This window comes from Tenrec ecaudatus, chromosome 1 (assembly GCF_050624435.1).
Source record: "Tenrec ecaudatus isolate mTenEca1 chromosome 1, mTenEca1.hap1, whole genome shotgun sequence".
NCBI classification, from domain to species: Eukaryota; Metazoa; Chordata; class Mammalia; order Afrosoricida; family Tenrecidae; genus Tenrec; species Tenrec ecaudatus.
Window position 1 is genome coordinate 26,215,889 of NC_134530.1, and position 67,476 is coordinate 26,283,364.

The following is a 67,476-nucleotide window of genomic DNA, read 5'->3' on the forward strand; positions in this document are numbered from 1 at the left end:
GCCCATTCCTGGAGAGCTGTGGTCAGACGCACCAGTTCTCCATGGAGGCATCCTCCTCAACCTGGTCACCTGTTTCTCTGGAAACCGGGGACTGTGCCCTGGGCTGGACTCATAAAAGGAGTGACTGCACATGGGAGCTGGAGCCCAGGCACGTGGAGAGTCACTGTGGGATTGTGAGAGACTGGGGGGTGTCCCAAAGACAAGCGCTCCCTGCATTCCCCCACCTTAGCCGCTTCCCAGGAAGGCAGCTGCTCAGCCCACCCTGGGATGCTCCGTGTGTTGGGAGGCCTGAGGGGGGGGTCTCAGCTGACCAAAGGGCTCCCAGAGCAGCTTTGCTTCAGATCAGAAGCTGCGTAACATCGACCCAACTCTTACACCAGGCAAGAAAGTGACACTGAGTTGGCTCATATGCTGAATAATTCATTAAACCCCCGAGGGACCCACTGTTTGGCTGTTTGTCACCCAGTGGCAGGGCTGGTAGATCTGCTGTCTCCGGACATATTCGTGTCCTGAAACACTCTCAGGATACTTGGGAGGGGTAATTAAAACACCGGGGACCTAGGGGACCACAGCCTCCAAGACCCAGGAAGACCCCTCTTGCTTAGTTTCCTTATCTGAGAGTCTCAGAGTGGGCCAGGAGCCTCCCCTCCACAGTGCTCCCCAGGTCCCAAGCCCCTGTCTATGCGGTTTCTATGCTGTTTGCTGCAGCCTCTTGGGGGCGGTTCCTGGAGAGTTTATGTAGGGCAGGACCAACCACGCACAGCCCTCTCTCCCTGGGCCACGAGGCTTTTGGGCTGCCAATCGGCTTCACTCCAAGCCACGGCGGTTTCCCACAGCCCCTGCTTCCTGGAGGTCAGTGGGCTTAATGGTCAGTACCACCCCACCCCAGCCAGGGCCTGTAGCCTTCGGACAGCAGGGAAGGCAAGCTTGACCCTGCTCACAGCCAGGCCATCCAGGGGGGGGGGGTTCCCACGTGAACTTTTGGTGCAAGATCATCTGATCCCATCCACCTGCCTCATCACTGCTCCTCTAAGGTCCACCTTAAGGCTCCCCCATCTCCTTCTAGTCAACAAATAGGGAAACGGGCCAGAGGGAACAGTGACTTCCCACGGGCCACGCATAGTCAAGGCCAAGGCAGGACTTGAACCTAGGTCTCCAGGCAGACCTCTTAGCTGGGTCATGAATGGACTCCCCAGCACTGGGTTTTTGGGTTCTGGGGTGCCATCACCCAGCACAGTGACCCTAGCAGGGTTTTTGGTGGCTGATCACCCGCCAGGCCTTTCTCTCCAAGGCACCACTCCAAGGTGCCTCAGGATCTCGATTCAGTGCCGTGAGGGGGCGCCACAAAGCGGGTGACTATAAAGGATGCAGTTCTCTCACTGCCTGATCAGCATGTGGGGCTGCCCTTCTCCATGCACTCCCTCCTAGCCAGGGGCAGGGGCAGGGACGCAGGACAACTGCAGGAAGCAGGGCTCGGGCTGTAGAAGAGACAGCGGGGCTTGGTGGAAGGAGCAGGGGCTGGGAGCGCAGAATCGGGGCTCCTGGCCTCAGTCTCCCCACCTGAGCTGTGGATCAGTCAGTCACAAGGAGAAGGGCCCAGGAAGGACCCCACTCCCTCCACCCTCAGCCTGGTATTGGTTTATGCCTGCTGCCTCCTTTAAATAAGGAGATTAAACTCATGTTTGTGTTTGTGTGTGTGTGTGCACGCTCGAGCGTGCCAGGGGAGTGAGGGGTGGATATTGTCCTTAAAGAACACTCCAGGAATGAGCTCCACCACCACTCAAGCCCAGTGATCTCAAAGATGGAATTCTGCTAAATGCCCAGAAAGGAGATTTGGGAGATCAGAATCTTAAGCAAATTAACATGTGCAGCAGGCAGCTTTTAATCACAGCTTTCATCGTTTTCATCAGTGACAACCCATCGCCTGGCTGCTGCGGTAGGCGGGGCTGGCAGCCGCATGGATTATTCATTAGAACTTGAACTTGGTGTCAGCTGGCCTCTCGGGAGGGGCAGGCCCACGGGCCGTGGGGTCCCTGTCCTGGAGAAGAAGGCCTACATCCTTCTTCCTCTGGGACCCTGGCTCAGCACTTCTACCTCCTCCCCATGGTCTGGCTTTGTCACCCACTCCTCCCGATTCTCCTTTTCTGCCCCTCACCCCTGTTTCTTCTTATTTTAGACCTGGGCCCCTCTGTCCTCTTCCTGGAGGAAGTGTCCCCAGGGACAACTGGAGCTGGGTGTGGCTCTGCTAGATTTCTCTGCCAGTCCCCTTGCTGGCTCTGGCCGCCTCATGGCTTCGGCTGAGCAGACCACCCCCCTACAGCCTTCCTAGCCCATAAAACACCCCAACCTTCCTGGCCTGGTAGATTCCCCCATAGCCTACCTGGCTCAGTTCTGTCTTTACGAAGATCCTCCACTTTCTGACGTGTCAGCAGACCCCAGTCAGAGGCAGAACAAGGCCTGCCCTTCCCTAGTCTCTGCCAAGCTGGGTGGGCACAGGCTGGAATCAACGGACTGCTCAGTGGATATCCTGCCCAGCCAGAGGGGGCAGCGCTCCACCCCGCCCTGAGCATGCGGTGGAAGGAGGAGGGTGCCCCTTCTAAGGGTGCTTGACAGTTGGCTCAGGAGCTTTTCCTCCTGGGGCCCAGGGGGCAGTGCTCCCTTAATGGTGGGTCCCTCCCCCTCCATAACGGGGGGGGGGCTTTGTTGGCAGGAGGCCAACTGCAGTCCCTTTGCCTAGGCTTAGTCCCATCCCACCCCCCACCCCTGGGGCCATCTCCTGAGAGCCGCTGCCAAGCCCCTGCCAGACGGGGCTTCTAGCAGAAGTGGCACCTTTCAGAGTTGATAAGCGGAAACATCTTTTGTTGATCTGGAAAATGCTATTTCCCTGCCGATGCTGGAGGAAGCAAGTAAAATCAAAACACATTCCAAGAGGAGAGGGGAAGGGAGGGCAGGAGGACTGGGCCCTGCCCAAGATGAGACCTACAGGCTGGGGGGTGAGGGGAGACGGGGTGGGCACCTTCGAAGTTCTGAGCACTCCCAGCACCCCTACCACCACCACCACCACCATCCCCAGTTCCTATAAGTTCATGTTCTGAACACTGAGGATACAGTGAGTGGGGGAGACAGTGAGTGGGGGAGACAGGAAAGAGGGTTGGGGATCATGAACAGCTGGGGCCTCCTGTGGGGGCATTCAGGGCTTGGCCCTTCCGTCAGGCAGACCAGGAATGCAACTCTTGTCCCCCTAGACACCCTTTAAAATGGCCCCAACCTACAGCCTGAGGGCTGGCCTGTGTGTAACAATCTGAGAGACCGTGGGGTATTTCCAGACACCCCCCCCCATCCTACCTGCCCACGCCCACCTTAGGCATCCGAGGGCTAACCTGGGCGCAGAGTCCCTGCGGAGTCCAGGCACCACTTCTGATGTAGCCAGACCCCCAGCCTTTTGGGGTCAGAGGGTCACGGAGCCGGGCGTTGAGGGGTTAAGGGGGGGCGGGGCTCCCGGGGGAGGGGCGGTTCCCGGCGGCCGCGATGCTCTTCCTGGCTCTCCCCACTCCCGCCCCGCGGTGGCGGCGGTGGCAGCAAGCTCCCAGGCATGGACTCCGCGCGCGGGGCGTCCCTGCTCGGGCTCACGCTCTCAGGGCCAGCGGGGTGGGCTTGGGGCCCAGGCCCCCTCGGGCCACGCCGGTAGCGGAGGGCTTGTTGCCCGCGGGCCATGGAAGGGTCTGGGGACCCGGGCGGGCTCAGCCGGGACCAAGGTAAGAGTGAGGGTCGGGGTGGGGTGGGGGTCGGGCAGAGGTGGGGCAGGGCTCGGTACAGGGGCTAGCCAGCTTGTTGGGGGCCGCTGCAAGCAGTTCTTGCCCCGCGCGTTGGGGTTCCTGGCAGGGCGGCCAGCTGACCCCGATCCTGAGCACAGCACACATTCCTGTCACCCGCACTGTCCCAGATCTCCGGTAGAGGGTCCCACTTGCTCAGGAAGGTGGAGAGGATGAATCCCTGTGGGCAGGGAGGGGGCAGCTGCAATGACCCAGTTCTCTTGACCTCTGGCCTGCCCCTAGCTGGTAGACCGGCTCTCTGGAGGGGTGTCCAGGGCGAGTGGGATCTGGTGCTTGAGACCCTGGGGGCTCGCGGGCTCCTCTTCCCTCCCCAACCAGTGCTTTAAAGGCAGCGCTGGCGGCTCAGAGCCTCGGTCAGCACCACGGACAGCGACAGGCACAGGGTGGACCCTGCGTGTTCTAGGCCAGCGCTTGTCCTTTCCTGTGGTGGGAGCTGGTGTAGGCCACAGGACTCCCCCAGGGCTGTTGGGCACCAGGACCTCGGGATCCGCTGGAGGAAGGTGCATAGTTGGGGTGTCAGGGTCCCTGCAGGGCCCCGTGGAGGGATTTAGTGGAGCTTCTCCTGCACGCCAGCTCCAATTGCCCTCGCCCCATCCCCCACAGCACTTTTTCCTGAGCCCTTGACCATGGCCAACGTTACACCAGGACTGACTTGAGGAGGATAGCCAGAAGAACTTTCTGAGGACTTGGGAGACTGGCCAGGTGTGCTGTCCCCTAATTGGTCTGATTGGAGGGGTAGGGTCAGCAGGCAAGGTTGGAGAGGCAGGGCAGGGGGTGGGGGGAATGGAGGAAGGGGACATGGCTTCTTGGTCAGGGGCAGGCTGAGCTGGGCTGGTGCTTCTGAAAGCTGTGGGACCCCATGCCAGGTGCTGCACCTTTCTGAGCCTCTGCTATGAGAGAGGGGCACTTCGGGGACATGAGGATGCAGAGGTATCTGCAGGGTGCTGAGAGCAGGCGGGCATGCGTCTCTCTCCACCCCCAGCCAAGATGCCCTTTATGAATAGAGTGTGAGAAGCGACACTGGCCCGGCGCTCCAAGAACAGGCTGGACAATGTGTCCAGTTCTGCCCGGGGCACCTGCCTGAAGTTGCTGCCCCCTGTGCTGGGCAGGGTTTCTGAGTGGAGTGGTCCCCAGGGAGGACCTGGCCTGCAGGGGGTTCCGTGAAGCCAACACCGGGAGCAGCCAAGCTACAGATTGAGGATCCCCTTTGCCCACCTTGATCCGCTGGCCCTAAGACCCTAAGGTCAGGGATCCTGACCCACAGACAGCCCCGATCCAGGGAGGGTACAGCAGTAACAGAATGCCCTGACTTTGGGGAGGAGTCGTCAGCCACACTGCCCGCTCTGTGGGGGCAGGGCAGTGGGGGAGGGGAGGCAGCAGCACTGCCTTCTCTGCTGGTGGCCCCTCCCAGGAGAGCTCTCTGATGGGCCACGGGGCCAGGAGCAGATGGGCTGGAGTCCTGGGTCCAGCCCTCCATCTGCCCCGCTAATGAGCCGAAGGCGACGGTATTGCAGTTCCTGGCACCTCTCTCTGGAAGTGGGCAGAGAGCCCGCTCAGGAAGTGGCCCCTCCCAGGTCCCTGAACGCTGCAGAGGGAGTAGGGGGCTGCCGAAGGGATGAGTAATCGGCTGCGTCTCCCTGGGACTGCACTTCCAGCGCAGTGGACGTGGGCCCCACTGGTGGACAGACTTCCTGTGCGGCAATGCAGTGGGTGGGGCCGCTCAGCAGCAGTGGGAGAAGCAGGCACCGTCCCAAGGCAGCCTGATCCTGGCTTCCTCACACCTTCCAGGTGCCAAGTATCTTGGGAGCCCCCGCCATGGTGCCTGGGCTGGGACTGGCCACTCTGAGTGCCTATCGGCCAGAAGCTAGGCATGGAACCCTGGAGCTCTGGGCCCCAGGGTGGGGCAGCTAGAGTCAGGGCATCTGGCAGGGGGTCCAGAGAGCCAGGGGAGCACACAGGGCAGAGGATCAGGATTTACCAAGACCCCAGGGAAGACGGGGAAATCTGAGAGTATAGGGCCCCAGGGAGTTCCATCAATAGGCAGGGCCTTTGGAACAGGGGTGGACCCTTGACTGGGGACAGAGTGGGTACCTTCTGTCTGCTCAACTCAGACTGTGGCTTGGCCTTGGCCTTTGTTCCTGGCTCAGGCAGGCCTGGTGGGAGACAGCCAGCTCCTCTGTTTCTTTCTGAACTCCCCATGAACTCAGACACAGCCCCAAGGACCAGCTTCCTGGTAGCCTCCTGCCCAGAGCCGTCTGGGGTCAGTGGTGGGTGTGAGAGGGCAGCACAGTGGAGGGCAGAGACACTGGTGGCAGTGTGTGGATGAGGGAGACCGGGACCCCAGGCCAGAACCTGAGCAGAGTAGAATCAAGCGATGAGGGGGCACCTGGAAGCCCTCCAGTAGGAGATGTCAGGACGCTGAGTCAGGGAACAGGCTCTTGCGGGGGGGGGGGTCCCCTTACCTGTGTGAGCCCCCAGGCAGGTGCTCTCCAGGAAACTGCCCTCCCTCCTCCTCCTTCTTGTGTTTCCTGGCGCTTCCCTGGCCTCATGCCTACTCCTCCTGGCCCTGCCAGCTGCCGCCCACCCCTCTGGCCTGGACTCTTCCAACTTCAGGGGCCCTCCTCTTGAAGCGGCTGCCCCACACTGTCCTGCAGGAGGAATGGAGACACCTGCTGGGCAGCCTGGGCTCCATCTGGTGACTTTTCAGGAACAGCCCCACCAGCCTCGCGCCAGCCTTGTACCCTCCACTCGCACAGGCTCCTGGAGCAGTGCTCCCAGCCCGCGTGCTTGCCTGCCTTGACCCTGCTGAGGCTCTCGCCTTTCCTGATTGCAGCCTCCCTGCCCCTGTGGCCCGGCCTCACGGCTCTCTGTGAGCAAGAAGGGAGCGACAAGGCTAAGGGGAAGGGGGGGGGGGCTGGCAGGAGAGCCCCGTGCAAATAGGTAAGGGGACCCTTACGTGGGCATTGATAGAGGGCACTGGGTGTGAGGAGCACCCACAGCCCGCCCTGTGCTCATCCCCAGGGACTGGGGGAGACACGTGGCACCTGCTGAATCTCTGAACCTGCTGGGGTGGGTTGGGGGCAGAGGGGCAGGTCTAGAGGGAGCCTAGGAGCTACAGGCAGAAGGAAGCCGGGTCAAGAGCCTTCTGGCAGTTCTAGGCCTTCTGGGCTCCCTGTGCTCATAGGGAAGGCCTGAGATGGCGGTGGCTGTGCTGGGGATTGGAAAGGGGCTGCTCCCCAGGGTGGGCATGAGTCCTGGACACCGGCCTCAGAGAGCTCAGGTTCACACCCAGTGGGCTGCTGGGACTTCCCAGTGACCCAGTTCCTGGTGGGCGTCCCATCCCTCCCGTTGTCTCGCATGAGGACAATCCCTGGCTAAGGGACAGGATGAAAAAGTCCTCACTGGCCCTCATCGTACCTGGTGGGGCGGGACCAGCCAGGCACATTGCCACTAGTTGGGGGAGGACCGGGCTGCTGAGGGCCCCGACCAGTGTGGGCGATGGATGCTCTTAGTGCAGCCGAGCTCCACGTGGTGGGCAGACGGACTGGCCAGCCATCAAAAACCTGTCCCTGCCTGTAGGACATCCACGGTCCTTGTCTTCTCCAGGGGCCATACACAGAGGCCTTGAAGACTGAGGTGGCTGGAGCGGGCTGGCCAGTCCCCTCCTAGTGGCCCTCTTGCCTGGGTCATGTGAGCGAGTCAGGCCTTCTGCTGGAAGGACCCTGCTACTGGACGGAAAGGGTGCAGCCAAGGTCCCTGAGGTGGCGCTGCCCTACCAGTGCTCCCAGCTTGTCAGGGGCTCTCTGGTGCTTTGCTGACCAGGCTGGAGCCACCAAAGGCTGGGCAGTGGCTCCTGGTGCTGGGGGCCAGGACCCAGCCACCTTAAGCCCTGCCTGGGGGAGGCATGAGGGAGCCGACTCACACTCCCCAATGAAGTAAAAATAGTCAGGGAGGAGGCGCCCAGACGTGTGGGGGGGACGAGCTGCCTCTCAAGACGTCGAAATCGTCTCCGCCATCTGTGTGTGGGCCGCTCTCCCCCGTCGGCGCCGGGCCAGCGCCTGGGCCCATCTGGGGGAGCAACCGGTTGCTGCTTGATGGAGGGACCAGGCCCTGTCCCTGAGGTCTCCTCTCTGGCCCAGGCACAGCCAGGCGGGGCGGCACTCTGAGCTGGGCCCAAAGGTGGACCGAGGGTACAGACCCCCCGGATCGGGTTGAGCAAGAGTGATGCAGCAGGGCTGGGACCACCGGCGGGGTGGGACATGGACAGATGAGTGGGAGGCCCTGGCCCTGGCCTTTGAGAAAGCAGGCACGTCATCAGAGGAGGGGCCGGCTTGCAGGCTCAGCCTGGGGTCTGCAGACCCTGAAGGCTGCAGGGAGGGGGAAGACACTGCCCCCCAATGTTCCAGGACACCCCGTGCATGCTAAACCAGGGGTGCGTGCGCAAGATATGTCCCCTCGCCCTAGCAGGGGGCAGTCCCTGAAGGGTCCCCCTGCCTGCACCTGGAGGGTATGGCTGTCATTCATGGGTTTTTCAGGAAGTGAAATTGACTTCTTGTCGTCCTCCGGGGAGAGGCAAGTCCTCACCACTGGCACCTCGGGCCGGGTTGCCAACAGTGTGAGGACGGAACCATCTGAACCATAAAAACAGAATTAGACTGCCAGCCTGCGCCCCGGGACACAGCAGTCCCCCAACCCCAGCTCCTGCTCGGAGTACTGCCGCTCACTTCTGGGGTTTCGGAACGAACCGGCAAGGGGCCCAAGAGTGGAATCCTTGGAAAAGGGGGGAAACTGAGGTTCCGACAGGTAGGACTCACCTGAGGTCGTGCTCAAAGTTAGTTGGAATGGGGCTAGGACCCCTACCCCCAGCTGCCAAGACTGGACCTTCAGGGGCCACCTCTTCTCTCTGCGGGGCTAGTATGGGGTCAAGGGCACTGCGGGCTGTGGGGCCCCTGTTTCCTCACCCTCACCGGAGGGTGCCCTGCCTGTCCCTCTGACTGTCCCGGTGCCTTGGATCTTCTAGGACAGAGTTGGAGCTGCTGCCACTGGTTGGAGACAGCCAGGCCCTAGAAAGCTGGCCCATGCCTGTCCAGCAGTGCTTAGGCCAAGAGCCAGCTGCCGTCACCTCCTCAGGGTGGCGTGGGGACTGTGTCCTCTCCTATCCCAGAGGGCTGAGTCTAGGTTCTCTGTGATGCCTTCTCTCAGTTCTCCTGGCCCCTCACCCATGGGGCAGGGGGGCCTCTGTGTCCAAGGTGCCCTGGGGCCAGGCAGTCCGCAGATAAACACACATGGCCACGTTGTAGATCCGTGAGGCGGTGGGAAGTCTCATAGGAATAGAACAGTGTCACAGGCCGTGGGGAGAAGGGGGGAGTGGCCCGGGAGGGGCTCAGAGGGAGTGGAAATGGAGAGGGGGCTGAGGATGACAGAGGGGAAGGCTCCAGACACAGGGCCCTGCCTAGCCCGCTCCAGCCGCTGCCTTCCCCCCTGAGGGTCAGCAGGGGCTACAGGGAGAGCACACAGGGAGCCGTGAACAGGAAGAGCAGGGTGGCCCTGATTGGGACCATGGCAGGGGCCGTGGTTCTGCGAGTGGTCTCCTCTGGGACACTTCCTCAAGTCTGGCCCAGCTCAGCATGGACAGGGTAACACTCGGGGCAGGTGGGGGCCAGGGAGGCAGTGTTGTGGGGTGAGCTGATGCCAGGTGCTAGCAGAACCTCCTATAACTTGAGGGTCTCAGTTGGAGGGACATGGGGGGGCAGTGGCTGCAGGTGAGAAGGGAGGAGGGTATGAGCAGGGGCCAGGGGCTGGGCACCGCTCACCTCCAGTGCCTCCTGCAGGCAGGTTGACTCTCCAGCAGCTCCTGGGGGCCGGCAGCCTCGGGGTCCTTAGCCTGAGCTGGGGGTGCCTGTTGGATGGAGGGCAGGCGGCTTAGGTGGACCCCAATCCCTGAATCAATTGTGGAGGTGACTGAGGCAGGCTAGGGGTGCACTGTGGTCACAGGACATGACAGGGAGCTGATGGGTGACCTATGTGGGCCAGCAGTGGTGTGGGCAGGGGAGCCCTGGCTGGAGGCTGGGGGTGAGGCCCCTCCCCTGCTGTGCCCCAGCGCTGCTGCACACCAAGTGGGGCAGCGCCACGGGTCAGAGGACGGATTAGACGGCCGGTCAGTGGAGGATTACTGTGCAGGACATCCGTGAGGTCGAGGGGGCCTGGGCACTGGGGTTCAGGCCCATGTTGGGGAGGCTGGATTGAGCCCACTCAACCTGTCCCAGAGTCCTCTTCCCTAGGCAGAGTGGCCACCAGGCTCCAGGCTGAAAGCCAAAGGGCAGCAGATCAGCAGGAACTGATTGGGAGCATTAAGGAGAGCGAGGCTTTGGGCTGTGTCTCGGGGTTGGGTGGGGGTACCCCAGATTTGGACAGGGCATCCCCGAGAACACAAAGGAGAATGCTTAAGCTAGGACTGACGTGGCCTAGTGTCTGGAAGGTAGGGGGTCTCTGGTGAAGTGGGGGTGGTGGGTGATGGACTGAGCCCGGCCCAGTGGCTGCAAGGCCGAGGGTTGAAGGAGTGTCACACTGTGAGCAGGGCAGAGGTGGGCGTCCCTGGGCACCACCCATGGCCATGTCTCCCATGGCCCTGACCAGGGCTGTAGGCTGCAGAGCTGCATCCAATCTGGGTCTGGGTTCCAGCGGCCATGGGACCCCGGTCAGGAGGGAGGAGCACCCTCGCCACACACAGACCCCAACCCAGCACAGGTGGTGATGCCAAGTGGGGACCAAGGGCCCCTTCTTTCTGGGGTGCACAGGCCACCCCCTCCCATTCCGGGGATACATGGTTGGCTAATCCATTGTGAAGTAGACCTCAGAGTCCCTGGAACCCCTCCACCTTCTTATTGCTAAAGTCCCTGCACTGGGGTGGCACCTCCCTGGGAGGGAGAGCTTCCCATGGTCTGCCTCGGGTGGTCCAGAGCAGCCTGGGGAGGGGATGGGCACTGCCCATCTTAGTCTCTATATTGAGGGCGGAAGGGTGGGTGGCACCCACAGGCACTATTGTAAGCCTTCCCTGTGGTCCAGCCCTGAAGAGCCTGTGCTTTTTCCTTTCCCAAGCCCCTCCCCTCTTGCCTGGAGGACAGGCCTCCTGAGTACCCCTCCCCACTGGCAAGCCTCCTCTCCCAGGACCCGATGGGGTCCTGGTGCTGTGGACCGAGTGGGGTGTCAGGGCTGGGGGTTCCTGAAGCCAGCAGCATCACCCATTGCGTCCGGGGTGAGGGGCGAGCTCAGACAGGAGAGGGGTCTGCTCAGAGAGGGCATATGGGCCTGGAGGGAGGGGCTGAGTTCTGGAGACCCAACCAGCTTTGCTCTCCGGGGTCTGCACCTGGGAGGCTTGGCCCTGTGGTCCCTGCCCTTGTCCTCCATGGCTAGCGGGGTCTCCAGGAGTAAGTGTGAGGGGTGCCGGTGTTGCTGTGGTTTTCTGGGGTCATCGGGGGAGGAGCAGATTCCCAGGAGGGTGACCAGCTCCCCTCAGGAGTAGTCTGTGTGTTGAAAGGGCAGCAAGTAGGGCTGCGTGTCACTGGTGGGCACCACCGTTCAGGCCCACCCTGTGCCTGGCAGAGGCCCGGTCAGCTCAGCCACCACACCGTGGTCACACTGGGGGCGCTCCGATGTGGGGGGTGGGAGGGTGACTAAGAAGCAGAACCTGGCCTAACCCTCCCTCCCTGAGACCAGAGGGAAAGAGACGGCCGTGTCTCCCATGGCCCTGACCATGAGAAACCCCATACTGTGTGTGATTAAGCAAGAACCTAGCCTGTGCCTTGGTGTCTCCAGGATAGGCATTGGCATGGTGGGTGTCTTCACGCTCCAGCGGGCGGGATGGTGAGGGTGGCATGGCTCCAGCACTCACAGCACTCTGTGTCTCTGTCCCTCCGTCCAGTGGAGCGGTGCATGAGTGCCATGCAGGCGGGCACGCAGATGGTGAAGCTTCGCGGCGGCTCCAAAGGCCTGGTCCGCTTCTACTACCTGGACGAGCACCGCTCCTGCATCCGCTGGCGGCCCTCGCGCAAGAACGAGAAGGCCAAGAGTGAGTGCAGGGTGGGGGGAGGGGGGAAGGACAGGGTGGGGAGTGGGGGGGGGGGCAGAGCCCCTGGGGGAGAACCCTCCCCTAACAGCTGGAAGACAGCTGGAGGCACTGAGTCCCTGCTGGGAAGTCTCCAGGAGGCTTGGCTTGGAGTGACATCTGGACTGTGGGGTGTGGGGGGGAATACTGGTGGGGGGGCAGGATCCCTTAGACCAGTCGTTCTCAACCTTCTTATGCCACGACCCTTTCATACAGTGCCTCAGGTGCTGGTGACCCCAACCATAAAATTATTTTCATTGCTGCTTCATAACTGTCATTTTGCTACTGTTATGAATCAGGCGACCCTTGTGAGAGGGTCGTTCCATCCCCAAAGGGGTCTCGACCCACACGTTGAGAACCGCTGCCTTAAACCCTTGGTCCAGCCTAGATGCCATCTAGTGGTCTCTGGGATTAAGCGGGCCTGGTGCCCCCCGCCCCAGGGGTCCAGCCCGGTGGCGAATGCTAGGGTAGCTGAGAGGCCAGTGGATGGACAGAGGCCGAGCCTGGCCCTGTGCACAGATGAAGGGAGCGCAGGGCGGCGAGGGCGGGTCCCAGGGGTCAACAGGGGGCACAGAGTCCCCTGTGGCTGGGAGGCTGCAGTTTCCACACCTGCTCTGGTAGCAGATGTGGGCAGGGCCAGGCACCTCGGGGCCTACTCGCTGCAGTTGCCAAGGGCACCACTGCCACCACAGGTCCCAAGGGAGAGTCCGCAACCAGGGCCCCAGAGGCAAGGGTGAACTTCCAAGGAGATGTTTCTGAGAGGAGGCTGACAGGGGCAGTGCGGGGCTGCCCACTGGGTCCAGGGTGGGAGCTCCCTTGCTCAGCCTTGAGCTCCTACCGTTCCAGGCACAATCCCAGGTCTTGGAGACCCCACAAGGCACCTGGTGGACGTGGTGATGGCACCCAGAGTGAGAGGGCAATGCCCACAGTGGACATCCTGGGACAGCAGGAAAGAGGGACAAGTGGCCTGAGGCTCAAAGAAGCCCCCTTTGGGGAAGAACTAAGCCAAGTCCAGAAGGCTCAGGGCCACAGGATTGGCCTGGGCTGCCCCACCTTGCTCCCTCCCCCTATGTGCAGCAAGACGTCCTTTGGTGCTGAGAGTACCCAGGGCCTGGGAGGCAGCCCAGGAAGGGGCAGGGCCGGTGCTTCTTCCCTAGTCTAAGGGTCCACAGCTACCCCTTACTGCACACATGCCCGAGAAGAGAGGCAGCAGGCAGGGAAGGCCATGGAGGATGGGGAAGGGGGCTTCCAGAAAAGGGTACAGGGGAGGGGGAGGGGGGAAAAAGGGAAACCGAGCTGATTCCAGGAACCCAAGTGGAAGGTGAATTTTGAGAATGACGAGTGCAACGAATGTATAAGGGTGCTTTGCTCAATTGATGTATGTACGGATTGTGATAAGAGTTGTATGAGCCCCAATAAAAAGATTTATTAATTAAAAAAAAGGGTACAGGGGTGGTGGCGGAAGAAGAGTGAGGCCGCCCCCACTGCACATGTGGGGAAACGGAGGCCTGTGTGGCCGACAGCCCCTGCTCCCCTCCTCCCCGCAGGCCACTCTGTGATCTCGCGGGGCTGGGGTGGGAGCCCAGGATGGGGAAGGGCTCGCGGCATCTTGGCTCCCCCTCACTGACTGCTGAGCCTGCTGGTGCCCAGGCTGCCTGGCACAGTGTTGCTGTTCAGTACCATCCAGTCGGTTCCAACCCAGAGACAGAAACACCGCCCGGTCCTGTGCCAGGATCCTTAGGCAGAGAAGCTTAGAAAGAACCAGCACAGATGGGGCAGCAGGAGATAGGGCCCTGGTGTTGGGGCTGTGGGCGCCTGTCTCTGATAGCTCCATTGCACCCCTGGGTGCGTGAGAAGGATCAGAGTCCCTCTGAGCTCACCTGTTCACGGTCACACTGTGTTGTAAGCAGAGGCTCCTGGGACCTGGGTGCCAGGGCCAGTCGTGAGACCATGAGGGACACCAGGCTCCCCTGCCCCTGCCAGCAGCCACCTTTCTGGAGGGGGGACGAGATGGACAGAGGACCAGGCCACTCCTCCCTGTCTCACCCTGCTCCTCTACCAAGGGACCACTGGGTTGCTTATAGGAAGAAGTTGTTCCCCCTTTTGTGGGGGTGGGTGTCTTTTCATGTTCAGAGTGGGAGAGGGGGCTCTCTCTGTCAGAGCAGACTAGAGGGCAGCCAATGCTTCATTGGGGTGTGGGGGTCCCCGAGCTCCCACCCCAGTGCACCTCCCAAGCATTAGGTGGCCTCGCCACAGGGCAGGTAGGGCCGCAGAAAGGATGGGAGATAGGGGGTTGCTGTGTGGAGCCCCTGAGTCAGGGGTGTTGTCTCTCTCCGCCCCACCCCCCGGGCTTTCCATGGCGGGTCTGTGCCTGCAGGCATGAGAGGGCTTCACCCCGACACAGAAAGGAAAAAATGCAACTGCCTTGGCGCTCACTGTTTACAGGGACCCAGGCTTGGTGCTCAGCCGTTGCTATGACGACGGCCCAGCTCTAAGCATGGCCCAGGCCACTCGGCCGTGGCCACATCCCCAGGCCTTGCAGGCTGTGAGCCTGAGTGGGGAGTAGGCCAGGGACCCAGGGCTGACCCTGCCTGCCCTGCGGCCGGCCCGCAGTCTCTATCGACTCCATCCAGGAGGTGAGCGAAGGCCGGCAGTCGGAGATCTTCCAACGCTACCCCCATGGCACCTTCGACCCCAACTGCTGCTTCAGCGTCTACTATGGTGACCACCGGGACTCACTGGACCTGGTTTCCCCCAGCGGGGACGAGGCCCGCACCTGGGTCACCGGCCTGCGCTACCTCATGGCCGGCATCAGTGACGAGGACAGCCTGGCCCGCCGGCAGCGCACCCGGGACCAATATCCTTGGGGTGGGCCAGGTGGGGTGGGGCAGGGTGGAGGGCAGGGGCAGCCCCATGGATGCCGTTGGCCCCTAACTCACCCCAAAGTGGCTGAAGCAGACGTTTGACGAGGCGGACAAGAACGGGGATGGCAGCCTGAGCATCGGGGAGGTGCTGCAGCTACTGCACAAGCTGAATGTGAACCTGCCAAGGCAGCGCGTGAAGCAGATGTTCAAGGTCGGGCAACGGGGGGCGGGGGCATTGCTGCAGAGACCAGCCTACCCTGAGCCAGAGGGGCCTGGGCAGTACTGGCCCAGGCGCAGGGGTTCAGGGATGAGGGAAATGGGGTCCTTGCCCTGGGAAAGGCCTCTGGTCACAGTCGACCAGCTGTAGACAAGCAGGTAGGCTGGGCACCAGGAGTAGAGGCCAGCTCCCTGAGCAAAGTGCCCAGTAGAGTCCCTTCTCCTGGCACCCCCCCATAATGCCATAGTGGGAAAGCCTGGTTCCCCCCGGGCTCCCAGGTGCCCTCGCAGGCACCACCCACTCCCGAAGTCATCTCCCAGCCTCTGCAGCACCCCAGCTACCCTGCGGTTAGAAGTTATGAAAATGCGTCCCCTAGACTCCAGCCAGAGCGGCAGGCTTAATTGTCTGTAATTAGCTGCTGTCTTCCGGAGCCCCTGCTGGAATGGGAAGCTTAGCAGTCAGCATTCCTGCTCTGGGGGTGTCGAAGCCTGGGGCCAGCGGGTCTTAAACCTTGCAGGCCGGCTCTGGGGGCCTCGTGGTCTTGCTTCCTGCTGGAGGAAGGGGTCTCAGTCTGGCCTGCAGACTCTGCCTGATATCCCACCCCTGCTGCCAATGCCCCAGCTGTCAGCTCCTCTCAGCACTCCGGGCTGTGCTCCCGTCTTGAGATGGACAGGGCGGTCATGCTTGGCTGGAGCGAGGCGGCCAGCCTGACTCTGAGCAGAGAGCAGGTCTGTGTGTGGATGAGAGGTTGAACTGTCTCCACCCATCCCAGTCCCAGGGCCAGCACCGAGGTCAGCAGCCCTTCCAACCCTTCCAAGGAAGTGAGGTTGTGCAGGGGTCAGATGACAGAGAGTGGGGGCAGGGGGAGACCAAGCCCTGGCTCTGGCTGCTCTGTGGATGCCCAGCTCCTGAGGTAAAGGTCCCAGTGCGGAGTCCTAGCTTTGGCCACCTCCTGCACTCATTCCTCTGTAAGGACTCCAGGCCCTGGCTCCTGGTGACTTCAGAACACTGCCTGTCCCAGCTCCGTTCCCTCGACCTGTTTCAGATCAGCCGTTGTGATCCTGGAGACTCTCTTTGGCTGATGTGGGTGGAGAGTGGTTGCCAGGCCTTTCTTCCTAGTCTGTGTCCATGGGGAAGCTCCACTGAAACCTGGTTAGCAGCACAGCATCATGCGACGTCTGATGACAGACGAAAGGGTGACCGGGTCTCTCACCGGAGGCTGCTAATGATACCTCTGGGCTATGCTGGCAGGGGATCTGATGCAGGGGATCTTCCTTGGGTATCTGTTGGCCCTGCACCATCAAGCTGGCCCCACTTGGCCTCAGCTTTGGGGCCCCAGAGGGAGTTGTGGAGACCCGATGCTGGCTGCTTCCTGCCAAGCCAGGCTCGATGCTGGGTGCAGTCAGATGCCCAGCTGGTCCTCTCTTTCCAGGAGCCCTTTCTCATGGGCACAGGCACACCGAGGGTGTCTGCGATGCTCCTGGTTCAGAGAGCCCTCAGCAGGCCCTCTCCCCCTCCAAGTCATGATGGCCTGCAGGGTGCTGTCCGTGGTGCTGACATGCTGCTGGCCCTGCTCTGGGAAACTGGTCCTCTTCAGGCCGGCTTGTGAGGGCGTCCAGCTCCTGGGGCTGGGGTCTCAGTGACGAAGCCTGGCTGGGGAAGGCTCCCATTGGGATGGCCCCACCCTCCCTCCTCTGTAAGGACACTAAACAGGCTGGACTCTCAGTAGGGCCCCTGGTTGGTCTGCACTGTGGAGCCGCAGCTCCTGCAGAGAGCCCTGGAAGGTCCTGGGGATGACTTGCAAGGAACAGGCAGACAGGAACCTAGAAGAGGTGCTGAGTGACCCCAATCCCAGGGCATTGCTTTTATTAGAGGCTCCACAGCCCAGAGTGGGCGCTGACGCCCCATGTGGGTAATGGGGGTGCATTTGCTGTAAACAGGCTTTGGGAGACACAGAGCTGGGGGCCAGACTTGGGTCTTAAAACAGTCACCCCAGTGACTCTTGGTGGGGACAGGCAGAAAAGATGAGGGAGGCACAGCTCTATTCTGTGGGGCTAGGTGACATGGCAAGGAGAGGCAGCAGAGAGACAGGAAGTGGAGGTGAGCTGCAGGTCCGCTCAGCCAAGGATGAGCCTGCCTGTGGCTATGTGAGGTCATGCAGAAGGGGACCCAGTAACCTTGGGTTGCAGGAAGCGGACACGGATGACCAGCAGGGCACACTGGATTTTGAGGAGTTCTGCGCCTTCTACAAGGTAATGTCCACGCGCCGAGACCTCTACCTGCTCCTGCTGACCTACAGCAACCACAAAGACCACCTGGACGCCAGTGACCTACAGCGCTTCCTGGAGGTCGAGCAGAAGGTGAGGGAACCCAGGGGCATGTGGGGAGGGTGGGGGTGCTAGCATGGCTGCTTACTGGGAGGCAGTAGGCACAGCCTGGCCTCCTCAGCACCTGCTCCAGCCCACCCCACTCCTGCAGCTGGTCCCCACTCTGCCAGCTGTGCAGGTAGAACATCGGTGCTTCCCACAGGACCTGAGAACACTCTCCCTGTTGTAGTCACTCAAGCTTCCAACAGGGATTGTCTGTGTTTCAGGACCCAGATTTTGGGAACTTCCCCCTACATGCCCATGCACCATGTGCTCAGTGCCTCATGGCACTGTGCCTCTGGACCTCGATTCCAGAAGCCCTTGTCCGGTCCAGGGGCCGGTATGGAGGCTACAACCTCCCAGGTACCCTGGGCCCCTGGGTCCATTGTGCAGAGGCTCAGGGGTCTAGAGAGGGAGAGGGGCAGGCCTTGGGTTGCCAGGTTTGAGCCCAGGGGTCCTGCCCACCTGTAACAATACTCTGCTGAAATGTAGATGCAGGCACATGGTCAGTTTCATGGGGCCTTCCCTGAATGCAAATGAGCTGTCAGAATAGCTGGGGAGCACCTTCAGGGGTTCACACTGACACGCTAGGACTTCCCTGTCCTGCAGCTGTCAGGAGCCGAGTCTCCCTGGCTGTCAGCCTTCCTGCCAGCCTAGGCATCTCACCTAGCTGCCTCCACTCCTCTGGCTGCCTCTCTCCCCAGTCCAGCCACTGCCGGGCGTTGGCAAGGCTGTGGGCGACCTGGCCCATGTGGATGAGAGGGTCAGGGGTGACCCAGGAAGGAGACGGGCAGAGCTGATCCTTCTGCCCCTGATCTTGGCTTTTGGGAGCCTTCCTCCACATACAGGGCAGTGCCCACTGGGTGGGAGTTCGAGCCTTGGCCACATCTCCTGGGATGTGGATTCCCCGAGGACCCACAGCGGGCTCCAAGCTCTGACCCATGGTCATCCACCTCCCCTGACTCCATCCCCTGGGGTACATATTCCTGCTACCAGAAACCTGGGTTTCTGGCTTTGGTGGTATCATGGGTACCCTGTGGGCAGACCTGGGGTAGAAAACAGGGGTGTCCTTATGCTCCCAGCATTCCCCAAGGCTAGGACTCAGCCTGGCTGTCTGCACCCCATCCCCCCATCCATCCTCTGCTGATCTCTGAGTGTGTTGGATGATCAGAAGATGGGGAGGGTCAGGTGCTGCCGGAGGTTAGTCTGGGAGAGTTATGATGCAGCCTGCCCCCTCCCCCATCTGTCCAGATGGCAGGTGTGACCCTTGAGGGCTGCCGGGACATCATCGAGCAGTTTGAACCCTGCCCGGACAACAAGAGCAAGGGAATGCTGGGCATTGATGGTGAGTGGGGCATGAGTGTCCACTGTCCCAGAACCATGGGCTCCAACACGAGCTGGTCATGAGGCAATGGCCAGACCCAGTGGCCCCATGAGGTGGGCATGGTGGGTGGCTCTGAGCTGAGGCCCCTGCTTGACCAGTCGGGGACTGAACACACACAGGACGGACCACCCTCCCCCACCTTTGGCAGGTTTCACTAACTACACGCGAAGCCCAGCAGGAGACATCTTCAACCCGGCCCACCACAGCGTGCACCAGGACATGAGCCTCCCGCTGAGCCACTACTTCATCACCTCGTCCCACAACACCTACCTCGTGGGTGACCAGCTCATGTCCCAGTCCCGCGTGGACATGTACGCCCGGGTCCTGCAGGCTGGCTGCCGCTGCGTGGAGGGTGAGCAGTTGCCACCTCGAGGGGCTGCCGGGCCCTCCCGTGGGGCCTGGGTAGCCTCCTGCCATGGGCTGGGCTCTGAGAAGCAGGTCAGGGGCTCCCCGCAGTGTAATCGCTGGGTAGGTGGATGGTCCTCGGCTGGGGTCCATCAGCTCCGCGGCCTGTCTGCACTCTGGCTGGTGAGGAGGCTGGTGCTGACCTGTGGCCCTGTCCACCCATAGTGGACTGCTGGGATGGGCCCGAAGGGGAGCCCATCGTGCACCATGGTTACACCCTGACTTCCAAGATCCTCTTCAAGGATGTCATTGAAACCATCAATAAATACGCCTTCATCAGGAACGAGTGAGTACGCCTTTCCCGGTAGAGCGAGCAGTTAAGCGCTCTATGCCCAGTCATAAGGTTGGGTGTTGAAACCCACCCTGGACGTGCCCCAGTAGAAGGCCTGGCAACCTTGCGTTGAAGGGCACAGCCCTGGAACACCCTATGCAGCCCAGTTCTACTCTGCACACTGGTGGGGGGGGAGCACTCGCTGGCAGCTAACAACAAAGACAAGCAAATCAGGACGAACTGTGAATGCCTGGGACTGGGGGGCTGGCCCCCAGGGTGGGGGAGGGAGCCCCAGGCTCTGGCTCCTCCTGTCCCCACGCTAAATCCAGTGGCTATGGGCACCCACCCTGCGGGACTGGGTTGTGGGTTCTCTTTGAGGAGAGAGGGGCAGAGAGTGAGGGGGCTCATGGCGCCAGAGAGGGACAGCGGCAGCGGGCAGGCCGCTGACATGAAGGGCGTGTGCAAGCGCCCCTGCCCCCCCCCCCCGCCACCCTCGCCGAATGGTCACTCCTGGGTGTCAGGCGCCCGCCGTGGCTTTGGTCCTAATTATCCCCAAGAAGCATCCGAACTCAATTTGCTGTCACTCAGCTGTGGCTACAGACACCGTCGCACGAAATTCAATTTAGGCTCTGGAAATTGAAGACCAGCCCCCTTACTTGGAGAGCTACCTTCAGGTCTCCATTAAGCCAGAGTTGACGTCGAGGCAGAAGCTAATCGAATAAGACGGGAGGAGAGGTGGGTTGATTAAGCCCATCCTGGCAGAGTCCCTCCCAGAGGGGCAGCCTGGGCTGTCTCAGCTGCCAGGAGGGATGGGGGGAGGGTAGTTTGGGGCAGGGGCATCCTGCAGCTACCAAGGAACCAGATCCAGCTGCAGTCTCTGGACAGGCGTGCCTACATCATCTCTGTGGGCTTCTGGTCTCCGCCCAAGACCTGGAACTCCATAGGTCAGTCTCTAGCCTGGGTAGTGGAGGATGGGACGTATACCTATGCTCCAAACTTGTCCCCCCCACTCTCACCCCTCCCTCCTCCCCCTCCTCCTGCGACAGCACTCCCCCAACCCTTGCTCAGGCTCATGCCCTCTCTGTTGAGGCCACGCTCTGTGAAAGAACCATGGTTGTCTGGGGGTAAAACTTAGGATCGTGGGCATGGTTTGACAAGGCGAAGAGCTCATCTATCATGGAAAGTCCCACAGCCCACTCCCCATTCTACACTGGCAGGTATCAACCGTGCCCCCTCCCCCGATGGTGTTTTGTGCCAGGCTTATGTCCTCATGGGGCCCATGTTGGGGCCACAAACCATCCAAGGGCAGTGCCCCCTGTGTCTATTGCTCCACACAGTTTCTTGGCTGAGTCTGCAGGGTGTCCGCACGTGGAGTTCTCTGGAGTTGCCTTCTGTTTATCTGGCACTATTAATCGTCTTCATTTTTTCTTACTGAGAGATGAAATGTGCATCTTCTGCCCACATGCCCAGGTCTGCCAGCGCCTTTCCCACCCACTCAGTGGTTTGTCAGTTACTAGGGGCCCCCTCCTCCAGGCATTGGCAGCCCCGTCGGTACAGGCCTCTCCAGGAAGAGCCCCTCCTAGGTAAGTAATGCTGAGGCCCTGGCATCGCTCAGCTTCCCCTGCCTTTGGGCCACAGGTACCCAGTGATCCTGTCCATCGAGAACCACTGCAGTGTTGTCCAGCAGAAGAAGATGGCCCAGTACCTGACCGACATCCTCGGGGACAAGCTGGACCTGTCGGCCGTGAGCGGAGAGGACTTCACCAAGCTTCCCTCTCCAGAGATGCTCAAGGGCAAGATCCTGGTGAAGGTCAGCCCTGGCCCTCCCAGGAATCGGACCCCCACCAGACCCCCGAAAGGTTCCCTTCCAGACAGGCCTCACCTTAGCCTGCCCCTGCCTGCCCATGGATGATCTCGTGGTCATGCCAACCGCAGGACACCCCGTCCCCCCACATGCACACCAAACCATGCCCCCCAGCCATGCTGCTGATGCTGGGAGATGGTCAGCCCCAGTCGCTGGTCCCATCCCTGTCCTCCCGAGTCACCGCAGGCAAGCTGGAGAAGAACCCCAGCTTCTCCTCCAAGGGCCACTGTCTCCCTCCTCCCCCAGGGGAAGAAGCTCCCGGCCAACATCAGCGAGGACGCAGAGGAGGGCGAGGTGTCTGACGAGGACAGCGCTGGCGAGATGGAGGACGACTGCAAGCTCCTCAATGGGGACGTGCGTCGGGCGTCGGGCAGTGCTGGGCGGGGAGGGGGTGGAGTGAAGGACTCCGGGGCAGGACCAAGGGGCATGCCAAAGCCGGCCAGGCACGTGGGGTCCCCTTCCTGCCTCCACCTACCCACTGCAGTGTGTGCTGTCTGTTCCTGGGGTGCTGCCCCTTAAGTGGGTAGACGCATGCCGGGTGGACCTCCCGCTCGGTTTCCATCTCTGAACTGACTCCCGCCCCCAGCCATTCTGGACTAGCGCTGGCCCAGCCTCGTTCTGGATGTGGCTGCCGGTTCCTCTGGCTCTGCAGCTCACTGGGCTCCTCGGGGCGCTCGGGTGAAGGCCAGGTTCTCGCTCCGGCGGCTGGGGGTTCTGTAATTACCTCCTCTCCTGGCCTGCTGAGCTCTCTCGCCCAAGCACAGCTGACAAGGCCCGGAAGACGGTCTCTCTCCCCGAGGGGCCATCGGATGGGGAAGTAATTGCTCAGGAGCAGTTCCCAGCCTCTCAGCTAATTGTTTTAGAAAGCCCTGAGGCAGCGGATCCTTCCATGATGATGGGGGTGGCTGTGTGCTGCTTCTCCTGGGCAGGGAGAGGGCTCCGCTGAAGTCCCTCCTGTCCACCTGGGCTTGCTCCAAACGGGGCCCTTGGGGCTCCCAGCTGCCTGAGCCCAGGCCCTGCCCAAGAGACGTCCCGGCTGGGAGCGCCTCCCTAGCTAGACCCTGCACTGCTGATTGTCCCCTCCCCCCCATTCCCCAGCCCTGTGGCCCACAAACTGCTGGGTCCTGGTGCACCAAAGTCTGTAGCTGAAGGGGGCTGTGTTTAGAGCCAGTCAGGCCTGGGTTCAAATCCCTACAGGGGATCACTTCAAGCATGAATGAAGCAACCTGTGTGCCCTTGGCCAGCGGGGTGGGGCCAGGTGGGGCTCCAGCAGCCAGCCTCATACCTTCCCCTGCCAACCAGCCACCCACCTGGCTCCTGCAGGCTTCCACCAACAGGAAGCGCGTGGAGAACATTGCAAAGAGGAAGCTGGATTCCCTTATCAAGGAGTCCAGGATCCGAGACTGCGAAGACCCCAACGACTTCTCCGTGTCTACACTGTCCCCGGCTTGGAAGCTCGGGCACAGGGCCGAGGGAAAGAAGGTGCGGTTCCGGACACCTGCCCCCCCTCCCCCACGGGCATAGTGTTCAGACCTGGCCAGAGGGCTGGGAGGGGGGCCGGGCGCATGCTCCTGTGCACGCTGTACATGTGCGCATGCACACACAGTAGCACACAGGTGTCAGCACACAAACACTCCCCACACACCTATGCACGCACCTAAAACACACACTTGTGTACACACCTGCTTGTAGCCCTGGCGATGCCGTAAGTTAAGTGTTGGACTGCTAGTCCAAAGGTCAGTGGTTCAAACATGCCCACAGCACCGTGTAAACAAGATGAGAGTCTGCTTCCGTAATGATTCACAGCCTCAAGAGCCCCGTGGAGCTGGTCCGCCTGCACACAAGCCTCCTGCACACACACTTGTGTGCACACACCTGTACATACATTTGCACAAGTGCACATCTCCCTGCACATATCTATAAGCACCAAGACCTAAGCACACACCTGCACCTGCACCTGCATTGCATACGACTCCCACCCCACGCAGGTGCGGGTGCATGCACCCACACCCACTACCTGTGGCCCTGAGGCCCCACCACCCACTGGGGCAGCCCTGTCTCCGTCCCAGGAGCCTCTGCGAGCTCAGCAGGTAGCCTGCGCTCATTTGCAGACTGAGCAAGGACTGGAGCGTTCACCGTCACAGACTACACCCGCCTGGGGCTTGGCCGCGCACCGAGGCTGTGTCGGCTCTCAGGTCCTCTGGCGGTTCTGCCCTCATCTGACAGTGGCACTCAGCCTCCTGGGAGGCCTGCGGGCAGCTCCCAGCTCACACCCTCCACCCACCTGCAGGCTGGAGAGGTGACTGCAGGCCCTAAAGGAAGGGGTTTGTTCAGTCTTGTTTAAGCCCCTGGCTTGGGAAGAGGTCTCTTGAGGGGCTGCGTGGAGTGTGTGGCTGGCCAGAGAACTGGCCACGGGGGGCAACCTGAGACCTTTCCCCTAGGATGCCTGGGTGGCAGAGGCCTCTCACTGAGACCGAGTGTCCCAAATGAGATAGTGTCGGGCTCGCCTGCTGCCCCACACCCATAGCAGCACAGCCAGGTACCGAGCAGTGGAGCCTCTGCCTGGCCTCTGTCTGTCGTCTCTGCCTGTGGACTCCCCTGCCGGGAAGGAGCCACTCACAGTCCCTGGGACACGTGGTCCCGTGGAGAGTGGCTGTGGAGGGGTCAGGATGGGTCCTGGGATATATCTGCCTCCAAGTGGCTGGAGGCACTGGTGGCAGCCTGGGCATTTCCTATGTGGCAGGGCCAAGGGCAGGCTGGGGATGATTGGAAGGTGAGCAGGGTGGGATGTGGTGTGCAGGGTAAGGGGGGCTGCCCCCACCCCCATGCTTGGAGAGCTCGCCTGTGCAGCTGACACACCCTTCCCCTTTCTCTTCCCTGTAGCCTCTCAGTGCTTTCCCAGTTCTGGGGTGGGGGTAGGGGGCAGTGGTTCTCCCTTGTGCCACACCGGGACCTGTATTTTTAGCCACGGTTGCTTGTGTTCCAACCCACAGCACAGCACATGCTGCACAGCTGATGCCCCGGAACTCAGTGACACTGCAGGGGGCTGGCAGGTCCCATGCTGCCAGGCACTCACTTACTCTCATCCCCACACAGAGGGAGCTCTGGGTCCCTGATGCTCTGGGGCAAGCAGTACAGTAGGCCAGCCCTGCTGGCCGGAAGAGAGCCCATGTTGTAGCTGGGCGTCCCAGGGGTGGACACTGAGGCCCTGGGGTGTGCAGGGGAGGAGCTGGCTATGGGCCTGGGGTTGGGCATGCCACAGGCAGGGCTTTACAGAGGGGGAGCAGGGGGCACTCAGGCTGAGTGCTGAGGGCAAGAGGCTGTGGGTGGGGTCAGGGAATCCCACCCTGACCAGCTTCCCTCATCCTTCTCCTGGGGTCAGGGACGTGGGGGGTGGGGGGATGGTGCAGCCCAATATGTCTGAGAGTCCTTGGGGCCGGATGGGGCTGGCAGGGCTAAGCAGGTTCCTAGGCCTGGGCAGGGGGCAAGCAGAGGGGCCAGTGCTGTAAGCCAGAGAGCTCACAGGCAGAGGGGAAGTAAGCAGGGGGTCTCACCACAACCACTCAGGCCCACGGGGGCATACACTGTCCTCACCTGGACCCCAAGCACTCCCTGTCAGGACGAGAATCTGGCTGTGGCATGGGGATACTGGGACACTTGGAGCCGGGGGAGGGGTTGAGGAGAGGCCTGGGAGACACCCCCCCCCCCCCGGCATACCTTCAGGAAGTGCTAGCGCTAGCCAAACGGAGGCCTCGCCTTCTGCTGGGAACTGTATTCCCCAGGCCTCCCTGCCCAGTTGTGTGCCTCCAGGCCTGTCTGCCCGCTGGTTCACCACCTCTGGCTGAGTGAATGCCAGCTCTCTTCTGCTGTGCCAGTCATGGTCCATCCTAGTCCAAGAGGCTTGGTACCTAGTTGGTGGCACCTCCTCTGGGTCCTAGGGCGGCAGTGCTGTTCCCAGGAGAGGATCATCCAATAAGCAAAGTCAGTTCAGGCTTCCCGGCTGACCCATAGTGGGTCTAGGAGGAAATCACACAAACCTGTTCATGACAGATTAGTAAGTCAGGCACACACACACACACACACACACTCACTCACTCACACACGTCCCTGTTGGGGACTGCACACAGCTTGGATTCTGCAGGAAGGGGCTGTGGCTCTGGGAAGGAGGCAAGTGCCATCCACGCCTAGCTGCAAAATCTTTAATGCGATGGGTACAGATTAGTAGGGAAGCCCATGCTGCCTGCTTCCCTCATTGTGGCACAGACTGATGGGCACCCTTGGCTTTCAGTGGCGGTTTGAAGGGCAGTGGAGCGTAGCAGCCGCCATAGCTTCCAGGCTCCCAGAAACACCGGTGCCACCTGCCGCGTCTCCAGCATTGCCCACCTCCAGTGGTGGCGGCGGCAGCGGCGGCACTGACTTAGAGGAAAACTGGGCAAGAGACTCTTCTCTAGTGGGCAGCGGGAGGACAGGGCCAGGGCAGCATGGGTCCAGCCTGACTGCTGCTGCGGGAGAAGGAAGGAGGGTCTGGGCACACAGCGTCTGGGCAGTGGCCGACTGCACCTATAACTGACAGGCTGTCTGGCCCTGGCCAGAGACGTGCTCCGTTCCAGACGCGCCTGGTTTCAGATGCGCCTGGCTCGGCGTCCAGCGGGCTGTAAGCAGTTTTGCTGGCTGTGGAGTTGGCTCCAGTCTGCAGCTTAGTGCTTCTTGAAGACCCATGCTGGATTCCTTGGGGTGGTTTGGCGTGTGTGTCCTGGGGCCAGAAGCACCCTGCATGCAGGACAAATCCCTGGGAGCAGGGAGGGTGAGACACCCAGCTCTGTGCACCTGGGCCCCCAGGTAATGAGAGCTACTCAAGAAGGGACCTCCTAGGGTCACCATTTAGACCTTGGAGTGTTAGCCCACGGGCCTGAGCAGGAACCAGGCGGGGTGGGGGGGAGGGGAGGTTGGGAGGTGGGCCGGGAGCGCTGGAGTGCTGGGTCTTGCCTTCCAGGATGGCGAGGCTGCAGTTCACCAGGTGCTTGCAGAGCTACAGGTGCACAGGATGCGACATGGGATGGGGACCCCTTCCGGGCAGAGTTGCACCCAGTCTGGGGGCATCTGCAAAGGGCTGGCAATGGTCAGTGGTAGTGGGTACAGGATGGCTTCATGTGGCCCAGGCTCCAGGGCTCGGGCGTACGGTGGCTCTCAGGGCAGGGCAGGAAGGGCCCCCGTCGATAGCTGCCCCAACAGCAGGTCAGTTCTGCCCCCAGCTGTGTCTCTGGTGGACACAGAAGGCAGCATCCAGAGCAGGACACGCCCTCAGCTAGGTCTCCTCCTCTAATGAGTCCACGTCTGAGTATGCTCGCCGAGCGGCTGGGGGGCTGACAGAGCAGGGAGCTGACGGGGTTACCCTGACCCCCAAACCAAACCCCCTCACCTCCATTGGGTCAACGCGGACTCAGAGCGAGCCTTCAGGACAGGGTAGAGCTGCCCCTGTGAGTTTCCCAAACCGTCACTCTTTATGGGAGTAGAAAGCCCCATCTTCCTACTGGTGGTTTTGAACTGCTGACCTCTGCGGTTAGCAGCCCCGCATCGTAACCACTGTGGCACCAGGGCTCCCTCTCCTGACACATGGACTGTGGGAATCCCACCATTCTCCATGGAAAACCATGCAGAAAGGGAAACTTGATGTGTGTGAAGAAGTGCTTTGTGCAAAGGTAGTGTGTGTGTGTGTGTGTGTGTGTGTGTGTGTGTGTGTACACGCACATGCATGTGCAAAACACTCCCGTCAGTGTCTCAATGGCCCCTATTTACTCTGGGCTTGTGTTTTCACAGGTAGCCGCACCGTCCCATCCCAGTGAACCCAGCATCTTCCCTGGGCCCAGCCCCTCCCTCCCCTGCCCTGCTCAGTGGCCCTCTTCCAAGAAGGCCTCTGGCGCCTCCGGTGGCCAGGCTGTCAGGAGCTCCCTGAGGTCAGGCCCTGTGGCCTCACTGGTCCTTCTTCCCCTTGTCTCAGAGCAAAGCTGAGGAGGACATGGACTCCGGGGAGGACGCTGGAGCCAGTCGTCGCAATAGCCGGCTCCTCGTGCACAGCTTCTCCAAGCGAAAGGTCCGCTGGGCTCCCTGGCCGGGACCCTGAGCCCACCGTTCTCCAGGGTGGAGTGGGAGGGTTAGCTGCAGGGGCCAGGGGTGGGGCTGCACCCAGGCAGGTGTCACACTGCGGTCCTCTTGCCCCAGCTCAGACCCTGGGGCTGGGCTGAGAGCCCACTAGGGACAGGCGGGGCGGGACTGTGGCAGGGGCCGGTGGCCATCGCTAGGCACAGAGGGCCCTGGGAGGCAGAATAGCTGAGGCCCAGGAGGGCAGACTCACCTCCCTGCTGCCTGGGCCTCCACACACCCGTGCGGGGCTCACTGCCTATCTCCCACCCCCACCCCCAGAAAAAGGGCAGCAAGCTAAAGAAGGTGGCCAGCGTGGAAGAGGGAGCCGAGGACCCGGACCCCCAAGGAGGCCAGAGTCGAGGGTCAGTGCCCACATACTTCCAAATTGAGAGACAGACCCTGGAGCGGTGCCAGGGAACTTGTGGGACCACAGGCCACGAGGGTGCAGGTTGTGGGCCTGCCGGACACAGTGCTGGTGGGGCGCTCACTGCATCTTTCTCTTCTTTCCCTTCTGAGCCCTGCTCCCGCCCCCAGGGCACCCCACCCCCACCCTCAGGGTTTCTCCCAGCCTCACGTTCCTTCGCCAAGGGGTCTATCGGGACTTCAAACGCGCACAGGTAGAAAGACAGCCACTGGGTCCCTGCCTCAACGGATGTGCGTGTGGCCTCTCAGATTTCCCTCCAAACCTAGGCCCCTCTGTGCCCTCACTCTCTGTCCCCATCACCCCCGTCCCCAAACATCACCTGTGCTCCCGCCAGTGCATCCTCCGTCCTCACCCCTGCTCCCCAGCAATGCAGCATCCCTTCCACCATCCCCTGCACTGGAGCCTGACTCCATCTCCACCACACACCTGCTGCCCTCACTTGGAGCCCAATAACCTTCCCAAAGTCCCCCCTGCTGGAGCATCTCCTGGCCCCTGCTTGGTGCTCTGTCACATCCAGGGTCTGGGCACCTGCTGTCCATCCAGGTCTGAGCCATCTCGGAACACACACACACACACATACACACACACACACACACACACACGGTCCCTACAGCACTCACCACTTGCCACCTGCCCCTAGGTGACCTCAGGTTCCCAATCCTCCTCCCACCCACAGGGCGACCCGGCAGAAGAAGACCATGAAGCTGTCGCGGGCTCTGTCGGACCTCGTGAAGTACACCAAGTCTGTAGGCACTCACGATGTGGAGACCGAGGGTGAGAGGGAGGGAGGTGGACGTGGTCAGGCTGGGGACTGTGGGGAAGCGGGGCAGAGGGCAGGCTGGGCACAGAGCCAGTGCAGAGTGCAAAGAGCCTTCCTTGGTCCCAGGTGGGTGCACTGTTGTGGGGGACACCCCGGCCTTAGGGTCCGTGGTGGGGAGGCGTGCCCTGGTATGTGTGCACACCAGGGCGCCCCGAGCAAGCAGCTGCCCCCTGATGCCCACGGGCCTGCCTGCCAGTGGCGTCCAGCTGGCAGGTGTCGTCCTTCAGTGAGACCAAGGCGCACCAGGTCCTGCAGCAGAAGCCAGCCCAGTTCCTGCACTTCAACCAGCACCAGCTCTCCCGCATCTACCCCTCCTCCTACCGCGTGGACTCCAGCAACTACAACCCCCAGCCCTTCTGGAATGCCGGCTGCCAGATGGGTGGGTACCCCCTGTGAGCACCAGGTCAGCAAGTGGCTCACTGCCGTCAACCCCGGGGGAGGGCACTGGGCTCCTGGGGTGCCTCACCAGGAACTGAGAGTCTGGGGGTGGACCCCAGCACCTGAAGGCAGGAGTGGGGGAGGTGAGTGTGACTGGGACCACCCCCCATCACCCACCCTGCAGTGGCCCTAAACTACCAGTCAGAGGGGCGCATGCTGCAGCTGAACCGCGCCAAGTTCAGCGCCAACGGGAACTGCGGCTACGCTCTCAAGCCTGCGTGCATGTGCCAGGGTGAGGTGCCTGGGGGCTGGTTTCGGGGTTGGGGGTGGGGTAGATGCAGCTTCAGCAGGGTCTCCTGATGTGGGGCCTGTGGCAGGCAGGGGCTGCAGGAAGGATCCTGAATTTGGCCACTCAGTTGGAGATTGTGGATAAGAAAGCCCCTCCTCCTACCCGAGGCCCCCAGTATGGGGTTTCCTGGAGGGGTGGGCGGGAGGAGCATGGGGCCTGCTTCAGTCTGCAGGGGCTGGAGTTCCAGGGGTCCTCGAGGCCAGTCTCTGGGAGCCTGCCCCTGAGCCCCCCTTCCCTGCCCCTCCTCAGATGCTTTCCTGACACGCTGAAAATGCCTTCCACATTTTTCTCCATTTTTCACCCCAACTCTCTTGGTTGGTCCTCATTTCTCCTGCACTTGTCTGTCAGCCTTCACCATCCTGGGGTGGGGCCACAGAGCCCACCTCGAGGTGCCCAGGGCCCAGAGCCCTCCCCACCAGGCCCCATCCCCCACCGCTAAGGTCCCTGAACCCCAGCTCATGTGTAGGGTAGGGCATGGGGGTCCCACGTCACTCCAGCTCCCGACTCAGAGCCACCCTCCCAAATGTGAGGCAGCCCCTCCCTCTAGCCTACTTGGAGGTGCCCTGTGAACTGGGAGCAGTGGGGGCTTGACCAGTGGCAGCCTGGTGCCCGCCCGGCTCTGCAGGTGTGGGGGGAGGGCTACACATGTTCAGCCTTATGCTGGGTCCCCAGGCACCTTTAACCCCAACTCTGAGGACCCACTGCCTGGGCAGCTGAAGAAGCAACTGGTGCTGCGGATCATCAGCGGGCAGCAGCTCCCCAAGCCCCGGGACTCCATGCTGGGGGACCGTGGGGAGGTAAGGCCCTGGGACTCCATGCTGGGGGACCGTGGGGAGGTAGGGGCCCCGGGATTTCATGCTGGGGGACCGTGGGGAGGTAAGGCCCTGGGACTCCATGCTGGGGGACCGTGGGGAGGTAGGGGCCCCGGGATTTCATGCTGGGGGACCGTGGGGTGGTAAGGCCCTGGGACTCCATGCTGGGGGACCGTGGGGAGATAGGGGCCCCGGGATTTCATGCTGGGGGACCGTGGGGAGGTCGACCCAGAACTGCATGCTGGGGGACCGAAGGGAGGTAGGGGCCCTAGGACTCCATGCTGGGGGACCGTGGGGAGGTAGGGCCCCAGGATTCCATGCAGGGGGACCATGGGGAAGTAGGGGCCTTGGGACTCCATGCTGGAGACCATGGGAAGGTAGACCCAGAACCCCATGCTTGAGGTAGTGGGTGGGACTCCACGCTGGGGGACCATGGGGGAAGTGGGGGCAACAGGGAGGAAGGAGAGTCTTATTGGACCGCAGAGCTGAGGGCTTTGGGAGGCCAGTGTGGAGCCTGGGCTGGGTGCCACCTGTCCGTCTGTCCATCTGTCTGCAGATCATCGACCCCTTTGTGGAGGTGGAGATCATCGGGCTCCCCGTGGACTGCAGCAAGGAGCAGACCCGCGTGGTGGAGGACAACGGTGGGCTACAGCCCAGGGCCACAGCACAGGGAGGGGCAGGGCGAGGGAGCAGCGGCCTTTTTGAGCTGGGGCCTCAGGGCTCCCGGCAGCAGACACAGCCCCCTGTCTGGGCGCACCAATGGCAGGCCCCCACCCACCCCTCCACCCCCTCCCGAGCAGGAGCTGCTGTGGGTGCAGCCCTGGGCGGGGGAAGGTGACTCCTGCGGTGGCCTCCAGGATTTAACCCGATGTGGGAGGAGACCCTCGTGTTCCTGGTGCACATGCCTGAGATGGCACTCGTCCGCTTCCTGGTGTGGGACCACGATCCCATCGGACGGGACTTCATCGGTCAGAGGACGCTGGCCTTCGGCAGCATGATGCCAGGTGGGTGGGCCTGGCCAGGCCAAAGGAGTCCAGAGGGCACTTGGGAGGAGGAGGCACCTTGTCCCCAAGGCTGGAGTAATCTGCCAGGGCTTTCTGGAAGAGGTGGAACTAGGGGCTGGGGCTCAGGTGGGAGGACAGCCTGAGGGTGTGGGTGAGTGGCCGTGTGGGTGAACAGGGCCAGGTGGGAGCTGGTGGCCTCTGTCCTGTGGCAGGCTATCGGCACGTGTACCTGGAAGGTATGGAACAGGCCTCCATCTTTGTCCACGTGGCCATCAGTGATGTCAGTGGTAAGGTGAGTGCCACCTTCAGCCCCAGCCTGGCAGTGACCCTGTGCCCCAGCGCCAGTCCCTGACCCCTGGGCAGTGCGGTCCCATGGCGCCCTCCTTTGACATGAGTACAGAGGGTGCCAGGCTGGACAGAGCCTGTGGGCATGGACCTCCAGGTCCCCAGACTCACCGTGGGCCCTACCCCTGCCTCCACATGCCTCAGCCCAGTCACTGGCTCTTGTCTTCCTCACTCTCCCCCATAGTTCCCCTAGGCCCTCCCCAGTTGTGGGTGCTCCAGCCCCCTGTGATACACTACCAGTACCTCCTTTCCTCAAGGCCCCAATCCCTCTCGCTGCCCTTTCCTGCCCGGGGCAGCCCCTCCACCCTCTGAAGGCAGTACCCCTCTGCCTGGCTCTGATGTCCCCATCAGCAGAGGGCCTGCCCAGTCCCTAGGGCCACCAGGCACAGCTTCCACTCCGAGTCCCAGCGCTGACCGTCTCTCTTCCTGCTCCATGGGGTCAGAGGTGCCGGCCGGAGCCGGGGCTCCCCATCTGTCCATCTGTCCGTGCGTCCGTCCGTGCGTCCGTCTGCTGTGTCTGCCCGAGCACGGCGAGGGCCTCCCCGGCCGCGCTGCCCCTCACCTGCCTTCGCTCTGTCTCTTTGGTCTTGCAGTGGGTCTCTGTGTGCACAGGCCACCTTTACAAGCGCAGCCCCATTAGGGGCCTCCAAGGTACCCTGCGAGGACGGTGCCACCCCCCTCCCGCATGCTCAGACCAAAGCCCCTCATTAGCATCTGTCACTCGGTAGCATTTTGGAAACTGTCCGCTGGCGTGACGTGGTGAGGCCGTGGCTCCTGGGCGCGGCGGGCCATCCGCAGCATTTACAAAGCAGACCCAGGACTTCAGCAGGGCCCTGGGGTGGCCCTTTCTCCGACCGTCTGCCTGCTTTCAGCCTACCTGCTGCCCTACTCCGCCCCCCCCCTCCGGCTGCCTCCCCCCCTTTCCCTCTGTAAGCCCTTTCCCTCTCCCCCTTCGCAGGCGATTCCCTCCCTGACACTCCCAGTTCCCTCCGCCTCCCTGAGTTCCCACTGCATCACCTCCTCTCCCTCCCCCTCCCCCTGGTCTCTGTGCCCTGCTCCCCCACCCCACCCCTGCTCCCTCTTGTCTCTGTGTCTCCCACCACCCCCTCCCTATGCCCACTCCTGTCTGTTCCCCCCATCTGTGCTTCTCCACGTGGCACCCCCTCGGGCTCCCCATGATTTCTAAGCACCCTGCTCCCCACATCTGTGTCTGGGCGGGGAAGCTCTGAATTCTGGTTCTCCTTCTAAATGCCTCTGGCCCCTCTGACCAAATTGCATTGGATTTGGGATCTTGAATTGGGACACCGATTCAAGTGCTGCCACATGATCGCCTCGGCCTGGAGGTGCTGCTGGGGGCGGTGGCCCTGCCCACCGGCCGGCCACTGAGCTGCTCCGTGCACGAGCCCGCGGGGCATCAGGGAGGAGACCGGTAGGGTGGCGGGGCTGGGGGCAGCAGGGGACTTGGGGTGCCGTGTGTGTGTGGCATGTGGAGATTTGCTGGGCCACGCTGACCAGGCTCCCTGAGCAGTGACAGAGCCCGCCTGGCCCTGACCCCAGACCAGCTGTCCAGACGGACTGTGTGGCTGGCTGGGGCGTCTCGGAGGCAGGAGTCTGAGCCCTAGGCTCACGGTGGTATTCCTGAGCCCACATTGGGCTCAGGGGGCACCAAGCTGGCAGTGAGCTCCCTGCTCCAGGTGCAGCAGAGATACACTGAGGGGCGGGAGGGGGACCAGCCAGGCAGTTCTCGGGGTCCTTACATGAATGTCTCTCTGTCCCCCCCATGGCACCCCTGGCAGAGCTGGGGACTGTGGGCCTCAGAGGGTGCAGGGCTCGGTCGACGCAGGATCTCGGGTTCCAGGGTCCCTTGCCTCTCGCAGCCCACCTGCTGTTCACCTGGGGTGCCCTCTCTGCCCAGGTGGTCGCTGCCCACGCCCAAGCGCACTGGGAGTGGGCGGTCCTTGGGCACCACCGATGCGGGGTCCTTTCTCTTGCAGGTCAAACAGGCTCTGGGTCTAAAAGGCCTGTTCCTCCGCGGCCCAAAGCCCGGTTCGCTGGACAGTCATGCTGCTGGGCGACCGCCGCCCCGGCCCTCCGTTAGCCAGCGGCTCCTGCGGCGCACAGCCAGCGCGCCCACCAAGAGCCACACGCCGGGCCACAAGGGCTTGCCAGAGCTGGCCGTCGGCACGCAGGACGTGGGCTCGGAGGGGGCGGCCGACGACGTAGCAACCCCCGGCCCTGCCCTGGGGGCCGCGTCCCACGAGGGGCCCGGCAGTGTCAGTCCCCGCGGAGGTAAGGGGCTGGCCCCCGTGGCACCCATGCGGAGCCCCGCCCCGGTGCTGGCCCCGCGTGGCCCGGAGGGTCCTGGGCCCGCAGGCATGGCCGCCGCATGCATGAAGTGTATGGCGGCTTCCTGTGCCGGCGTGGACCCCGAGGGCCTGCTCAGGGAGCGGCCGCCCAGTCCAGGGCCCGTGGGCACCCACCCAGCCATCAGTCAGCAGCCCCGGAGCCGGGCAGAGGCTCTGGGGGTTCCCCGTGGCAGCCTGGGCTCCCGAGCCGCAGTGACTGTGCCTGGAAAAGGCAGAGAGGCCTCTGATGGCCGGGGGGCCCAGCGCCAGCGGCCAGGCGGCGGCGGCTCCGTATCCTCGGGCTCCAGCAGCCCGGACAGCTGTGGCAGTCCTGAGGAAGCCCCCCGCTGGCCCGAGGGTGCCCGCAGGCCGCCAGGGGCCCTGCAGCGTGAGATGAATGCCCTGTTCATTCAAAAGCTGGAGGAGATTAGGAGTAAATCCCCCATGTTCTCAGCCGGTAAGGCTGCCCGCAGGGGCCCCCTTGTCCCTGCTCGGCATGGCCTGCCTCGCCCCCACCACCGTCTGTCCTGCATCGCCCCCTGGGAACCATGTCTGCCTGTCTCCCGCTGTGCTCCATCAGCATGTCCCACTTGCCCCCCAGCCTTGGGCCTGCTTCCCACCCTCCTGTCTTACCTGAAGGACCTTGGAATTCCTGGAGCGGGGCAGGAGGGCCTGGGCAGCATGGCACTGCTGCCCACCCCCTGCCAGGGTGGAGTTGAGCAAGGGTGGTGCTGAGGTCCCACCTACAGGGTCACAGAAGCTGCAAGGGCTCAGAGACTCACAGGGCCCCTCCCCCAGACCTGGGGTGGCTGCTGTGAGCACTCCCCCCCCCCTCGCCACATCTCAGGCCCCTCCAAAGTGAGGCTCCTGTCCCATCCCAGCAGCGGGCCACCTTCACTCCCCAGGTCGTGGCTTCGGGCCTGCCAGGTGGTACGCAGGGTGCTGATGGAGTGACATGTGGACTCTCACATGCTCCGAGCACCCACCCCATGAGGCCGGGCCAGCCAGGGCTGCACCCTCAGAGAGCCTGTGGCAGGGTGGGGGCCCAGGGGCTGCCTTGCCCTCCCTCCCTCCCTCGCTCCCACCTTCCGAGTTCCTGCCCTGCTCCTGCCTGGCCTTGTTGTCAGTGTCCACCCCCCATCTCCGGCCCCGCCCTCTCTGACCACTTTCTCCTTTCTGTCCCTGTCCCTGTGCTGCCTCCGTAGTTAGGAACTGACGGCGGTCGAGCGCCAGGTAACGGGCGGCGCCCTGTGTGCTGTGCCTGCCCTGACCCACAGGGTGGCACCAGGCAGTGACCCGTCCATTCTGGCTCTGGAGGGTGGCATAGGGGAAGGGTTTATGCTGCGTGCAGCTGTAGGACCTGCCTGCTGGGGTGGGGGGGAGGGAGGGAGGCAGGGCCCTGACCCATCATCTCTTCTCCCAGTGTCCGGTGGCACGTGCTGACATCCCTTTTTCTCTGTCCCCAGACGCCCGGCCCCTGTCCATGCAGAGGTCTGTGTCCTCCCTGTGCGGCCTGGAGACCATTGCTGAGGAGCCGGCCGCTGGCCTGCCACTGCCACCTCCAGTCACCCCTGCCTGCCCGCCCCGGGAAGGGCCCATGAGCTCTGAAGGACCTGGGGCCAGAGCTCTGGCAGGCCCCCTCGGGGTGGCTCTCAGAGCTTCTGAGCCCCCCCAGCAGGGCCCCGGGGACAATGAGGCAACCCCTGACAGCAGGCAGTCAGTGTGCCACAGCGGGAGCCCTGGGGGCGCCTCTGAGAGGGCTACTGGCAGCCCGGTGGGCCACAGTGGCCAACCCCGGGCCGTGGGCCAGCTGCCCCTTGTCAGAAGGGCCAAGAGCGAGGGGCAGGTGCCAGCCGAGGTGCTGGGTGGGAGGCGGCCCCTGGCAGGGCCCTCGCCAACCCCAGCCGTGTACTCTGACGCCACGGGTGGCGACCGACTGTGGCAGCGCCTGGAGCCTGGCGCTCACCGTGACAGCGTGTCCTCGTCCTCCAGCATGTCGTCCAGCGACACGGTCATCGACCTCTCCCTGTCCAGCCTGGGCCTGGCCGGGACCCCTGCTGGCCGCCTGCCCCCAAGGCCCTGCGCCACCTGCCCAGGACTGCCTCCAGTGACCAAGAGCAAGTCCAACCCCAACCTGCGGGCTGCCGGGCAGCTGCCCTCTGCCTCGGACGAGCTCCGGCCCCGACCCCTGGCCCCACGGCCGCACAGGTCCCCGTCAGGGCCCCAACCCTGGCCGCCTTGGCGCCGCCTCTCCCTGGTGGGCCTCCAAGACTGCCCCGCGGCTGCCAAGTCCAAAAGTCTGGGGGACCTGACCGCAGACGACTTTGCGCCCAGCTTTGAAAGCAGACCCCGCAGCCCAGGCAGAGGTCTGCGCCCCCTGGGCAAGCCACGGCCCGATGCCCTGACGGAGCAGCTGCGCTGGCTGACGGGCTTCCAGCAGGCTGGGGACATCACATCGCCCACCAGCCTTGGCCCCGCCGGGGAGGGCACAGCGGCGTTGGCGGTGGCACCCAGCTTCCTGCGCCGCTCCTCGTCCCGGAGCCAGAGCCGCGTGCGAGCCATCGCTAGCCGTGCCCGCCAGGCCCAGGAGAGGCAACAGCGGCTGCAGGGCCTGGGCGCACGGGGCCCTCCCGAGGAGGAGCGTGGCACCCCTGAAGGTGCCTGCTCCGTGAGCCCGGAGGGCTGGGGGGATACACTGTCCCCTACCAAGGGGGCCCCCAGTCAGGTATGTGGGGCCATCACTGGCGAGCTTTTGCTTGGACACTGACCGCTGCCCTGTCTGTGCCCTCCAGGCCCAAGCAGCAGGGCCTGTTTGCTCAGGAAATGGGGCGTCCACCATGGTGCCCAGGGCTGGCCCATATGCTGAGTGTGCCAGCAGCTGCCAGCTGTGCTGGTGGGGCCCCTGCCGCTTCGGAGGAAAAGGCTGAGGCTGGCCTGCCCCTTGGCACTGTGGTTTCAGACGTGTACAGAGATATTTAAGTTTTTAGAGACAAAGAGCACTGAGAAAAACCCAAGCCCTTTCCCTTTTTGCATCTGGGATTTGAGCCCGTGGGTGGGAGTGTGCTGTGGGGAGCGGGGGGGCTGAGCCCGGGCAAGGCTTGGACGGCCCGTGTCCCGGCTGAGGTTGCATTTGGCCTGACTCCACCGTCGTCTGGATCTGGACATTTGCACTTGTAACTCGGAACACCGCTCCAATAAATACCTTCTCATTTGGTGGGGCTGCCTCTGGGCTCCTGCTCACCCCATCAGTGTCACCCCCACGTGCCCCCCCCCCAGCCCTCAGAGGGCAGGACCTTGACTGAAGGAAGGGACCTGGGCTTATGGCAGCCCAGCGAAGTGGGAGAGCTTTGGGGGAGACAGCTCAGGGGAGCCTGCCTCAGCAGCCCAGCCCCCTGTGCAGACTGCAGGTTCCCTGGGCAGAGCCCACTGCAGCCCCTCAGGGGGAGGCAGGGTGTCCTCTGCTCAGTACCACCAAGGGCACAGCCACCACTCACAGGGGTTAGCCAGCACAGGAGGGAGGGCAGCCTGGGGCCAGGGTCAGGAGGCCGCCACAAAAGGATTCCTGGGCCCAGCTGAGAAGTCCCCAAACATGGGGGCTCATGGCCACCAGGGGATAGGGAGGGTCTCAGAGGTTGACCACCGCCACCAGGAGGGTAAGCCCTGGATGCTCAGGATGGACAGGGGAGGCTAGCTGCAGCCCAAGCCTGGTAGCTCTTGCTGCCACCTGGTGGCAGCTTAGCTGGTAAGCTCACTGCAGAAGTGGGGCAGCGGAGGAGGAGGGGCAGGCAGGGGTGGGGGTGAGGACCCAGGCTGCCTGTGCGTCAGGGTGAGGTGTCCGAGGCTTGGGGCAGGGGCGGGCTGTGTGGTGCTGGTTTCCAGAGCCGCAGTGCAGGCTGAGGGTTTCCTTGGCTCAAGAGTAGGCCTAGCATCGGGGCACCGCTGCCCGAAGCTGCCACCTGGGCAGGTCCCTCCCTGGCGTGTCTGCTCCCGGCAGACAACTTGGCCGAGCGGAGCTCAGGGCTTGGTCACCACAGAATCCCTGCCTGGCACATGAGGGACAGGAGAGTCCCACACGCTTGCTTCTGCAGGGCCAGGCCCTGTCCTCTGCGGCCAAGTGCCTAAGCGGGGGTTGGTACAGCTGGGAGAAACCCACAGGGCGCTCAGCTGGCACACGCCACCACTTCAAGGGCCCTTGGGCGCGATCGATGCCTCCTCTCGGTGGCTCTCCAACCCGGAGTGTGTGCACAGGCTTTGCCACGTCCATCCCTGCTGCGTGAAAGGGGTGGGCAGAGCACATGGGCCAGGCTAAGGGCACGGAAGACCAGGTGATGGCAGCCAAGGACAGCCCTGGGGCCCCACGCATGAAGGAGACAGGCAGGGGCAGACTCCATAGTGGGGGGCAGGCCACGCTCTGCCTGACACACTTCCTGGGCATGACAGCAGGTACGCAAGCAGCTGGGTTCCGGCTTCAAAAACTCTATTTGGTGTGTGCCCACGCCTGCTGGCATCCTGCCAGACACCTATGTATATATTTATATATATGCATATATAAAAGTTATTTAGCAGTTAAATACACTCCGACACGGCGTCCCAGGACAGCGGACGCGTCTCCTGTCACAAACGCACGTGAAAGGAAGCGTGTGCCCCACCGAGGGCCAGTGACGTGCGCGGCCGCTGCTGGCGCTGGCTGTGGGCACGGCCCGCCCGATGCTGTGTCACAGCTGCACGGGCAACACGGGCTCCGCCGGCCTCGGTGTCCCGGGGTGGTAAAGACATCCTCTACAAGGTTGAGGAGGCCGACGCCGAGCTGTATGGCAGGTGGAGCCTCACAGGGCTGGGACCTCATACTTGAAGATGACGCTGAAGAGCTGGCCGCCCAGCCGGTCAGCCAGCCAGGAGTTCTTGATGACCGCCAGCTTGAGGCTCTCACAGCGCAGCGCGGCGTGGTAGTTGGTGTGGATGGCACGGCCCATGCCCTCGATGACCACCAGGTCGGCGCCGCGCTCCCGTACCAGCGCGGCCAGTCCCTTGTCCAGGCGGCTGCGGGGAGGAAGGGGGCCCATGAGGTGGGGCAGCAGTGTGCACCCCCTAGAAAACCCCGGAGGCAACAGGCCCGGAGCCTGTCCTTGGGGCTGACGGCCACCACTGCCCCAAGGGCCTCCCTCTGGTTCCGAGCACTGGGCTGTGACAGCCTGTCTTCACGCTGCACGTCAGTGTGGTGGCTCCAGAAGAGCTCCCAGAAACCCAGGGGCGTGCAGGTCACGCGCTGGCCTGTCATCTGCGAGGTCAGCAGTTCTAAACACCGACCGCTCCTCAGGAGAGAGACGGGCTTTCTGTCCTCACAGGGCAGTGCGACCCTGTCCTACAGGGTCGCCAAGGGCTGGCAGCAACCCAGAGGCGGTGGGTGGATTTTAAAATGCTTGCTTTCCTCACGTGTCCTCACCCTCCTCACGGGCCAGTCGGGGGCAAGCAGACGTGGCCGGGAAAAGGGATCAGGAAGCGTCCGACACTCACTACCAACCCCGGGCGGATGACTGAGTGGCCCAGGCCGGACCCTGTTTCGGGCATTCTCCTAGGAGCTGAGGCTCTGAGGCTCTCAGAGAGTGGGTCCCGGAAGGTGGCGCTGCTCACTCCACCCCAGCCCCACAAGGCTATCCACAGCGGGGACACGAGACTGGGGACGCACAAGCAGCCACCCTCGACTGTGTGTGTGTGTGTGTGTGTGTGTGTGTGTGTGTGTGTGTGTGTGTGTGTGTGTGTGTGTGACAGGGCCTCTTCTGCCAAAGCAACACACCCAGCACGCAGCTTGGCCTTTGCCCCGTCCCCGGCCGCCCAGGAGGCAGGACGTCTGGGGTCAGCAGGGCCCACCAGGGCCCAGGGAGGGCGTTGTTACCTGAGGTCAAGGCACGGGGAACTGGAGCCCGTCTGGACCAGCAGCAGCCGCTCTTCTCCCAGCGCAGAGCTGCCGGGCATAAGACCCCCAGACCCTTGAGGTGCAGCCGCAGGGCTGCCCCACCCCCAAGGAGCCTCTCTGACCCCAGGAAGCTCCACCCACCTTTCATCACCACCCCACCTCCCCCCTCTTACAGGTGTGCCAGCCTCCGCCCTGCCCCACACCCACACTCAGATAGGGGCCCGCGGGGATGTCCCCGCACTCACTGGATGGTGGGGTCCATGGCGGCTATCCGCTCGGCCACAAGGAGGGACTCGCTGTAGGTCACGTCATTCAGGGCAGGCCCCGAGTTGCACGCCAGGATGACCTGCAGCAAGGAGGGCTCCCGGCACTTAGGGTCCTCTGCAGGCCCGGGTCCCCGGTCCCCAGTCCCCGAGGCTTTCCCAGGCCCCTCTGTGCTGAACAAGGGTGCCGGCAGTCCCCACCAAGGCTTGGTGTGGCTGGCTGGAGCTGAACTCTGACCTCCCTCACCCATGCTGCCCTGTGGCATCAGGGTCAGCTCCCTCGGAGGCAGAGAATCAGGGAGCCACATCCCAGGATGACAGCTAGTGCTCATCGGTCCTAGGCCCTGGTGACAGGGCAGTGCGGGCACTGCCCCTGGACCTCACCTACCTGCCCCTGCGGTGAGCTCTGGCTGCTGCACCGCAGCCCGCAGGCCGCACCATCCCCACTGCGCCCAGCCGCAGCCCGCAGGCCCCGGCCTGTGCCCGCAGGCTCTTCTCACTCACCTCGGTCCCTCTAAAGAGTAGCTCCCTGACAAAGGGGAAGACTCCCAAAATGATGTCTACTCCACTGTTATCTGCGAAAATTAAGGCACATTTATGAGGGGGCCCCTGCAAGACAAAACCAGGTGTTCAGTTGGGGACAGGTGAATCCAAGAGCGTTCCACACACACCTACACCCAACCCTGCAGGCACCATGCTGTGGATGGTGCTGCTGGCCGGCCGGCCGACCCAGTGACCTGTGTACTGGGGTCAACTGGCCTCATAAGTGCACAACAGAGCCGGGTGCAGAGCCTGCTGGGATCCTGACCAAGTGCCCCGGGTCCTTCTCCACTCCCTGAGGTGCCCCGTTCCCCGTTTCCCTGCCCCTGCTCGGATCCAACTGGCTCCCCGTGCCCAGGACCCCCTCTCCTCCCCAACCCCTTACGGGCAGAGGCCAGAGGGCACCTCACGCACCTTTAGCCTCTGGAGCCACTCCTTATAGGAGTCCACGAGCCACGGCCGCGCTGCGAAGAGAAAAGAGACTCGTCAGCCAGACAGGCCCCTCTGAGCCCATCAGTCAGTGCCCACCTCATCAGCTCAGCCCCCTCAGGCCCAAGGGAGTTGCCTGGCTCATTCATGTCCTGACCCCATCAAGAGAGGGGCCAAGTGGCACCAGAGCAAAGCCCAGTGAGTGCCCAGCTGACGGTGTCTTCCTTAGGGGCGCCCGCCAATCCAACCTGGACCTGCCCGGTGGGGGTCCATACCTTGTAGTTTCCTCTTGGCTTCCTCAAACCCGAACTGAGGGTCCGATTCAAGGACGCTGTGTGGACAGGAGGAAGGCGAGTTACCATGCGGAGCCCAGAGCTGGCATCTGAGTCTTTCACAAGCTGGGGAGGGGATGAGGGGCTTCAGACAGCACACGGAAAAGGGACTCAAAGGGTAACGGGATTTCCCCCGGGCTTTCTGCTGGCTTTCGGGGCCAGCTCAGAGGTCTGCCAAGCAAAGTCTAAAAAGACCATCGGGGAACCTTCAGCTGAACCATAAATGCTCAAGGGAGGGTGGGTGGCTCGCGAGGTCACAGGAGAGCCAGTCCCAGCAGCTCACCACACCTCACTGGCCTGTGGCCGGGCCACCACCTTATGCATCACATGGCTTCCACCCAGTGAGCTGGTTCTGGGCAGGACAAGGGTCTCGGAGCCCTGTGCCCTGGGTGGCAGGCATGGCTCTGAGCAGCGTGCCACACCAGCTCTCTGTGGCTTCACCCACCACAGGGCTCAAGGGGCCAGGGTGAGCCAGAGCCCACAGCAGCACGGCAGGGAAGAGGAGGACTTTCTCAGGGCTACGGAGCTGACTGGGGAAGCTGTAACTGCCACCCTCAGGGCTTAGCTTTGGAGACGCCCCAGGCAGGCAAGATTCCCACTACATGGCAGTGGATTTGAGCTCTCTTGAGAGGAAGCCGGGTGAGCTGGGCTCTATAGGGCCCCACAGGGGGGGCAAGACGCATCTGGCCCACAAATCAACAGGGACACCAACCCTCACGCCTGACTGAGGCCCAGGTCAGCCAGAGCTCCTAGCTGCACTCAGCCTAACGAGTGCTGGGCTCCTCCCAGCCCCCCGAGCCTCTCCCTGCCCAGGGCACAGGGAGACACAAGGGTGACCTCATCAGAGCTACTGAGCCCGGAGGCACCGCCTGCTGTGGGTGTGCGTGTCTGTGGGGCCATCGCTGTGCGCGAGCATCCGCGAGCACGGGGGAGGGCGGGACTGTGCGGCAGGCTGGGGCGCGGGGCACCTACTTGGAGATGGCCTTTGCGCCCCAGTCAAAGACGTTCCCCGCCAGAAGCCCTTCCACCAGCACCAGCTGCCGTTCTTCCCAGCCCAGTGCGTCCAGGGCCTGGACCACCCGCAGGAAGCATTTCAGCGCTGCTCCGTTTTCCTTCTGCTTCACCTGCGGGGACAGAGCAGCTTCTGGGTGAGACTTCCCACGCCGGCTGGAAGAGGCGAGAGCTGGGCTCCGGAAGCTGAGGAGGAATCAGAGCGAGCTCCGTGGGAGGAACCACCAGGGCCACGAAAGAGGTCACATCACAGATGCAGCTTGAGGAGTCCTGACCCACAGCAAGCCCGTGGGATGTGCCCCTGTCTCGCACCCCGGCCCTGACTGGCTGCTTTCTGTCCCCACAGAGCCTCTCAGTCATATTGAGGGGGAACCCGTGCACCTCCAGCCCACAGCCCAGGAAGATGTTGCCAGCCGAAAGGCTCAGAACCCCCTCCCCCGCATCATCTACGGGATCATCCCACAGGGCGCTGGTATAGACTGACCACCTTCCTGGCCCTGACCCACGAGGGCGTCAGTGTGAAATCACACAGAGAGGGGGCAGTTGGGACTCACTTTCGAGTAGGGGTCAGGGAAGCTGAACTCATTCAGACAGTGCTCCCGCGTGTCCAGCAGGCTGCGCACGGTCAGAGTCCCGTAGGCGCTGTGGAGGACAAACCAGAGAACACAAGTGGCTGCACCAGGGCTGCATGCACCCAGGACATCAGCGGGCACGGACGCATGTGGTCTGAAAACCAGGACAGCCTGCCCTCTGCCCACCCCTCGCCACTCAGTGCCTGAGCCGGGAGGGTAGAGGGTGGCCACAGCTTCAGGCAGCCATGGAGTGGCCCTGGCACATTCTTGGCAGAGCCTGGATCCTGGATACCCCCCCATCCCCTCCCAGCACAGGCCTAGAGTTATAGGCCAGCAGCAGACTTGACCATGGGGACAGCAGTCACTGAGGGCCACCGTGCAACGCAGCCCACAGCTTGGGAAGATCAGGTACCTCCGGGCCCTGAGCACACAGCGAGCCTAACCCAGCAGGTAGGGTGACTCACAAGGGCTGGTGACGCAGAGTCTGAAGCTTATTCCAGTACTTCTGCCGGAACTTCTCAGCCCTCTCAGCAGCATCAATGGAATCCGGCTGGCTGGCCACGGCACGTTTCACCACCTGGCAAGGGCACCAGTCAGTGAGGGGCTAGCCAGCACCTGGCAGGGAACAGCAGGGACCTCTCCAAGAGGGGTGGACACGTTATAGGGCCATAGATGGGGGGGGGGGAGTGGGGAGGTCAGTAGCCCAGCATGGATCGAGGACATGAGCCCATCTATCCAGCTCCACAGGGCACTTCTCAGCCTCTGGGCCTCGGACCCCGGAAGAGGTGGACAAAGAGCAGGTTGCTTTTCTTCCTGAGCGCAGCAAGACCCAGAGCCTCTGCAGCCGGCTGAGGAGGACTGGCTCTGGCCAGCTGAATCCAGCACCCCAGGGCTGGGAGAGGCCAGCACTGCCCAGGATGCAGACTGGGGAGAAGCCAAGGGCTCTGGGAAGGGACAGGCAGCCCACAGGTGGCCCTAAGCTCAGGAAGTGGCCCCGAAGGTTCCCACGGACCTGGCCCCATCCTCACAAGAGCAAGCACAGGTGGGGCCCGTTGGGGTGGAGGGGGCCGGGGCCGACAGTCCTCAAGGGTTGAAAGCTGCCTGAGGACTGACTGCTTGGGGAGAAGTGTCCTACACGAGCAGCTGAGTGTGGATGAGACGCAAGCCCTACTGACTGAAGCCACATCTCTCCCTGAGAAACGCAAGCCAGGCCGTGAGCATACACCACCGCAGGGCGCGCGCCCGCCGGGCACCATGATGGACGGAGGTGGGCAGCTGTCTTGGGGGGGGGGCATGCCGGGGGCTGGTGTGTGGACAGCATTTTCCCAACACGCTTTTCTCTGGGATCCAGCCCTCCAACCAAGGCCCTCACCCCATCGAGCGCCTCCTCGAAGCAGTCGAGCCAGTACTTGCGCGCCTGGGGGTCCTCGGTCAGGTCCACTGTGTCGGGGACGTAGGAGGACGGGTCCAGGAGGAGGGGCAGGTCCACCAGCGGCCGGGCCAGTTGGTCCATCTCCAGCAGGTCAAACTAGCACAGAGAGGGGACAAAGAGGGTGGTGACACGTCCCCACCAGCGCCACACGCTCGTCTCTTCTCTTCTCCACAACGGGGGCACATGCACAGCGCCCACAACGCTGCCCGAACTGTGCGGTCATCACCGCCACCTGTTCCCACAGCTGCCGCTGCGGCAATGACTCCCAGGGTCATTACCCCAGCTCCCGGGAACCAGCCTCCTGCATTCGCCTGTTCTAAGCATTGCAAAGCAGCCCTGGTCGGCAGATCAAAACCACCAGCCACTCTAAGGGAGAAAGACGAGGCTTCTACTCCCATGAGGTGTTGCATTTAGACTTGGAAGCTCGGGGGCAGGTAGACCCTGCCCTGGAGGCTCGAGATAAGTCAGCATGAACTCGGGGGTGCGAGTTGCAGTCTCTGGACCCCTGTGAGAAGGGGTGAAGTCAGGCGGAAGCTGTGCCCAATGAGTAGACAGCACCTTTCTCTACCTCCCTAGGGTGCAATGTGACCCCCCTCCATCACCCACGGCCCCTCTGGGACGTCTTCCCCCTTCAAGCTCAGCCTGTCCCTGTCTCTACACCTGTGGCTTCCTCCTCTAGGGCAGTGCCCAGGCCAAACACCCAGGACTGGTCATTCACCAGCATGGCAGGGCCGCTCCGGGCCCCTCCTCCTCCACCATCACCTCTGCTCACTGCCAGACCACCTCCCAGTGGCCTCCAGGTCACACACCGCAGCGCAGATCCCTGACCTTCCCCTTCCACCGTCTTCCCTATGAGGCCTGTGAGCCCCGTGGCCCAGGAGCTGCGCCTGCTGACTGCTCCCATCCCAGCTTGGACAGTGGGCCCTGGCCCAGCACACAGCAGGGTGTGCACGCTGTCAGCCGGGACATTCACCCTTCTGGCCCCAGCACATCCCAGCCACCCCTGGGGTCATCAACACAACCCAGGGCTGGGCTGCTGGTGCTGACACCACCCACCCATGGCTCCTTGACCCTAGGTGCCCAAGAGCAGAGCACTGACTTCTGGGGGGCGGGGGGGGGTCTAGGCCCATGCCAGAACCTTCCTGGGAGCCAGCGCTGCATGCTATTGTCTCTGGAGAACAAGGTGTAGGAGAAGCCCTGGCTCGGATGCCTGGGATGTCTTTAGACCCCAGCTTGTTGCTCCCGAGTCACCCAGCCTGGGGGGACCCCAGGCCTTCCTGCGCTTCTGCTTCTCTGGACCCGCGGGGGGCTGCACTGAGGGGCTCCAGGTTCTGCAGAACCTAAGAGTCGGTGTGCACCGGCTGGGGTCTAACCCTGCTCTCAGACTGACACCACCCCCTGGGACTAGACTGTCTAAGAGCATCATCAGCCTGGCCCTAGTGGTGAGGGGCTTCTCTCAGGAGCAGGTGGGAGGCGCCCGGGGCCCCTACTCACGGTCCCACTGCGCGCCCGCTGCGCCGGGCAGAGCTCCGGGGACGAGCTCATCAGGCCAGAGCTGCCCGCATAGTTCTCACCCCAGCTGTACTGGTTGGGATCTGGCCAAGAGAGAAACCAAGTCAACATCAGCTTGCGCAATACCACAGGGCTGTCAGAAGCCACCACGGACCCCAGGACAGCCCTCCCCATCACTGAGATCCCTGCTGGCCAGTGGAGGCTGGCCTTTCTCACTAGGCATGTGGTTCTGTCTGCTGTCGCCTATGCCTTATTTTCCTGTTCCACCCAACTCCTCACGAAGCCACAGGCCTCTCAGGACAGAGCTCCCTGGTTGGCTTCAAGGAGGATGTGGGGTCCGATAGGCTGCAGAGGCATCCAGGCAGGTGGTCCCAGCAGACTCCTCTGCAGCCCCTCAGGTGTCTCGGAACCAGGGAGAGGGCGCAGAGCTGAGCCCAAGAAGGGAGCTGGGCGGCCCCTAAGGCAGGGCACTTGGGTTGGGGGGCTGTTTACAGTAACATGCCAGATCACAGACATACGGCTCAAGGGTCCCTTCCACCGCAGCCAGCAACGAACGGCGGGCCATGGAGGCAGGTGTGTGTGCACTTGTCTCGTGGGACGGGGGAGATAAAAGTAGCTATTTCTGTATCTCAGTGTTAAAAGTATCAGTCGTCGCCACTTCCTGGGGCCTTCGTCTCTCGCCCACCCCCACAAATTCCCACAGCCCCCAACAGAGGACAGGGCTTTGGAGGGCGCTGCATACACTTCCCACAGGGCCCGGGCTGAGCTGCTCGCAGGACATGGCAGAGGCTGCTTACAGGGGCGCGGCCGAGGCCCCGCTACTCACTGTCTTGCTCGGCTCCTCTCAGGAACGCGCCGATGGCCCCCAGGTAGCCTTCATGTCTCAGAAACAACGCCTGGACTTCTCCCTGCCAGGGCCCAAAATGCCCATGTAGCCGGCCATCAGCCACAGGCTGGTCAGCCTCACCCGGCAGCTGTGCGTGTGGGCTCAGGGGTGGAAGGGCATCGACAGGCAGAGTGGAGCAAGCAGCTCAGCAAAACGAGGCCGAGTGCGTTTCCAGAGGCAAGACTGCTTTTAGGGAGCGACTAGTAGCAGTGTCTAGTGTGTCCACGGGTTCCCCTGGGGGGGGGGGGCATATGCACCCACGTCATCCTGACCCTCGCCCTAATCTGCAGGTGCACCGTGTCGCTGGTGGACACCCCCCCAGAACCCGTTCTGCCTTCTGACCCAGAGGGCTGCAGGCTGGCTGGGAAGCTTGTCAACAAGCCTCACAAGCTGGATCAGCCTGAGGCTGTGGTCTGAGGGGACCAGGACACCCGGAAAGGTGAGAGGCTGGGCAGCACCGGAGGAAAGGCAGACAGATGGGACTGGCAGGCAAGGTGGGTGTAGGCTTCTCCCCTGGCAACCTGGACCACTGCCCAGTGTACCACACCTCTGGGGCCCACCAGGGAGAGGACCCCGAGTCTCGCTACCTTGGAGAAGAAGTTGATGCTGTAGGTGATGGTGCGCATGGTCACGGGGTGGCCCCGGATGAAGAACCCACCGAAGTAGACTCTGTCCAGGTGGTGGAGCTTAGCGTAGAGGCAGGTGAGCTGCCCGATGTCATTGCTGATCATGTGCAGCAGGCTCTTGGCCATGTCCTCTTTGGAGAACTCTGGAAAAGCGGAAAGAGAACGTGAGCCGGCAGCCAAGGCAGAGGTGGGGTGTGCGGCCACTGGAGAGGCAGGAGTGGGGGACTAGGGAAATGAAGGGGTAGAGAGAGAGGGCTGAGTGAGAGTGAAAACGGAAACCAGGCTGGGGGGAAACCTCTGAATCCATTGTCCGAAAGTAATCCTGAAATCTTGACCCAAAGCTACCTGTGAAGCCACCGTCAAGCTAAACAACCATCTACCAAAAAAACTCACGGCCATCGACTCACAACAACCCTATTGGAAAGGGTGGAGGGGCCCGTGGGTTTCCGAGACTGTTGCTCTCGATGGGAGTCGAAAGCCCTGTCTTTCTCCCAGGGTGGCTGGTGGTTTCGAACTGCTGACCCTAACTAGCAACAGGCCAGGGCGTGACCGCTCTGCCACCTGGGGTCCTCACACAGCCACTTAGCTTCAGCAGTAGTGTGCACCTTGGGGGTGGAGGAGGAGGCGGGGAAGGGAGCCGGGAGCAAACAACACCATAGACAGGGGAACAACCAGGAGGACACAGAGATCCTGGGGGTGCTGGATAACAGGAATCTAGTGGAGAGGAATTACTAAGAGGCAGAAGATGGGCGAGCGTGATGGTAGGGTAGGAGGAAGATAAAAGGAAACAGGAAAGATCTAGAAAGAAAAGCTATGGATAGAGGTATAAACAGGTGTGCACATATGTAAATACATTAATTCATAAAAATAGAGGTACTGGCATAGGTACATATGTTTACATGGCCATACAGTGAGGAAGTGGACAGACTTTGGGCCTCTGCTCAAGCCCTCCCTCAATGCAAGAACACTTTGTTCTAACCACCTGGCATTCTGTGATGCTCACCCTCCCAGCATGATCACTGAAGACAAATTGGGTGCATAAGCAAATGTGAAGATAGCAGATGGTGGCCGGCTATCAAAAGATACAGTGTCTGAGGTCTTAAAGGCTTGAAGTTAAACAAGCAGCCATCTAGCAGAGAAGCAACAAGCCCACACGGATGAAGCACACCAGCTTGTGCAATCATGAGGTGTTGACAGAATCAGGTAACAGGCACCAGAAGACCCAAAACAACAACAACAAAAACATATTGTTGAGAACGAGGGGAGTTGGAGCAGAGACCCCAAATCCATCTGTAGACAATGGGACACGCCCTCACAGAAGGGTCACAAGGAAGAGACAAGCCAGTCAGAGTGCAGTATAGCACCGATGAAACATACAACTTTCCTCTGGTTCTTGAATGCTTCCTCTCCCCCACTATCATGACCTCAATTCTACCTTACAAATCCGACTAGACCTAACAGGTATACTGCTACAGATAAGAGCCCACAACACAGGAAATCCAGGACAGATATTAAGATTAGAGACACCAGGAGGATAAGGAGAAGGTGGGGGGAGAAAGGGGGAATCGATCACAAGCGTCGACATACAACCCCTTCCCAGGAGGACGAACAACAGTGGATGAAGCGAGACAGAGGACAATGCAATATATGGAAATAATCATCTATAATTCATCAAGGGTTCACGAGGAAGAGAGAGTGGGGGAGGGAGGGAAAAAATGAGGAGCTGATACCAAGGGCACAAGTAGAAAGAAAAGGCTTTGCAAATGATGATGGCGACAAATGTACAAATGTGCTCGACACAATGGATGGTTGGATGGATTGTGGTAAGAGCTGTAAGAGCCCCAATAAAAGTGTTTAATAGTAAGACATATTGAAATCTGTATGGTACTAATGATTTTGCTCCATAATTTTCACAATTGGTGGGGGTATCTTTCTTTTGAATGTGTACAAACACAGATCTCTTTCTGTTATTGGAAGAGCAGCTGTCAAAAGAATGACGGCAGCGTAAGTACAGCCATGCTTGAGACAGCTGACGTATGGAACGTCCTCAGAGCTACAGTCCTCTCCCCAGAGGTGGCTACAGGAGCACCCGCTGGCAACCACTGGCCTTAAGCACCGGTGCGAACTTTCAGACAACGAACCTAGATGGAAGTGGACGGACAACACGAGCAGGCAGTAGAGGGGGACACAGTGGGACACAGAGAGGGGCTATTACTGAATCCTTCCAGAGGAGACTGCGGATGGATGCGTGCTCGGTGGGGTACATGGAGCTCCAGGAGCCCCGTGGGTTCCTTGTTCTGATTCAAACCCACCGGCTGGCCCGCTAGAAAACGACGAGGCTGCCTGCTCCGGCCGAGGTTACAGTCTCGCAATCCTAAGCGGAGCTGCGATGGTCAGCACGGACGTGCCGGCAGTGGCCTGGGTGTGGCTACTGCCACCAAAACTGAATACACAGGTAGGTTTTGTTCTGAGGGAGAGCAGGGAAGGGTGGGGAGCAGCAAGAGAGCCAGAAAGAGCAGCAGAGGGTGACTAAGAATAAGGGTCTGTGTGGGGACAGTGAGACAGGCAGACAGAGGGCCCAATCAAGGAGCCATTCCAAAGGAAAAAGCAACACTTTCTAGCTCGTATTTCTCCTCAAATAATGGCCGAGAGAATCAATTTTGTAAAACGACAGTGACTTTGGCACCAAAAGGAGTGGGGGTCATTTGGAGACGGGCGGGGCTCCCAGGGGATTTTTGTTTACAGACTCTCGCCCCTCCTCAGAGCCGGCACCCAACAGTGACGGCCTGGTGCTTCCAGCACGCGGGGCTGCTCTGTCCACCTGCGCACGCGTCCCCACGGCCCTGAGGCACCTTGCTCAGCAGTGGCTGACTTCCCGAAGCTGCTGGCGATGAGGGTGCCGCTGAGCCCCAAGGTCTGGCAGGCTCCGCCGTAGATGTCCTGCACCAGCATGTCCACGTTGGTGTGCTGGCCCTTGGAGGCCAGCTGCAGCAGCTCATCAAACTTCTGAGGGGACAGAGCAGGTGACTGCGGTAAGACCGCAGGGCTGGTGGAGTCCCTGCAGCCCGCAGAGCCATGCCCACGAAAGGTCGCGCAGAGCCCGCAGTGGCAGGCAGCCTCTCCCGTGGCATGGCCTCTCTGTGTAGGTATCGCCTACCCGGCCACGCCGAGGTCCTATCTTTCATGGCACAAACAATTCCCGGCCGACTGGGGCTGTCGAGCCCAAGGCCCAGAAAACAGCGAGAGCCCAGACAGGAGCCCCTTCTGCACCCCCATCCCAGCCAGGCTCAGACGTCGGGGGGTCCCCCAAGGGCTGAATACCTTCGTCTTGGTGAGCAGTGCGCCGAGCCCCCAGAAAGTGCCACCCCCGATGGAGCTGCCGCCGATCCACTCGAACTCGTCCTCGGTCTCCACCTGGGGCGTGAATGGGGGCACGTCAGAGCACGCAGGGCAACCCAGGGGCAGACCCAGCCGGGGCACCACCACCGCCACCCTCGCTTGAGGGTGTGGGCCGGAAGGCTGCGAGGGCCTGGGGCCGTGGCGGAGCAGCGGCACCCCGCCCTGGCTCTGATACCCAGGGGTCGCACCAGCCCCCCGAGCCCTTCACCTTCACAATGGACACCCCAGAGCCGATGTTCACGAGGAGGTAGGGGAAGATGTTGGGGTGGTTGGTCTGGAAGCGGAACTCGGGGTCAGCGTCCTTCTGGTACATGAAGGCCTCGTGTGGGATGTTCTTCAGCACGAAGTTGCAGCCCTTTATGAGGCAGGCCATCACGTCCTCCTTGTCCACCCTGCAGGGGAGCGGCGGGCCCCACGACACTGTTTGTCCACCCTGCAGGGGAGCGGTGGGCCCCACGACACTGTTCTTTGCACCCGGCTCCAGGCTGCTGGCCCCGTACCGTTCAGAGACCGGCTACCAGCAGGGCAGCTTCCAGCTCACCACGCTGCTGTCAATGCACTGGGCTTAGCCAGCTGGCGCAGGCCCACGTCCCCGGCCAGCAGGACCTCAGCGAAGAACATCCCCATGCTACCCACACCCACCTGTCCTTAGCCCCCCAGAGGCTTCCTGGTACTCAGTGTCCAAATCCACTTGCAAAGCTCGGCCCAGAGCTCTAGGTCCACCCAAGGGCACGCAGAGCCCTGAAGGGCTCAGGGACTCCCAAAGCAGGGTCAAGGCAGACTCAGGGAGACCAGGCTTATTCAGTGGAAACCTGACCCCCCAAACTGCCCAGCCTGTCCCCAGGCCCGCATCTACTGGGAACTCCACATCAGTAGGGAAGCCCCCTATCACCAGGCTGCCCACCACCTCTGCCGCCCGCCTCCCCACTCCCCCCACTGCCTGGCCCCACTCACTTGAGCTGAAGCTTCTCTTCAATGAGGTCCTTGAACTTGTAGGCCCCGCCTCCCGTGGCCTGGATGACCTTGGTCTCTGTGTTGACCAGGTGGTCTTTGATAAAGTCCAGGCAGGCCTCGATGTAGGTGTTCTCAAACTTGATGAAGTGCAGGCGGGCGGTGATCTCCTCCTGGACGGAGATCTCGTAGGGTGACTCCTGGTCCTGCTCTGTGTCCTGCAGTGAGTCAGGAGGTCCCACAATGCCCTGTCCCCCCGCCCTGCCCCCCACTCCCACCCTGCAGCAGCTGGATGACTGGAGCCGAGCTTTAAGCAGCTCAGCCTCACTCCGGGAAGGATGGAGGGCCAAGGACCCAGGGAAGGGGCTGGGCTTTAGAGACCCTCCGCTGCCTCACTGGATGCCAGTCTCTGAGGCTGACTGCAGGGTGCTGGGCTGGGGTCGGAGATGCTGGCCCTTCCTCTCTCTATGCGCTCACCTTCCCCGAGTGGTCGAAAGACCTCACTTTGGCGACTTTGTGCTGCACAGTGGAGTAGTAGGCCAGTTTGGTCAGCGAGCCACCTGGGGAGTGGGGGTGACAAACTGCAGTCAGGGGGTGTGGGCAGAGGGGACACGGGTCTGCAGTTAGCACGCCTGCTTCACTGTTCTCTGGGGTGCTAGCTGCTGGCCATTTCTGAGGAAGCACCCCAAAACAAACCTGGGGTCGTTCACCTAGGGGCCAGGATCCAGCAGTCTGGATGCCCCCCACCCCTAAATGCCAGCCTGTTTCCCTTTACAACAACTTCAGACTCACGGGTCCCACAGTCGGAAGGTGCCTGTCCTGCTTAGGTGACACTGGCATCCGGCTCTAATCCCGAAAAGGATGTCAGTGTGCTCCACGGCAGGACCATCTGTCTTAACAAAGAGGGTGGTCTACACAACCAGCATTTGCCCAGCGGATACGCCTCGGACAACCAGGCTGAGCAAGAACAGGGACGCAGAAGCAGGCTCCTGACCTCTGCGGAGGCTCAGCGCTGGCAGCACACGCCCCCAAAGGAACCAAAAGAAGCCAGAGCTGCCACCGTCACTCTCCCAATGGCCCCCGGTGCCCGGGGCACAGAAGGCAGTCGGACGGCTAACACGAAAGGAGGGCCAAAGACAGCCCCAGATCTCAGAGGACACCCAAGGCCTTCCTAGAACACATCTCAGGGCCAGCAAGGAGCCAGTCTCCAAGTCAGGTTATCCCCTGGGCAAGGGGTCCCGAGGGACAGGAGGGTGGCCAACGGGAGGTGGAAGAGGGCTTCGGAGCTGGCCACCTTTCCCGTGAGGCCTGAGAGAAGTCAAGCCAGCATCCCTCACAGTGAGCCTGAGAAGGTAGAAGTGAGTCGGAGACAGCTGTCGTGTCAGGAAATTCAACAAGGATGGGTGAAGCTGAGGATCAGTCAGGACTGAAAGATTCAGAGCGGCTGGTCCAGCTGCTGCCTACGCCCCGAGATCCCCCCTGCGTCAGCCGTCAGATGTGGGAATGCCTGGCTGAGTCAACAAAGGTCTGGCCTTAATCTCGCTGGGCCTGAGCCTCCTGGCCTGGCCCAGCCTCAGCCCGGCTGAGTCTTTCCTTCCCTAAGACATCTGCCCTCCAAGCCACCTCTGTGAACACACAGTTTTCTGAGGACAAGCCAGGCCGTGAGGCAATGCCATGTTTTAAGACTCACATCGAAAGGAAATATAAACAAACTCTAGTTTCGACACAGCACGCCACCTTGAACAGCTCACGATGGGCCTGACAAGATGGTTGTGGTGGGTCTGTCCTCCTCCTACTGCACCCAGGAGGGGCTGATTAGGCATGGGGTGTGAGGGAAATGGGCACACCGGGGGCTCCGTTTGGACCCTAATTGGATCAATGAGTCTTTGGGGTCCGTGGAAACCAGCAGCTGTCCTGAGACTCACGAGAATGGGGAGAAGGTCCAGTCCAGGTGTGTTGCCACCCAGTCCTCTACCTCCTCCAGAACAACTACTGGGGCCTGCACATGCTGTAGGCCAGGCCCCCCCTCACCAGACCCCTCCCCGAGGAGAGGAGAACAGGGAGCTCCCAGAGGTGCAGCTGAGTCCCCAAGTCAAACCACCTTCCAGTCTGCAGGGACAGGCTGTGTCCCTAGGCTGCCTTCACCCTGCACTGTCTCCTGCCCAGCAGGTCTTCCTTCTCCTGGACCCTGACAGAGCAAAGGGGAAATGGAAGCACCCCCACCTGCTGCCCCTTCCTGCTCCCCAGCAACCCCAGGCCTCCCGGCCTGACTCCAAAGAGCGGTCACGGCTTCAAGTCCATGAGGTTCACAACATCTCTGAGGCTCTCAAGGAGGCCGGTCACCTAGCTGGCTGCATGGCCCTACCCATGCGAGGTGAGGCCTGCCCAGGAAGGCTCAGGCAGCTGCGTGTGCCCTTTTCAGAACCGGGAAGCACTGGGCCCGGGTGACCTGGACCTGGAGCAGGGGAGGTGGAGATTGCGGGGAGAAAATTAATACCAGCACTAAAAATATCCCTCTGTGCTTGCCTCAGCCAGCACACCCCTCCTGGGTTGGGCCAGAGGAGAGACCGGGACCCTCTGGGTCCTGAGCAGCCCTCAGTGGGTTCCTGGTGGGCTCCAGGGCACAGAGCACGCAGGAGAGCCCTGGCTCCTGTTTCCCCCCACAGTGCTCTTCACTGACTTGTCCCCATGGAGCACAGCAGGACCCACAATCTGGGGCGGGTGGGGCTGGGGGTGCTGGTGGTTTCCCTCTAGTCTCTGGCCTGTAGTTCCCACAGAAACACTAACTTGTTTCAGAGCACATGTGCTTAGAGCAACGTGACCATGTCACCTAGCATGGGCCAACAGTCGCCTGGCCAGAGCAGCGAGGAAGAGGAACTACTCTGGGGGGCGGGGGAGAGTGGCGGTCCCAGGAGCACGGATTGGTGGGAACACCTGTGCTCACTAGGGATCTGGGTGTCCTCCGCTGGCTCAGAGCCTCGGGGCCCACAGCTGGGCCTCCAAACACATTGCCTGCAGGCCATTTTGTTCTCTTTCTTCCATTTGAAACCTTGATGCCGACAGTCAGGTTCTGCCTGCTTTCACCCCAGAAGGGCTAGTCTTCAGACAACTCCCACCTGGTCATTCCTGCCAAGGTGCTCCTGTTTCTCACAGGCAATGTAGGGCAGGAACCCGGAACCAGGGCTCACCTTCAGTGTCATTGCTGACTTCCTGGGGGCCGCCCCTCTCTTCCTGGGTGGGACACCAAAGAGGACAGCGAAGGACCAAGCTCAGGGAATCCCTGAGTTACAAATGCAAGAGCTGCAAATGCAGGAAATGCACCAAAAGCCTCAGGAGGGCGGGGATGGGGATGGGGGTGGGGGTGGGGAGACAAATCCATGGCCTCGGACCACGTCAACTTTCCTGGGTGAGAGAGCAGGTACACTTACTGAGCACACACCAAAAGGGAGCCTAAAGGTCATGTGGGTGACATTTTGGGCTCTAACCACAAGGTCAGCAGTTAGAAAGGACCAGGGAAAAAAATGAGGCTTTCTATCTACTCCCGCAAAGACGATGAACTGTCTTGGAAATCCCCAGGGGCAGTTCTACCCTGTCTTTTAGGGTCACGATGGAAGAGAGCGATGGCAGGGAATGGTTTTGAGTGTAATCACAGCGGCCATGGCCTGGGTGCTGAGGCCGTCAAGGGCGCAAACCCAGGTGCGGCTCTGCTCTGGGGCATAAATGTCTATCCTTGGGCACATTACCCAGAGGCTCAGACCAGCACAGGCTGCAGCCCAGACCTGGGTCACAAGGAGCAGCTACAAGGCCTATTATTCAAGGGGGTCTGCTGCGTCTCTGCCTAGGAATCCTCAGCCCAGGCCAGAGCAGGGCTGGTGCTGGCTGGGGTCCAGTCCCAGTGGATCCTTTCTCAAGAGGTGGCTGCTGGCCCACCTGCCTCCTCACCTGTGAATGGGGTGAGACAAGCCTATCCGCTAGCAGGGGCCAGTGACATGGGGCCAGGCCCAGGATGGATAAGAGCATCAGCCATCAAGATGCTGCAAGATGGCCCCCTGCCACCTAAGGGGGGATGCCCCCGCAGGGCACAACTGATGAGCCCTGAAGGCACCCGTGGGATGTCCCAGAGACGACCCCAGTTCCGAAGTCCTGCCCTTGGTGGTTGACAGCCAATGTGCGCGGGGAGGGCCTTCGGGTGCGGCGCCCTAACGGGTCAGCCCAACGGCCTCTGGACTGGACCACAGGAAAAGGTCCGGAAGCCTTGGGGTCCTAGCCTTTGCTGGGCAGCCCTGTGAAGCTCTTTCCGGCGGGCGGGGATTGGGGTGTCGGCTCTTGAGACTTCACTTCAACCCAAATCGCAGGTCAGTCTCCCTGAAGACCGCGGGAGATGCTTCCCCTTCACCTCCCAGCCATGCGGTCTGAGTGGGCCAAAATTTAAACCCACCGCCCAGCCCCAGGCCCCCGATCCTGAGAGTGCCCCAACGCTGCCGGGATAACGGGGACCACCAGTCCAGGCGCCAAAATACGGCACTTCGGTGTCGTAATCGCCCCCTCCCCAGCGGGCCTGAGGCTGGACCCCGCCGACTGAGGATCCCGCGGGCCACCTCCTCGGCGACCCCCGCTAGCACGCCTGACTACGAGTCCCGGCATGCCCCGCGCCGCCGTGCGCAACGCCAGCCGGGAGCTGTAGTCCAGCCACTACCAGGAGCCCGTGCACCGGCCCCCGCACAGACCACTACTCCCGTCGGGCCGCGCGAACCGAGGGCCCCCCCACCCCGCCCTTCGTCCTTCCCGCCGCCCCCGGCTCGCCGGTCACCTAAACAAGCACTCTCTTTGCCCTGGGCCACCCCTCTCCCGGCGCTCTGGCCCGCGGCTACCTATGTCGATGGCGAACCGCTTGGCGTTCTCCAGGTTACGGAAGATCTCGTCGGGAGGGAGCGTGATGCTCTTGTCCAGGCTGTCCCCGCTGCTACCGCTGCCGCTCGCCCCACACTCCGCCATTTTGAATGTGCCCGGCCAGCCTCATCAGCCATGGAGATATATGCGCATGTATTTGACTGCTAAACGCCCCACACGCATAGATTATGTTAATGAGGTCGCCTGCGGCCGCCCCCTCGGCAGTTAGAGCCGCCCTGGGCGGGGCCTGGGTTGAAGTCGGAGGAGGCCCAACTGTGGGAGAACTATTTCCCAATGTGAGCCTCAGCAATAAACAATTGGCAGTGTTCCCCAGGTCCTCTGAGCAAGCGCCGGAAGGCAGGGCAGGCCGTGTTCCCGCCTCCAGAGTGGCAATAGGACCTTCCTCCAGGCCCTCAGGCACGTGCTATAAACTAAGCTAAGCTAAGCTCCTGAACAGAGGTGCCTGTGACATAACCCGACCGCCCTGGGGTTCAGTGCTAAAAGTCTGGGAGGAGGAGGGGCCCTGCTCTAAGGAGCTCCCCGCAAAGGTGGAGAAAGGCCTGAGACAGGGACCCTCAAGATGACCTCCCCCACTTCCACTCCTGCCCACAGGGGGCACATTTCAGCAAAGCAGGAGGGAGCGGGGCAGGCGGCGCGACAGGAGTTTGCTGAGAAACCACGGAACCCCGTCTGAGCAGGGCCTAGAGTGAGGCCAAGGTGGGCTTCAGGGTAGGACCCGCAGAGACACTGTCACTAGGGGAAGAGCCCCACGTAGAGGCAGACACCCTGGGGACCCTGAAGTGGGCATCCTGTCAAGTATGTAGCCCCGTCATTGCTTTGAAATGCTGGACCTCCACCTCTGCCTGCAAACTGGAAGTGCACCAGCTACCAGACAGGTTCCCTGGAGCCAGCAGTATTGCAGAGGCCTGTGCAGGAATTCAGGTGGAGCTGCCAGGGAACTTCTGGGAAATGGAAGCCAGTCTGTGGAGACCCCTGTGATGCGGCACAGAGGGTCTGCTCCTGAGACGGACTTCACTGGTGCCCAGGTCAGCCCAGGCAGGGCAGCAAGCAAGCTCTGATCCAAAGGGCAGTGGTGCTTCTCCTAGTCTGAGGGACCCACATGCCTGCAGTGAACCAAACCTGCCCACCACACCCTGGGCTCTGCAGAGAACAGAGAGGGCCACTGGCAGGCACGGGCCTTGTGGAATGAACCAGAAGGCGGAGGGGAGAGAAGCCTGGGACCCTTACCACCATCACATTGAGTCTGAGAGTCTCTGGTGGCAGGCTCCCCTTCCTGGTGTCACTGCCAATACTGACTCATAGTGATCCCCCTGTGGATTTCCGAGACTGTAACTGATTATGGGAGCAGAAAGTTCAGTCTTTCTCCAGAGGAGCTGCTGTTGGTTGTGGACAGCCCAGCCGACTACTATGCATAACCACTATGCCACTCCCAGCTGGGAGGATTTCACCCCATGGGCAACCTGCGTGGTGAGGTTCTGGGTTCTTACAGGCTCAACCAACACCTTGTAAACACCCTAAAAATAGGCGTCTTTTTGAAGCAAAGGATCAGCTCTGGCAGCCACCACTAGCACTGCCTGTTCCACATGCTGACATGTGGCCAGGCAGCCAGGAAGGGCAGGGTGGACACCTGGGGATTACATGACTCTGACAGAGGGGTGGGGGGTGGGGGTAGGGGCAAGACCTAGTGGCAAGCATTTTCTCCTGTTTGGCCATCAAGCCCCCTTTGATTGCAGCAAGGAACCCCCAGACTGCAAGAAGAGTTCATTCTTGGCTGTCACTTTGCCCCCACTCCCCCCCCTTGCAGGAGCAAAGTGAAAGAAAGTGCTGGGTCACTCCCAAGCACTACCCCTCCTCCACAAGGGGGTGGGGGAGCAGAGGAATGAAATCTAGGAGGTCCCTCTCCTTCCTGGCCACCTCCGGGTTCCCTCCTCATCTCCTCTCTCTACTCCTTCTCCCTGCTTTTCCTCTGCCCCCATCTTCTTCCCTTGGTTTCCAGACCCATCTCTTCCCTTCCTCCCTACTTCCAGTTTCTCCCCTCCCTCCCTTCCTCCTGCCCAGACCCAGGCCCTCTTCCAACAGCCAGAGGGTCACTGCAAAAGACCACCCCCACCCCCACCCTGGCAGCTGCACACCACAGCTGCCTTGCCCTCCTTCGCTGCCCCTGTGAATCTGTGCTCCCCTCCTCCCCTCCCCAGGCCCTTGAAGGCACAAGACAGCATGAGGACTCAACAGAGTTTATTACAAGCCTGCAGAGCAGTCCAGTGACAGAGTTCAAATACTGAGTACAGACATCGTGCCCACGTGCACCCACACTGAGGAATCCTTTAAGGATCGTAGTGGGGACCCACCTGCCCCAAACAAGCCCACTAGGAGCCCCACCCGGACTGCAGAGCCCTCGGGAAAGGCTCCACAGTGGGGGCTCTTCTGCGCCCTCAGGCTGCTACTCGCTCTCCTTTAAGGATACACATGGAGTTCGCCTTCACAAAAGGCAGGATAGCCCACTGCACGGCCCACCCAGAGGCGTGCCCACAGCCACGGGCCTGAAGAAAATCCTCTACTGGTGGCTCCCACCAGCCCCAATGCCTACAAATATCATAGACCCCCCGGCCTGTGGCCAGGACTTCCCAGAAGTCAGTCACTTGCTGAAATGCAGACACAGAACGACCCGTTGGGGTCAGACCCTTGGCGGCAGCTCTCTCCCCTGAAGATGAGCGCTGATTGTCCTACAAAGGCCAGCACACATTCTCTGAGAATGACTCCCCAGCTGGCCTGCCAGCCTGGGAGGAGGCCCTCCGGAGAGGCGTCCAAGTTGGACCCAGGGGACGGGAAAGACGCTTCCCTACTCGGGAGAGGAACGATTCGGCTCGCCCTCTGGTCCTGGGTGGTCCGGGTCACCAGGGCCGCCAGAGGCCGCAGGCAGGCTGTCGTGGGGCAGGGGCCTTGGTGGAGGTGAGCGAGAGCGGGCCCGCGGCACCGGCGGCCGGGGCCTCCTTGGGCGCGACGGGCGCGGCGGCGGGTCGCTGGAAATGGTAGAGCAGCTTCAGGTGCGTGTCGCTGGCCGCGTGCAGCGTCAGGAACTGCACAGCCTCCTGCAGGCACCACGAGTAGCCCTCGCTGTAGTCCTGGTGCAGGTTCTTAGGACCGGCGGCAGCGGCGGCAAAGGCTGCAGGAGGGAGAGACAGACGGAACCGTCGGTGAGACGGAGGGAGGCCCGCGGCGGGGTATGGGGAGCCGGGCTGGGCGTGGGGCTGGGACCGGGAAGCAGGAGGGCCGGCGGTGCGCTCACCTTTGCTGTGCTTCAGGTAGCTGACAGCCATCTCCAGGATGTCAGCCTTCTCCAGCTTGGAGTTGGGCTGGTGTCGCGCGAACTCCTGCTCCAGCAGCAGCTTGAGCTGCTCGATGCTGCTGTTGATGCGGTCGCGGCGCATCTTCTCCACCACGGGCTTGCGCAGCTGCGGGGAGAGAGGACGGGCCGGGTCAGAGGGCGCGGGTCCTCCGGCCTGCGGGCGGAGGGCGCGCTCGGAGGCCGCGGAGCTGTCACTTACCCGGTTCTTTTCCTTGGGACTGAGCAGCTCCACGGCCACAGTGCTGGGGGCCATGCCGGCGGGCGCGGAACGGCGGGCGCGGGCGGAGACGCGAGCCAGGCGCTGGCCGGGCTGGGCGCGAGCCGCCTGATATAGGCGCGGGCGCGACCGGGGCCTGGGGCCCGGGCGCCGCGGCCGTTCCCACGCTCGGCGGGCCAATGGCGGCGCGGGCCGCACAAAGGCGCCGGCCCATTAGCGCACGCTAAATTGCCTGTGAATTGGCGCGGGCACAATGGGCGCTCCCCGAGGAGCAGGTGGGCCGCGCGGCACAATGTCCGGGCTGTGGGAACACGCTCGCCCTCATTAGCATCCCGGGCCTGATGCTGAGACCCGCGCCTCAATATGCTGCCTTTTCCCAGGCTGCGGGGGATGCCAGGGAGGGGGGTGGGGGTGGGCAGGAAGAAGCGGCCCCGCTCCCTTTCCTTCTCCTTCACTTCTCTCTCCTCCCCCTCAAGGAGCCCACCCCCCCACCCCCCGCTGGCAGAGGCCACAGCCGGGATAAGGCGAAAGCTTTACAGTGAACAAGAGGCTTCCAGGAACTTTCAACCTTCCCTGCTAGGGACTCATGCCCGCGGGAGGGCACGGCGGTGGGGGTGGGGTGGGGAGCGCACAATTCCTGGACAAGCCCATCACCTAGTCCATAGGGGAAAGGGGAGCTTGGTTCCTGAGATCAGACTCAGCCCCTGTGCCACAAGTCCCTTGGCTGGGGGGCCTGGGACTTCTCCCAAGCCTCAGTCTACCTACCACTCTGGAAATGGGCAGCCTGCCTCCCTGGCTGGGGTTCAGGGAGCTTTGAGGACCTGGGCCTCCTACCACGATGGCTGCATAAGTACAGAGCCCTGGTACCCCGTTCTCCTCAAGCACCTTGGCAGGCAGCAGTAACATGGAGGGTGCTTCAGCCTCACCCCCTCACTCCACCTGGCTGGGAGACCAGCGTGCATGTGCACAGAATGGGGGCGCCTATTGCTGGGGAGCACACAGCTTCGGGCACACATGGACTGGAACAGCTGGTTAGGGCAGCCCTGGAGCATCGAGTCCTCTGAGATGGTCTCTCTGCTGGCCTCACTCCACTGTGGATTGGGGGTCACTTGTCTGGCTCCCAGGACCCAGCAGGACCACCCGTGGGCGGCCATAGCCCCTGCTACTTTGAGGCACAGCCTAGTAAGACACTTGGGAGTCCATTTTCCTCAGGCATTGAGGAGGGGCCAAGCAGGACAGAGCCCATAGGGTTGCAGTGCCAGCCAAGACTGACCCCCTCGGAACCCACTGAGCAATACAAGTCCACACCTTGACCAGCCAGCTGAAGGCCAATAGCTGGTTCAGGTCACCAGCCCCGGGACCTGCTTCCATCCAGAACAGTCCTTTCCCACCGCACCCTGCACCCTGCAGGACTTGGACTGCACCCTAGCCTCCCTCTCACCTGCACCCCAATACCTCTCTCTCATATGTAGAGAGGCATTTGGGAGCCAGCCAGGTCCAGGGGCAGGTGCTTGAGCCCAGGGTGAAATACAGAGACATGGCTCAGGGGCAGCTGCTGTGATCAGACGTGACTGGGAACTGGATGCTGCATACAATCACGTGCTCAGTGATGAGCCCAAGACCCCCATCCCCAGCCAGGTGTGCAGTGGAAGCCAGGTCTGGCTTCAGAAGGACTGCAACCTTGAAAATGCTCAGAATACAGTTCTGGTCCCTGCACATGGCCGTCACCATGAGTCACAATCTCAACAGCAACCAGCGAGGCTGGCCTTGGCCACAACTCACAGTGTGAGTGACCTGTCAGGTGGCTGTGGCTCCAGATGTCCCCCTTATGAAGGGCCAAGCAATGGAGCTGTCAGGGGAGGGCGTAGGACAATGCCAAGACTTTGCTTGGAGTCAGCAGGAGGATTGGTTAAGTTCAGCCCCCCCGACCCCCAACTGGGATGAGTTAGGCTGGGAGTAGAGAGTCTTGGAGGTAACCCTTAGGTCAGTGGTTCTCAACCTGTGGGTCGAGACCCCTTTGGGGGTTGAATGACCCTTCCACAGAGAGGTTGCCCGATCCATAACAGTAGCAAATGACAGTGATGAAGTAGCAAGGAAAATAATTTTTATGATTGGTGTGGAGGGTGGTCACCACAACACGAGAAACGGCATTAAAGGGTCTTGGCTTTAGGAGGGCTGAGTACCACTGCTCTAGGTGACTTTAGAGGAGGAGGGCAGGGACCCCCCTACTCCCCCTTCCTCCCATCCCACCCCAACTGTACCTTCCCTGAAGGGAACACAGGCTCCAGGCTGGCTATGGAAGAAGGGGAAACTGGGGTCTGTGGTCACCTCCCCAGAGGTAGAAGCTCCTCTGTGAGACATGGGTCCCTCCTCTGGACACGTGGCCCTTCTATGCAAAAAGACAAGACCATCCAGGCCCAACCTCTGGACTCTTGCAGCAGTAGTAGCCTCAGGGCAGGGCAGGGCCTCAGACAAAAGAAGGTACCAGGGGATGCCCAAATGGGACTCATGGTGGAGGGACATCACACCTTGTGTCTGTCCCCTGTGGTCAGGGGCTCCCTGTGAGCTGGCTGGTGCTGGGGAAGGAGGCAGGATGCCAGTCAACCATATCCCCATCCTTCACATCCTGCCAGTCCAGGGTGCGGCACCAAGTACATAGGTACTTAGCCAAGCAGGAGCTGGGTGGAACTGGGGGAGTGAGGGGCGAGTGCCCGGAGCCTAGGCCTGCACTGGTCACTAATGGGGACCAAGCTCAAATGTGCCCTGACCACTGGGCTCCAGGCAGCAGAGCTCTCTAGCTAGACCCAGACATGGGGGTGGGGGGATGCCACCAAGGCAGGGGCTCCCCCAACAGGCATCCCAAGGAATAGTGGGCTGGGGCTGGTGTCCCACTCCCACCCCTCCCCCAGCTGACTCCCCAGCCATATGAGACACGTGCCTGGAGCTGGGTCCAGGCCCCCCTGTCACCCCAAAGCCTGCCCACCCGCAGAGTGCCTGGGTGAGGGTGGCGGGTGGGCTGAGGAGCCCGCTGTCGCCCACCCTCTCCTCACTCCCCCAGACTGAGCAGCTTTGATCCAATTGTCGATTGTGGGAAATTTGAAACGAATGGCGTTAAATCCTGTCCGGGCTGCGGTCAGGACGGGGGCGGGGTGGGGGGGCGGCGCCTGGCCCGATGAAAGGCCGGCTCCCTCCCCGGGTGCGGGCCAGATGGCTGCCCGCCGCGGCTCAGGAGGCCTCGGAGGCACACGCCCGGCCTTTGTGGGCCGTTTAACACTATGAATGGAGCCAAAGTGTGGGAAACTGGCTGGGCTACGGGCTCACACCATCCAAGGTGAATAGAACCGCGTGGCCCAGGGAGGGGCGGGGTGGGGGGAGGAGGGGCTGGAGCTAGAGGCCCAGTTTGCCGCCAGACTTTGCCGCCAGAAGTACTTCAGGAAGGGGGGGCGGCGCTTCCACCCTCCCTGGGGTTGTCCTAGAAGGGCTGAACTGGCTTATCCTAGCGCAGCGCCCCCAGCCCGCCTTGCGCTGGAGAACTCAACAAGTCGGAGGGGCACGCAAGTTGGGGTGGGGTGTTTGGAGTTGATGATGCTCCCCCAAATAGTCACTGTGGCAGAGAGCGTGCATGTAGACTTGGGGGCCGCAGTCCTACTCTGTGATAAATGACCATGACCCTTTCTAAGTGGCCCTCACCCCCAATGCTGTCCTTGGGATGGCAGGGCCTGGAAGGGGCGGGGGTGTTCCAGGGGGCATGTTCCCAGCTGCCAGAGGAGGCCTTTCCAACAAAGAGAGCCCCACACTGAACCTACACTGGACCTGCACCCTGCCTCACCCTCTTTCCTCCTGCAGCCCCAGCAGGTGTCCCAGGAGGGAGTGTACAAGGCCAGCAAGGGCAGAACCCCAGCAGGGGGTTTCCAGTGAGGGAGGGTGACAGACAGACTGGGACAGGGTCAGCCCAAAGCTCAGGTGTCCCCCCTGCTGGCCAGAAGCCCTCTCCTGCGTGGAAATGCATGTGGCCTGGGAGAAGGGGAGATGGCCTTATTTTCAGATTACCAAGAGAGCAGGAGACCCCCTGTCCAGGAAGCTGCAGGATCTGCCTTCCCTGCCGCCTTTGCCCTGGCTCCTGTCTCCTCCCCTCCCCTCCTCGGCATAGACCCAGGCAGTGCCCCCTGGAGTTGTGCTATGCCCAAGACCCAGCTAAATACAGGGCGATGAAAAGGCAGGCCACCCTACCCCTGCGCCAAGATGACCCCCGGTCATCCATCCATCACTGTAGAGCAGTATTTGGGCCCCTGTTCCCTGGTGTGAAGGCAGCAGTTGAGCCCAGGCAGTGAGGGCACCTGGAGGCTCTCATGGTGAGCCTGCCTAGCAGGTGGAGGGGATCCGGGTCTCCCCATGGACAGAGCTGCGGAGGGGGTGGGGAGTAAGAGTAGGGGGTATGAAGCCTCCAGGAGCCCTCGTGCCTGTGCCTAATGGTTAGGAGTTGGGCTGTAATCCTCAAGGTGAGCAGTTCCAGACCGCCTGCTTTTGAGCCTTAGAAAGATTCCGGAAAGAGTTCCAGTCTTGGAACCTCACAGAGGCAATCCTGCCCTGCCCTGCCCTGCCCTCTAGGGTTGCTCTGAATCCGAGTGGCCATCGGCTAGATGACAGTGAGTGTGAGTTTGTCCTAGCACAGGCCTGCAGAGGGAGGGGTCTTGCCTGTTTTATAGGCTGGACCCTGAGCCTCACAGAGGTATGTGGCTGGCCCTAGGTGGTGGTGATGGAGGAGGAGGAGGAGGAGGAGGAGGAGGAGGAGGAGGAGGAGGAGGAGGAGGAGGAGGAGGAGGAGGAGGAGGAGGGCGGCCCGCTATGCTTTCCCTGAGTTGGGTTTCCTCTCCCATTTTACTGAGGAGCAAGCAGGCAAAAAGAGAGGTCGGGGTGGTCCCACAGTTTGTAGAGCGCGGCTGGAATTGGAACCCGGGGCGCTGGCTTTTTCTGCTCTCCTCAGGGAGAGCTAGGGGGATGCAGAAGCGCCCAGGCCCGGGTTGGGGGAGGCTGGCAGGACGGTAATGTGAGCAAGCCCCAGAGAGGGGCCTGGGCTCAGTGCAAGGCAAGGCTGTCCTTAGAGAGCACCTCCCTGGCTAAGTCACCTCCCAGCTCCCGAGAGGGGTGGGCATCGCCCTGAATGAGAGAAGGAGCCAGGAACGTGCGCTCTAGATGGCGGGTGGTCCTGTGACAGGGACAAAGGCGGTGGGGCCTAGACGGCCTGCAAGAGAGGCACGCGCTGACCTCTGTCTCCGCCCTCAGCCGCCAGGGGCGCACGGAGTGAGGCAGCTGCTGGCTACGCACCCCACCGGAGTTAGCAGGGCTCTGGGGCTCCTGTCTTGGAGCATAACTATATCCACCCTTCTGTCCCAGCACCCTGCACCCCGTAAAAGAGAGGGTGCAGGTGATGGGAGAAGGACTTTCTCTCCCTCAGTCCCTTCCCACCTGTGAGATAATTTCTCTCCTGGGTTACCAGGCAAGTGAGACGCCTGGGGGTTGAAAGCAGGGCACCCAGACCTGTGTCCCCACACTTGGGGAGGGGTGGGAACTGCAATTGGGCTCCCTGGGGCTCCGGGACCTTCACGTGAAGGAGGCTGGAGCTCAGTGGCGGCCAGGCTGTCACGTGGTCAGGGCAGCAGGGGGGAGGGGAGAACACCAAATGCCAACAGAGTTTGGCAGGGGCACGACTGTGGCTAGTCTTGCTTCCATGCTTCCAAGTGTGTCTAAGCGACCGTTTAAAGACTTAGTGTTTAAGTAAATAAAAACTAACTGGGTATCTATGACATTTGCTGCAAACAAACAAACCGAAAACCGAACTCACTGCTGATTGGGTCCCTGCCAATTCACAGCGACCCAATGGAGCAGGGCGGAAGCGACCCTGTGGGCCCTTCAAAAGGAAACACCTCCCTGGCCTCACAATCACAGCAGTCTGAGCCCATCGCTGCAGCACGGTGTCATTCCATCTCCTGGAGGACCCCTTTTTGTTCACTCACCCTTCCTTTTTCCTAGCAGGGTGTCCTTCTCCAGAGGAGAACCCGTTCTGAGAACATGCCCAAAGCAGGCGGGACAGAGCCTCACCATCCTCGCTTCAGAGGAGCATTCTGGCTGTTTCTGCCCACACAGATGTGTTGATTCCAACTGCAGGGCACGGCCTGGTCCCTGGGCTTCACAGCACCCTCATTCACAGGTGCCCCCAAGATGACCTATACCAGCCACTTAGAGGGGGAAAGGTGGGGCTTTCTACTCCTGCGAAGATTTACAGTCTTAGAAACTCACAGAAGCAGTTCTACCCTGTCCTAAAGGGCCACTATGAAGCCCATGTGTGTGTGTGTGTGGGGGGGCACCTGTGTGTGTACTTGTACGCGTGTGCAGCCATGTGTGGGCCCACGCATGTGTGTTTGTGCATGAGTGCTTAGTTTGTGTGTCTTTGCTTGTGCTCCTGTCTGCCTGGACTGCAAAAATAAAGGGCTTGGCACTGGTTCCGAAGGCCACACTGACTGGGACCTCCTGCTTCAGCAAGTCAGTGTGTGGACAAACTTCAGATGGATGGATGTTTCCGGAACCACCTTGGAGTCACTTGTTTTCAGCCTTGCCCTGCCACCCAGCTGCTGGAGGCCAGGGACAAGTACTGTGTGTGCACCTCCAGACAGGTTCCTGGGCTGAGCCTGGGGGAAAGATCCTAACAACAATCCCCCTGCCCTGCCCAGGCTGCACCTATCAGTGCTCAGTGACAGCTCAGTGGGCTGAGGCAGGTCACGCAGCTGGAGTGGGGTGACTCCAAAGTTGGCTTCACACTTGAGTGTCAGTGACTAGGCTTGGATTATGGGGGGCAGATGGACAGTCCCTTGGAACTGGGGGAATGAATGCAGGCTGCACAGGAGGGCTAGGGGGAGGCACCTGCCATCCTGTCCCCACACCCCTGAGTGCAGTGATTTCCTCCTCTTGCTTGCCGGGTGGAGTAGGTTAAGGCTAGGAGGTGCCCCCTTCCAGGAGGTGACCATTGACCAGGCAGCAGGTGGGTCCAGGTGAAGTGGGTCCTGATTGAGGCTTTTGCACCTCCTGTTCTGGGTGCCCTGCCCCAGCAGCCAAAGAAGGGCTCTCTGTCCAGTCCAGTGCCTGGAGTCACCCCACTCCTGCCTTCAGAGGTGGGTGATCTAGGAGGGTTCTGAGCAGGGGTGCATTTGGAGA

The 67,476-nt window shown here is 61.8% G+C and overlaps 3 protein-coding genes across 3 annotated transcripts; 1 reads left to right on the forward strand and 2 right to left on the reverse strand.

Moving 5' to 3' along the window:
- The first annotated feature begins 3,712 nt into the window (after positions 1-3,712).
- PLCH2 (phospholipase C eta 2) lies at positions 3,713-36,965 on the forward strand. Its single transcript, XM_075558254.1, has 22 exons — positions 3,713-3,755; positions 11,755-11,901; positions 14,551-14,819; positions 14,884-15,012; positions 17,208-17,378; positions 18,636-18,729; positions 18,917-19,120; positions 19,339-19,459; positions 21,083-21,254; positions 21,555-21,662; positions 22,632-22,775; positions 27,307-27,399; positions 27,729-27,811; positions 28,550-28,647; positions 28,890-29,072; positions 29,256-29,363; positions 30,093-30,217; positions 30,789-30,873; positions 31,090-31,236; positions 31,449-31,528; positions 33,576-33,870; positions 35,393-36,965. The coding sequence occupies exons 1-22, from the start codon at positions 3,713-3,715 to the stop codon at positions 36,691-36,693; spliced, it is 4,200 nt and encodes a 1,399-aa protein (XP_075414369.1). The 3' UTR covers positions 36,694-36,965.
- Positions 36,966-38,393: 1,428 nt separating this feature from the next.
- PANK4 (pantothenate kinase 4 (inactive)) lies at positions 38,394-56,821 on the reverse strand. Its single transcript, XM_075550266.1, has 19 exons — positions 56,665-56,821; positions 52,271-52,353; positions 51,797-52,011; positions 51,051-51,234; positions 50,765-50,857; positions 50,296-50,449; positions 47,405-47,586; positions 46,758-46,839; positions 45,914-46,014; positions 44,360-44,515; positions 43,452-43,564; positions 42,970-43,057; positions 42,377-42,528; positions 41,348-41,403; positions 41,058-41,107; positions 40,608-40,712; positions 40,086-40,186; positions 39,820-39,888; positions 38,394-38,966 (listed from the first exon to the last, which is right to left on the reverse strand). Exons 1-19 carry the CDS (start codon positions 56,786-56,788, stop codon positions 38,753-38,755), a joined length of 2,322 nt encoding a protein of 773 aa, XP_075406381.1. The 5' UTR covers positions 56,789-56,821; the 3' UTR covers positions 38,394-38,752.
- A 2,774-nt stretch (positions 56,822-59,595) lies between these two features.
- Positions 59,596-60,303, reverse strand: HES5 (hes family bHLH transcription factor 5). Its single transcript, XM_075538093.1, has 3 exons — positions 60,250-60,303; positions 59,991-60,156; positions 59,596-59,867 (listed from the first exon to the last, which is right to left on the reverse strand). The coding sequence occupies exons 1-3, from the start codon at positions 60,301-60,303 to the stop codon at positions 59,596-59,598; spliced, it is 492 nt and encodes a 163-aa protein (XP_075394208.1).
- Positions 60,304-67,476: the final 7,173 nt, after the last annotated feature.

What these genes read in the sequence shown, in the direction of transcription:
- PLCH2 (XM_075558254.1), top strand. Translation starts at nt 3,713, where the DNA reads ATGGAAGGGTCTGGGGACCCGGGCGGGCTCAGCCGGGACCAAG. An exon ending in TACGCCTTCATCAGGAACGA is followed by an intron (nt 19,460 to 21,082) that starts GTGAGTACGCCT and finishes TTTGGGCCACAG; the next exon opens with GTACCCAGTGATCCTGTCCA. An exon ending in CAAGGAGGCCAGAGTCGAGG is followed by an intron (nt 27,812 to 28,549) that starts GTCAGTGCCCAC and finishes TCCCACCCACAG; the next exon opens with GGCGACCCGGCAGAAGAAGA.
- PANK4 (XM_075550266.1), bottom strand. Translation starts at nt 56,788, where the DNA reads ATGGCGGAGTGTGGGGCGAGCGGCAGCGGTAGCAGCGGGGACAGCCTG. An exon ending in CTTTCGACCACTCGGGGAAG is followed by an intron (nt 52,012 to 52,270) that starts GTGAGCGCATAG and finishes GACTCACTGCAG; the next exon opens with GACACAGAGCAGGACCAGGA. An exon ending in AGTGGCTCCAGAGGCTAAAG is followed by an intron (nt 40,713 to 41,057) that starts GTGCGTGAGGTG and finishes TTTGTCTTGCAG; the next exon opens with GGGCCCCCTCATAAATGTGC.
- HES5 (XM_075538093.1), bottom strand. Translation starts at nt 60,303, where the DNA reads ATGGCCCCCAGCACTGTGGCCGTGGAGCTGCTCAGTCCCAAGGAAAAG. An exon ending in GTCCCAAGGAAAAGAACCGG is followed by an intron (nt 60,157 to 60,249) that starts GTAAGTGACAGC and finishes CTCTCCCCGCAG; the next exon opens with CTGCGCAAGCCCGTGGTGGA. An exon ending in CTACCTGAAGCACAGCAAAG is followed by an intron (nt 59,868 to 59,990) that starts GTGAGCGCACCG and finishes TCCCTCCTGCAG; the next exon opens with CCTTTGCCGCCGCTGCCGCC.